The 72,089-nt window shown below is 37.5% G+C and overlaps 1 protein-coding gene and 1 long non-coding RNA gene across 2 annotated transcripts in view; both read left to right on the top strand.

Moving 5' to 3' along the window:
• The first annotated feature begins 24,211 nt into the window (after positions 1-24,211).
• Positions 24,212-57,718, top strand: LOC127809606 (uncharacterized). The gene is made up of 3 exons (XM_052348523.1): positions 24,212-24,403; positions 57,060-57,176; positions 57,312-57,718. The coding sequence occupies exons 2-3, from the start codon at positions 57,075-57,077 to the stop codon at positions 57,465-57,467; spliced, it is 258 nt and encodes an 85-aa protein (XP_052204483.1). The 5' UTR covers positions 24,212-24,403; positions 57,060-57,074; the 3' UTR covers positions 57,468-57,718.
• An 8,772-nt stretch (positions 57,719-66,490) lies between these two features.
• LOC127809607 (uncharacterized) overlaps positions 66,491-72,089 on the top strand; it is a 7,343-nt gene continuing 1,744 nt past the window's right edge. Inside the window, exon 1 of the long non-coding RNA XR_008025144.1 lies at positions 66,491-72,089. This exon is cut by the window's right edge and continues 78 nt beyond it. This is a non-coding gene — a long non-coding RNA (uncharacterized LOC127809607).

The raw sequence follows: 72,089 nt of genomic DNA, 5'->3' as shown, positions 1-72,089 counted from the left end.
GGCGAGTCAATAATTCGATGCAAAGTCCAAAAAATCCAGACTGGACCGTGAGACTCGTTCCAACTTAACCGGAGACCTCGGGAGTCGTGCCCACCCATCTCGGGTTTATCTCGGGTACCCCATAACGGGGTTCGCCTATAAAAAATAGAGATCCTCACCAGGTATGGAAAAGCTCTACAGCTCTCACAGTTATTACTACTTGCATTTATTCTACTGATTTGAGCGTCGGAGTCCACCCCGGGGGACCCTAGCCCCGCCACTCTATTGTCTTGCAGATCCTATCTCCGAGATCCGACATCACTAAGTCCGAGATTCGATTCCCGAAGTCCATTCGCAGATGTGACACGTGGTGGTCGGTCCCAAAAACCATCATAAAAAATAAAAATAAATAAATGATATTTTTAAAAAAAATAAAAATTTAGGGTAAATTGTAAATTTAAAAAATATAAGAGTTTTTTTATAAATATAATTTTCAATATAAAAAATTAAAAAAATAGTTCAAACATGATACGAACAAACTTAAACAATAAACATATGTTCTATAATGCCTTCAAATAAACATAATCATAAAAATCCACACTACATTCAAACAACCATCAAAATATTTACAAAGTTCTATTATCCTTACATGACTTAATAATTAATAACAAATAGTAAATTTAAAAAAAAATAAAATCAAACATAATACAATTTATAAAAATTTATTCAGTTCATCATTCTCTGTCTTTATATACTGATTAATATTTTCACCAAAGAGTACAGGCTCTAACTCTGGTTTATCTAAGAAGATATTAGCAAACTTGATAACACTCACATATTCCATACTCCCAAATTCATCTCCACCTACATTCCACATCTTTGTCTTTTTGTCATAATATTTGGAGGTGCTCCTCGATAAAAGACGAAGATTGTTATGAATAAAGACAAAATCTTTTGCACGTTTTGAAGTTAATTTATTCATTCTAAATGAATGAACGAAGGAATAAGTACTTCAATTGCTTTCACAACAAGAGGAATAAGTAGGTTGTCCAAGTACCTTAAAAGCTAACATTTAAAGCAAAGAAGTACATGAACCATAGCATGCTCACCACTTCCTCGGTTCCTTATCATAGCTATTTAGGATAGAATCTAGATCTCCAAATGGCCCACTTTTGAGAGAAAAATCAACAAATTCATCATCAACAATAGCGCAATCATTTGAATTAAGAAAAAGTCTCCTAAAACACTTGATTCTTTGTATGGCGACTTCTCCATCCATAAGTGGAGGCATCATACCTTCTCTTTCTTAAAGTCATTTATCACTATGATACATTCAAAAAACAAAATCAACAAAATTTCAAAAATAAATAATAAATAATACATAATGTAATAACCTAAGGCATCATGAATAATAATCACAATTTTGATATTTAGACCCTAGAGAAATTATTAGAATTTTAGTGTTTATCAGTAAGTTTAATAGGGTAAGGTATATTTAATTGTACTGTAATTAAATTTATTATACAATTTAATTATAGTTAAATTCATTGCATAAAATATATAGTTTAAAAATAGTTACAAAGTACCAAAAATTATTTATTGAGATTTTTTTTTTAGTGATATAGGTATATTATATAGTCGTACGTATGTATATATGTATGTATATTAAAAAAAAAAAACAGAGCAGGCGCGCGGCCATGCTTTGGCCGCGCCTACAACAAGGCATCAGAGAGAGGGGGCATTTAAGGCGAAATGGCCATCGGGATGGCTTCTAGGACGCGTGGCGCCCTTGATGAGATAGCTCACGACGAAATTTTGGCTATAAATAGCCACGTTCGAAGCAGCTTTTGTATCAAAAATTTTACTTCATAGATTAGGTGTTTGTGGCAGCGTTGGAGAGATTTGTGAGTGGGGTTTTGGTCCTTGCATCGTGGGCAAGGTTTCTGGAGCGTTTGGTGGCCAACGGAGCAGCAAAGAAGGAGAATCGAGCCTCGCCGGAAAATCGCACAACCGCCAGAGCTGTGCCTTCAAATGCGAAATCGAGGTATTTTCAGTTGTTTTTTTCAAAATTTTAAGGCTATTTTCAGGTTCGAGGGGTTGGATTTAGAGGGGAGAAAGGGCTGTTTCGAAGCTTGGAGCAGTCGGAGGGTCGCCGGTGGCGAGGCAGCCGTCGGAGAAGACAAGCCAGTCGGGCGCATGGTTGCACGTGGCCTGCACGCGCGAGCTAGGTGGAAAAGAAAAAGAAAAGAAAAAGAAAAGAAAAGAAAAGAAGAAAAATAAAAGAAAATAGGAAACGTTTTGCAAAAATTTTGAAAAAATTCCAGAAAATCTAGAATTTCGTTTATGCCTTATTTTATGAAAAAATTTCTGGAAAATATTAAATTAATCATTTATTTAAGTGATTTTGTTATTATAGAAATAAGGAAAAATAGGAATTTAATTTGAAAAATTTCAAGAAAATTCCAGAAGGCTAGAAATGTTATTTTAAGAATATTAGTGAAGCAAAATTGGGTTAAATGAGGGTTTAGATATTTATCATGAATTTTGAGGAAATAAGACTTAGAAAATAAAAAGAAATTATGGAAATTGTGAGAAAAATAGTGAATTAATATTCTGGAATAAATTTAATGTTTTAGGAATCCTTGGGGCATGAGGATTGGGAAATAGCTCGTTCGACACGTTTATCAAGGTTGTCACGCTTATCGAGGCAACCTAATTGTGAAATGTAAGTGTACTGTTGCAAGATTAGTACGGTTATAAATATTTATGTTTACACCTGATCTTCAAGAATACTTCATCATATTGACATGCCCTGATATGTATCCATCACGTAGACTGCACACATGACGTGTTATAAAATGCATATGTACACGTTGATATCATTGATCACATGCATCTTGGCCATAGGGAGTACGAACTAGCACCGCTACTGTACCAAGAGTGCCCCCATACACCCCAGTTTCGAAAGAGGTGACCGTAAAAATGGTAAGTAGCATGAAGGGTGCAGTTGATACCTACGATGAGTAAGACATTGCATACACACATATTAAACATCTTGCACCCTTACTTGGATGGTTCATCATCTAATTCGGGTTTTACCCCTAGAATATTCAACATTCCAGTCGGGACTTGCAATGATGGTACGGAAGTCGAGGATGTGTAGTGACACAAGTCGTCGAGGAATAAGCAAGTGTACCATGTTATGTTATAGTATAGATATTTCAAGTATTATGTACGTTTTAAATTATCTTTAAAACCTTATGTACCAACTTTGTAATAAGTATCATGTTCAATTATCTATGTATGAAATGCTATGATCGGGTTCGATTTCAGCTTCTACTTTATAAGATTTTATTTATCTCTAGTGTATAAATTATTTCGTCAAGCACTAGATAGGTTTAAGGGAATTTCGGGGTGATGTAGTATGGAAAAAAAAAAGTTCCTAAACTCCCTAAGACATAACACACCCTGAGTAGGTGGGGTGTTACAGTTGGTATTAGAGCCCAACTAAGTAGAGTACCTAAAAAGGAGAACTTAGACTGAACGTTAAAATCTAAGAAGGTTAAAAGTACCAACTCGAGGTCAATTAGGGGTACTAACAGGAGTTGTGATGATAGGATGACGGGAAACTTCTCAGAATAGGTATTAGTCGATCATTAAGCACACCATCTTGAGACCCGAAACCTGGAACCGAACGAAGGTATTGTAATACCCCATGTTCGTATGAGGATGCCACGTAATTTTGATGAGTTTAGAATACCGAAAAACTGATTTTATAGCAATTTCAGGTACCGAATCAACTGCAGGGAATGCCTCAGAGTGAAATTGTCTAAAGAAAATTATATGGTCTCGACGAGCATTCTGAAATAGGATTTATGGTATTGAAAGAAATCGGATCGGGAATAGTTTTCGGTACAGCTAAAATACAGTTGACATTTAGGCTGTAAAACTGAATCGTTGTAGGAGGCTCTTGAAAAATCAACGGAACCCTAGGGGGGCTCCGGTTTTGCATAACGAACAACCCTTCAGTGGTTTCAAGAGGAAACAATAGCTCGGTGAGGACACTGGGACAAAATCGTCTAAATCGAGTAACTTTGAAGTTATTAATTTTGCGTTTTCGGTATAGAAATGCAATTTAATCCAATGTTGAGGGTATAATTGAAATTACGGAATTGCCCATTTGATATAAGATGAAAATTAGAATTTAATAAAATAATTTCTTATAAATTAGTGTAATATATAATATATATACAACCATATATAGGCATATGCGCGTGTGTGCTGGCAAGCTTCTGTGAAGCTTTAATGGCCGAGATTTCGGCCACAAAATGAGGAGATTATGGCAGCAAGGATTGAGGAAGAGAATTGTAGCTGGATTTAAGGGATATGGCAGCCGATTTTGAGAGATTTAGCAATTAAATGCGAAGTACAAATATATAGATATGCATATATATGCGTTCGTCCATGGCTGCCTATAAATAGGCAAAGAAGTTGGCCGATTGAGGGCAGCAAGCAGTGAGTAATCGAGAGAGAGAGAGAGAGAGAGAGGGGGGGGGAGAGCAAGAGAGAGGCGAAGCAAGCCGCGGCAACTCGCGGCAGCCATGGCCGCGAGTTTCCACCAACTCGAGCAACCATGGCAGCTCGGTTGAAAGCGAGTGGAGATGGTGCGATCGGCGAGGCCAGCGGAGGCCGTAGGGAGGCGGTCGGCGAAGCGAGCAGCTCCCATGGAAGCTCGCAGCCACAGCAAGCCGCGATGGGGAGTTCGCGGGAGGCTGGGGAGGCGACGCGAGAGGTGTTGTCGGGCGATGGTGGCTGATCCGAGAGTAGCGACGGATGAAGTCCCTCGGGGGTGGCAGCCGCGATGCGCGGCGGGGGCGATCGCGGCAGGCGATGGTGAGGGCAGCGGTGGCGCGAGGGCAGCGCTGGTTCGGCCATGGAGGAGAGAAGAAACAGAGGAAGAAGAAGGAAGAAAAGGAGAAGGAAGAAGCAAGGAAGGAGAAGAAGAAGAAGAAAGGAGAAAAAAAAATAGAAGAGGGAGCAGTGCGCGGGAGCAGGGGAGCGAGAGGTTGAAGAAGAAGGAAGGAAGAAAGAAAAAGAAAAAAAAGGAAAAGAAAAGAAAAGAAGAAAGAAAAATTAGGAAAAAATAGAGAAAATGTTAGAAAAATTTCAGAAAAATTATAGAAAATAGGGAATTATGTTTCGGTGATATTCCAGAGATTTTGGTGAGAAAAACAGTCCGGGCACACGTTTCAAGGATGGGGCACGCATACCGAGGAAATTCGATATGCTAAGTTAAGGTGAGTAAAATTCCTTAGAAAATTTCATAAATTCAAGAATATTATTTTATGAATTATCGTAGTGAAATATTTGAGAAAATATTTTAGAAATATTTAATCTGGATTTATTGAAGAAGAAATAGAGAGAAAATTATAGAAAATGCCAGAAATTATGGAAAAATAGTTTTTAATGTTTATTTAAATAATTATGGTGATTAAGGATACTTTGAAACTGAATTTGAAGAGACTCGCGCAAATTTTGAGGTTGGCACGCAAATCGAGGCAAGACACAGATATCGAGGTAGCCCGATAAGCTCTAAAAGGTAAGTGGTACGTTCTCGATAATGATTTCATCATATTGACATGCCCTGATATGTATCCATCACGTAGACTGCATACATGACTATGTAATGCATAAATACACGTTGATATCATCGATCACACGCATATGAGGCCGTAGGGGTACGAACTGGCACCGCTGCCTTACCAAGGGTGCACCCATACACCCCGGTTTCGAAAGAGGTGGCCGCTAAAATGGTAGGTAGCGTGAGGGGTGCAGTTGACACCTACGATGAAAGACATTGCATACACTCATGACATAGCATTATGTACCCTTACTTAGATGGTTCATCATCTAACTTGGGTTCACCCTTGGAACATTCAACGTTCCAGTCGGGACTTGCAGAGATGATTCCGAGAATGATGATATGTAGTGACGTGAGACGTCAAGAAGCGAGTAAATGTATCATGTTATGTTATAATATGAGTAGTTTAAGAATTATGTACATTGTATTGTCAGACGCTTATGAATTAACTTTGTAATGAATATCATGTCTAGTTATTATTATATAAGCAGGTTCGATTCAGCTTCTGCTTTGTATTTATTTTCTAGTGTAGATATCTCGCACTAGATAAGGTCTTAGGGAATTTCGGGATAATGTAAAGAAAAAAAAAAAAGACCAAATTTCCTAAGGCATAACACGCCCTAAAGAAGTGGGCTGTTACAGGTATCATGGAGCATCTAGTCCAAATGGAAGAAATCATTGACGACGTACCCCCGAGTTACCGACTCTGGCCTGACCTAGTCCAGTTCCAAATAAATATGCTGGTTGGTGTTTTGGAAGGCAATCTGCAAGACTTCGCTGATTAGGTCTGGCAGGGCGAGCAATTCCCTGAATTCCATCTTTATTGCGAGCAGATTCGCGAGCAACTGGTGGAGCTATATGTGCCAGTGTTGGTGAAAGAGTCTGACGAAGAAATAAGAGACCCGATTGAGGCAAAAAAGGAAGAAGAAATGGGAGACCCGATTGAGGCAGAAGAGAAAGATGATGTACCCGTACTCTGGGACGAGAATAACCTTCTTGAGTTTGATGACACGGACTCCAAGGATGAGGAAGAGATTGAAGAGGTTAGAGACGATCTCGAGGGACCACCGTACAAGTCTAAAGACGAAAAGAACATCTGGATATGGAGGTCGTTCAGACCAAAGTGGACATAGCTAGAAATGCTCTAATTATCTCCATGACTTATATAGTGTGTTGCCTATAACATTTTGTAACCGGATGTATAATATCTGTAAAAATTAATAAAGGATTAACTTTATCGAATGGTAAGACCCCGTGAGCTAATCGAGAATATTATTTTCTTTTCAGATGGTGAACACGCAAAGGGAGATAACAGTAGGACCTAGGACACCCAATCAAAGAGCTAGCAATGTAGAGGGAAATGCAAGTGGTAACCCGGAAGGTGACTCCAGCCAAGAGACTGGGAATAGTCAACTTGACCAAATGGAGCGAATAATGGGAAGCATGGTGGGATTTATGCAAGGAACTCACTCCCGGGACGGCTATGCAGTTAACATGCTCGACCTCTACCATCTACAGAATCCTCCCGTCTTTCAAGGAAAACTTGGCATAGACCACAGCTAAGGGGAATTCTGGATTGAACAAACGGAGAAGCTACTAGACCACTTACACTGTGGAGAAGAGGAGAAAGTCAACTGTGCCACCTTCATGCTTTAAGATGAGGCAGATAGATGGCGGAAAGGAGTTAAGCGAGCAATGACCCCTTGAGCTTAGGCACCATACGTCACCTGGGAGCGATTCAAAGAACTTTTCAACAAGAAGTACTTTCCTCTAAGTCTAAGAGTGAAGAAGGAGAGAGAATTTATGGAGTTAAGGAAAATCGGGGACATGACCATAGCCCAGTATGAAGATGCTTTCAACCGATTGATCAGGTACATGCCCATTTATGAAGGAGATGAAAGGATCAAAGCCCAAAAGTTCTTAGGGGGGCTAAATCTGAGGCTTCAGTGAGCCTTGAGCAGCGTGAGTACTCAATCCTATGCAGAGACAGTATTGCAAGCTATCACAACTGAGGCTAATCTGAACCGTATCGAAGTCGTTCAGGTAGAAAGTCAGCAAGAAAGTATTCATAAAGCGAGCAAGAAGCTGGATCTCAAGAGGCCTAAGTTCAAGCTTAGTAATCCGTGCACAAGATGCCAGAAGCAACACCCCGGAAGGCCGTGCCGACTAAGAACGAAAGGTTGCTACAACTGCGGAGATGAAGGACATGTCAACTTAAACTGCCCTAAGAAAGGAATCACTTGTTTTAACTTCCAGCAGACATGACATTTTGCAAGGGATTTCCCCAAGCCGCGGCAGATGAGTCAACCTCAGGGGTCGCCAAGAAATGCCAAGGTGCAATAGGGAAGAGTATTTCATCTAACTCGGTAAGACACGACAGAAGACTCACCTGTAATCAAAGGTACCATGTCTACGTCTGGTATTCCTATGCATGTTTTGATAGATTCAGGAGCCAGTCATTCATTCATCTCACATGCATTTGCTGAAGTACTAGAAGAAAAATCGAAAAACTTGAACTGTCGTATGATCGTGGGAACCCCGATGGGGAAGTCTCTAGAAACCTCCTCAGGATACAAAAATAGGAAGATTCAGATAGAAGAAGTTGAGTTCTTGGTGGATCTAATCCTTCTGAAATTTCAGGATTTTGACGTAAATCTAGGAATGGACTTCCTAACCAAATACAACACTACATTGGACTGTAAAGCTAAGACAGTCAGCCTCAAGAGCGCAGAATCGAATGTCAAGTTTCGATGGCAAAAGAGGACAAGTGAAAGGAAGTAGATCTCGGCTCTAAAGGTTGAGAAACTATTACGATAAGGGGCACAGGGATGCTTGGCTTGTGTCCAAGGGAAAAGCGAGGAATCATTGAAAATCGAAGAAGTACGAATCATTAGAGAGTTCGAGGATGTGTTTCCCGAATAATTGCCTGGATTGCCACCCCAAAGAGAGATCGAGTTTTCGATAGAAATTGTACTGGGATCAAGTCCGATTTCCATACCCCCGTATAAAATGGCCCCCACAGAATTAAGAGAATTAAAGGTCCAACTTCAAGAGTTGTTGGATAAGGGGTTCATCAGACCAAGCATGTCGCCATGGGGTGCACCAGTGCTCTTTGTTAAGAAAAATGATGGGAGTTTGAGGATGTGTATAGATTATCGGCAGCTGAACAAGATAAGTGTCAAGAATCAGTACCCACTCTCCAGAATAGATGAGTTGTTCGACCAGTTACAAGGAGCCAAGGTCTTGTCAAAGATCAACTTGAGATCAAGGTACTACCAATTGAGGATCAAGATAGAGGATGTGCCTAAGACAGCTTTTCGTTCTCAATATGGGCACTACGAATTTATGGTGATGCCATTCGGGCTAACCAATGCCTCAGTAGCTTTTATGGATACTATGAATCGAGTTTTCAGACCATTTTTATACAAGTTCGTGATCGTCTTTATAGATGACATACTAATATACTCTCCCTCAGAAGAAGAGCACAAGTCTCATTTAAGGGTGGTATTGCAAACGTTGCAAAAACATAAGCTATATGCCAAATTCTCGAAATGTGAATTTTGGTTATATTAAGTGGTATTTTTAGGGCATGTCATATCGACCGAAGGAATATCGGTCGACCCGGCAAAGATAACGGCTGTAAAGAATTGGAAGCAACCTCAGTTTGTTACAGAAGTTAAGAGTTTCTTGGGACTAGCCAGGTATTATAGAAAATTCATGGAAGGATTTTCCAGGATCCCAACGCCCTTCGCCAAGTTAAGCCAAAAGGGGGTGAAGTTCGATTGGAACGAGCGGTGTGAAGAAAGTTTTCAGATGCTTAAAAATAAACTCACAACCGCTCCAGCTAGTCTCACTCTGCAACCGAAATTAATGGATCAAATATGGCAGGCTTATTCAGAAGATTATCAAATTAAGTTATGGATTGATGAGCACGAAAGGGCAAAGAGATCGGAATTTGAGGTAAGAGAAAACATCATTCAGTTTCAGGGAAGGATATATGTACCTCGCGTGAGAGAATTACGACAAGTAATTTTGGAAGAAGCCCACCGATCCAGATACTTGATACACCCTGGTGCCACTAAGATATACCAAGACTTGAAGGCTGTGTATTGGTGGCCGGGGATGAAGAAAAGTGTGGCAAGATACGTTAGTCAATGTGACACGTGTCAGAGAATCAAGATCGAGCATAAAAAATCAAGTGGAAGTTTGCAGCCATTAGAAATCCCGGAATGGAAATGAGAACATATTACGAAGGATTTCGTGACAAGGTTGCCAAGAAGTTCCAAAGGGAATGATGCAATTTGGGTGATTGTTGACAGACTGTCTAAGTCTGCTCATTTTCTAGCTGTGAAAGTAGGTCAACCAATCAGCAAGTTGGCCCAATAGTATCTTGACTTTCCAGGAAGCTGGGAGGAACATTTACCATTAGTAGAGTTCGCTTATAATAATAGCTATCACAGCAGCATTGGAATGGCTCCATATAAAGCCTTATACAGTATGAAATGTAGGTCCCCGATATGCTGGACTGAGGTAGGTGAACGTCAAATCTTGGGACCTAAGATAGTGCAAGAGAAGTCAGAAAAGATAAAGATCATCCGGGAGAGAATTAAGGAAGCTCAGGATCGTCAAAAATCCTACGCAAATACTAAGAGAAGGGGTTTAGAGTTCCAAGTTGGTGATAAAGTGTATCTAAAGAAATCTCCACTGAAAATGGCAACTCAAAGCAACAAGAAAAAGGACACGTTTATCAAGGTCATCACGCTTATCGAGGCAGTTTAATTGTGAAATGTAAGTGTACTATTGCAAGATTAGTACGATTATAAATATTTATGTTTACACCTGATCTTCGGGAATGCTTCATCATATTGACATGCCCTGATATGTACCCATCACGTAGACTGCACACATGACATGCTATGAAATGCATATGTACACATTGATTTTTATTGATCACATGCATCGTGGTCGTAGGGAATACGAACTAGCACCGCTATTGTACCAAGGGTGTCCCCATACACCCCGGCTTTGAAAGAGGTGGCCGTAAAAATGGTAAGTAGCATGAAGGGTACAGTTGACACCTACGATGAGTAAGATATTGCATACACACATATTAAACATCTTGTACCCTTACTTAGATGGTTCATCATCTAATTCGGGTTTTACCCCTAGAATATTCAACGTTCCAGTCGAGACTTGCAGTGATGGTACGAAAGTCGAAGATGTGTAGTGACACGAGTCGTCGAGGAATAAGCAAGTGTACCATGTTATGTTGTAGTATAGATATTTCAAGTATTATATACGTTTTAAATTATCTTTAGAAACTTATATATCAACTTTGTAATAAGTGCCATGTTCAATTATCTATGTATGAAATGTTATGATCGGGTTCGATTTCAGCTTCCGCTTTATAAGATTTTATTTATCTCTAGTGTATAAATTATTTCATCAAGCACTAGATAGGTCTAAGGGAATTTCAAGGTGATGTAGTGTAGAAAAAAAGAAGTTCCTATATTTCTTAAGACATAACACGCCCTGAGTAGGTGGGGTGTTACACATAAAGTATTGAATTAGTAAGAAATAGAGATTGAATTTAAAAATTACCTTTGGTTCAATGAATGAATTAGGTAATGTAATGGAGTGCTATGTTTTGTCCAATGAGCAAAAAGAATACGATGAATGACATGAAAAAATAAAGAAAAATCACTTGGAAGCTTTTCTTCATGATCATAAATAACTTTCTTCATCTTAAAAACCAAATGAAGGCATAACTTATTTGTATCACAAACTCTATAATTATATCATAAATAAGTGCTGTGAAAGCAAGAATATAATTATTTTTTTTCCCACCAATCCTCATTCACAACCAATTCACGAACAAATAGAGTTTTGCCTTGGTCATCATCTCGATATTGTGCTTATTCATCACTCATAACCATTGCTTCAAGTGCATGTCTAAGAAGTTTAAACATTTTAAGCATAACAATAATAGAAGAAAATTGAATGTCAACAACTGCAAGCAACTTTAAATAACTAAACTGATTGAACATGACCAATCTCATTTGTTGAAAAATTTGTATTTTCATTTATGGAGAAAATAATCTTGAAAACTATATTTTCAGTCATTTTGGCTTAGGAATGATTTCCAAAACATTTTATATACCTTTCTTAAATTAGAAAACTTCATGCTCATATACTTTTATATTTTTCAAATTAGCCAAAATATATTTTGTATAGGTCGAGCATGATTGATTAAAGTGTTTTGTAGCTTAAGAAAATATCTTTCTTAAATTGAAGAACTTCAAACTCATATATTCTTAGATTTTTCAAAACAACAAAATATGATTTTATCGAGCTTGATGCAAAATATTTAAAAAAATGTTTTTAAAGTTCGACTAAGTATAAAAGCTTTTTGTTCAACTAAATATATATATATATATATATAAAGCTTTTGAAGGCAAAGTAGTCGATTATTCTTTTGAAGCTTCTACACTTTATTTTCAATCTTAAAATGATTTTTTAGTCAATCGAGTACTGCTCAGTTTATTTTTCATATTAATCGAGTATTGGTATATTTCAATCGAGTATCATAAAAACCTACTTGAGTATGTTCTTATAAAGGTATGTTTTTAAAGCTACAATCGAGTATGATACTTTGTATAAACGAATATGAATATTTCTCCACTCAAGTAAGCTTTTCAAAAAATCGAGTATCTTTATAACTATTAAAATCTAAGCATATTTTTAGTCGAATATTGTTTTATGTGTTATTTAAATCAGTTGATTATATACTTTGGAAAAATCTTTTTCAATCGACTATTAAAATGTTTTACTCGAGTAATTTTTACAAGCTTTGTGTATTTCTAAAATTAATCAAGTATCTTTTTTATATCTAAATTTCAAATCAACTCCTTAGTCTAGTATATATTTCTTATCAATCAACTAATGTATTTTTATAATTGAGTATATATTTATATGTAGTAATTGAGTAAAGGTTGGATGGGATCTGGCTAAGTCTCAATGCTTAAAATTAATTGAGTATCAATCATTTGTACTCAAGTATATGATTATGATTAGTCGAGTAAGCTTAGCTTGGTTGTCAAGTACTTAATAAAAAGTCTTTGTGCCTTCTGAGTCAGTTGAGTATTGACTTGATTATATTCGAGTAAAGCTTCTATATAATCGATTACATGAGATATTCAATATAGTATACTTATGTATTAGTCGAGTATCTCCATAAGTTAGTCAAGTAACTAGAATCTGATTTTGAAAAAGATAGCCATTGTTCAAAAAGCGAAAAGAGGACAATTTGATCGTTAGAACTTTATTTCTCTATCCTATGGAGTCTAACTATGTTCTCTTATATAAGATTGATAAATATGATTATGCATAGTGTGTTTAATGCTTATCTATATTATATACATATATTTTCTAACAAATTTGATTGTTATCAGTCAAATAAAAAAAACTATGAGTGTGTGCAAGTTTTAATGTCAAATCTCAAGCTTCTATAAAAGGCCAAGAGCAACAAGAGATGAAGTTGTCGCTCAGAGAATAACCTAAGGCTAATACCATGGCTGTGATGAAAGAAATTTTGTTTGTTGTTCAAGCAACAAAAAGCTAACCTAACCATCGCATCCCTTATTCTTTTCAGACCTATAGCAAGTGGTCGAAGTGAGTGTTACTCATATTTGTTCCTCTTCACTTTAAAGATATTATCTTATTATCTGGTGAAATTTCATGTATATTTTTTTAAGCCAGAATTGAACAAAAGAATGGAGTGCTTTATTGTTCATATTATTTTCCCTTCTCTTGTCTATTCCCTCATGTGTTGTATTTCTTATTCTTTGAGAAAAATTCTTATTGAGAGCTTAATTCTTATCTCTTCATCCAAATTGTAAGGGTTCTACCTAAGCCCGTAAAAGGTATATAAGGGTTACTGCTTAGCTTGTAAAAGCGAGAGTTTATACTTAGCTCGTAAAAGGTATGTAAAGGTTACTACTTGGCTCGTAAAAGCAGGGGTTCTTACTTAACTCGTAAAAATGGAGGTTATAATTGAACCTGTAAAAATTATGTATGGGTTATAGCTAAACCCTAAAAGCTAAATCTCTTAATTGATGTTTTCAAAATCCTTAGTGAGAAGTTTAGGTAGTGAACTAGGCAATTGGCTGAACTACTCTAAATTGTTGCGTTCATGTGTGGTCTATTTTTATACTTGCTAACATTATTTTTCTATTATCATTCAAATGTTTTCATGATTGAAATCATCTTAAAAAAAAAAACATATTAGTTTTAACTTTCACACTTCTCATTTACATAAAAGAACTTTTCTTCTATTTGCATTCATATATTCAAGTGCATATAGTTTTTAAAAAAAATTAAAAAACAAACTTAGAAGAGTTAGCAAAATCTTTTCTTACCTTTATAATAGTTTTAATTATTATTATCATCAAATGCTGCTCTTCATCTTTACATAATCATTTTATGATTAAAACATGTTTACATTTGATTTTTCATAAAACATTCTTTTTATCCTATATGATGTATTATCATTTTATTTTAATCATCATCAATCATTTCTACAATGTTTTTTTTATGCATACCCAAATGTATTTCAAACATCAATTTGCATTGCATTAAGAAAAGTTTTTTAAAATATAGCTTCCTCCATTCTCATTTATTAAAGCATACATCTTTATATCAATATTTTCACGCATATCAAATCTCTTTCTCTATGATACATACATACTTGTATTTATATTATCCACTGTTGCAATTGTTTTTAGTTTAAAAAATATATTAATTTCAAATAACTTTAGTATGTCATAATCTCTAATATTTCAAATAATTTCAAAAGTAATCAAAACATTCAATTCACCCCCTCTTAGGTGATCTTTCATAATTGAATGATTCATTATAAAAAAAAATTATGATCGAAGCATTTCTGTGCACTTCTGTGATCCAATGACACTCATCATATGTCTCTTGATTACTTTCTAAATTCTTAATTGCACGTATATTCTTTAAAGTAAGATTGAGTGTATAGACAACACAAGGAGTCCAATAAATATGTGGAAACACACCTTCAATGATTTCTTAGCTCCCTTGCAATTAGCAGCATTATCAGTAATGATCTATACAACTTTTTGGTCACCAACTTCATCTATTAACTCTTTCATCAAATTAACAATAAATTGTTTATCGCTTACTTTGCCTGAACAATTCATATATTTGGTAAATATTGGACCATTTTCAAAAACAACCATAAAATTAATCAATGACCTATTTTGTGGATCACTCCAACTATAAGTAACAATGCTAACACCTTTTCCCAACAAAATATTTTTAATAGATTCCATTAATTTTTCAATATTTGTCTTTTCTAGCTGAAGTTATGTGGTACTCAACTTATTATAACCCGAAGGCACATAACCACCTAATGGATGATTAGCAGCAAATGAATAAGAACTCAAATAATTTGGGTTTCTAGCAAGATTAAAAGGCAAACCCCCAGTATAGAACATTCTAACAATCTCAACATCTAATTATGCTCTAGTTTGCATGTCAAAAGCTGTTAGTTCATGTAAAGACAAAGAATGTCCCCAAAAAATACTACTAGTTGGTAATGACACTTGCTTAGATTGTAAATTTGATAGCTTTTTTGCAACTTTTCCTTCAACTTTTTTCACCTCAGTTATAATTTAAGGACTCACCTTTTTACAACAAGTAATCACTTTCTCACTGATACTTAATAAATAAGGCCTAACTCATGTATGTCCCAAATTTTTGCAAATCACAAAAGTTACAAGTCCATTTCCAGCTACATACCCCATCATTCTCCTATTTTCTACATTATAGTCACATATTTCCATAATGGACTATTTTCTTCATCCTTATTTTTTGATGCAACATTGCTGCTAGATCCTGAACTTGAAGTTGAATGAACCATATGACCTATGAGTTAAATTAATAAATCAATATAGGATCAAATATAAGGTTCATAATATAGGATCAAATTCCATCAAATCAAATCAAATAAATATAACAATCCACAAATTTATAAATGCAACCTTGCTCCAAAAAATTTTAAACCTGTATTAGTGTTTACAGTAATGTAGTACCATATACCATCACAATTTAAAAACCAATTGACATCATGGAATTCGTCAAGAGCACAATAAATAAATAAACCTTTCCTAGAATCCCAAATTTATAAAAGAGTAACATTCAAAAGTAACTTATCTCTAATTGGGATATACTATGATTCATTCCCACTAACTTGGCAATTACTCACTCTATTAATATTGTGAGGATAGTTTGTCCAAGTACAATTATTAGATAAAAGAGAAATCAGCTAAACTGGCTCTTGTAACAAAATTTTACAATGATTAGAGTTCCTACAGGATACAAAAATTTGCAGATTGTCTATGTATGCATATTTTTCATAAACTAACAATAAATGATTGGTCATTCAACATCTCTTAAAAGTGCATGCTCTAATCTTAACCAAAACATCCAGTCATTTTTTTTAATTACATAATACTTAACCTATGAGATATTAATTTATGTTATCAAAAATCAAAATGGTAATATCCAAGAGATCCGCCAGTAAAGATCCAAACTTGAAGTTATGGCATGTAGAACTAACTTCTTGTAGAGAATTGTACAAGAATGCCATGCCGAAAAATGTGTAACAAGACAATAAAATCACAACTCAATAAAATCAGTAAACAAACACATATTTTATAATCAACTGGAAAGGGTCCAATGTTTATAAGTAAACAAACAAAAACACATAGCTTAGACTTAGAGAAGGAACACAAACACATATCTTAGAGAAGGAAGGAACACTAATAGTTAGTGGATGAACAAAGAAAGAGACAGGGGGTTACTTAGAGAATACCAAAATATATGATATTATATATCAAATCGAATCCCTCGACGTCTAGTTTATGACACTTCAAACGAATCACAATTCCAAGTTCTACATCAAACGTTATAACCAAAACAGTGAAGCATGCGCACTACAGTCAAGTTAAGGCCGAGTCGACTTGCTCGAAATCGTTCGACTTGGGCTGGGTCGACTTGACCTCCTGGATGATTCGACTTGGCCAAAAATGGGGAAAAAGACCAAAAGAAACCAACTTTGGCTGAGTTAACTTAACCCACCAACAAGTAGACTCGACGTAACCCGAAATGCACAAAATGAATAAAAAACACTCAAAACCACCCATGGCTAATCCCCTAACTCCCAAGTTGCCATTCCATGAATGAAAGATGGGGAAGAACAAGCCCCATGAAGACCAAAAACAAGACTCCATGACCTCTTGAAGGAAACCCACATTTTTAGAAAAAGTTGGAAACAACCCACTCAACTCAAGCTTTAAAAACACCACTTGGAGATTTGAAAATATCAACTTGGTTACACATGAGGACATAATCACTACAAAAAAATCAGCATTTAGCGACGATTTTTTCGCATTTTGCGGCGGTTCACGTAATTTAGCGGCAGTTTTGAAAACTGCTGCTAAATCAAGCATCGTGAAGTATTTAGCGATGGTTTTCAGCAACCACTGGAATAACCGCCGCTAAATGCTATTTTTTGTGGCGATTTTAAAATATTTAGCAGTGGTTTCGAAACCGCCCCAAAAAAAATTCAAAATATTTGAATTTTAACCACCGCAAAAAATTCAAAAATTTTGAATTTTAGCAACGGTTTTAAAATCGCCGCAAAAATTCAAAAAATTTTAAAATTAAAAAAACTTTCAAATTTTGTAAGCCTCGTGCGCGCGGCCAGGTCGCGAGCGTGGGCCCCCCACAAGCACAAGCTCGCCTAACGCCCCCTCCATGCCACGTGGCCGCATGTCCGCGCGCCACATGGCGATGTTGGAAATTTTTCCAGCATCTTCCCCTTCCCCCAGACTCGAACCCGAAATCTCTCTTGTGCGCGTACACGCGCGAAACCAGCTGAGCTACCAAACTTTGTTGTTAAATGTTCACGCTTATAAATTATATACTAACATATACAACCACTATTTTTCATAATTATAATTTATATTCTTTATTATAAATTGAAAAACATAAATTAATTGAATTAAATTAAATAAATTAATTAGTTAAAAAATAAAAAGAATATTTTATATATTTTTTAAAATTTCTTTTTAAAATTATTAAAATTTTATATATTAAAATTTTGTTAAATTTCTTTTTATTTTCTTAAAATTAAAATTTGTAATGAATTTTTCTGTGATTTTTTAAAATTATTTTATTTTATTTTTTAATTATTTAATTTTTATCTAAATTAAAATTAATTATTTAATTTTTTTTTAAAATTAAATTTTTTAATTAATTTTGTGGCGATTTTGAAAAATCACCGCAAATGTTATTTAATTTTAATTTTTAATTATTAAATTACTTTTTATGAATTTAGCGACGATTTTCAAAAAATCGCCGTAAAATTAAATTTTTAATGAATTTTGCGGATTTTCAAAAAATCGTTGCAAATGTTAAAATATTTTTATTTTTAATTAAATAATTATTTTCTAAATTTAGCTGCGATTCCCAAAAATCGCCGTAAAATTAATTTTAATTTTTAATTTTGAGGCGGTTTTCAAAAAATAGCTGCAAATGTTAAAATATTTTTATTTTTAATTAAATAATTATTTTCTAAATTTAGTGGCGATTTCGGAAAACTGCCGTAAAATTAATTTTAATTATTAAATTAATTTTTGAATTTAGCGACGATTTTTTAAAAACCACCGCAAAATTAAATTTTTAAATAAATTTTGTGACGGTTTTGGGAAACCACCACAAAATGTTAAAAAATCCGCTGCAAAGAATGTATTTTGTGGCGGTTTGTAAATCGCCGTAAAACATGGTCTTTTGTAGCGGTTTTAAAAATTGCCGCAAAAAATTAATTTTTTTGTAGTGAATATTGCATTAAAAGATAGAAAAGAGAAAATGGATGCTTACATTTTTGATGAAAAATCAAGGGAAGAAAAGCACTCCAAGAGCTTTAAATCTCCCCACCTTAAGCTTGATTCTACCACCCTTAATGGAAGAAAAAAAAAAAAAGAAGAAGATGGAGATGAAGATAATGAAAAAATCTGCTGAGAGAACCAAGGAAATAGAGGAAGAAGAAGAAGAATGGGAGATGAGTGGCCTTCACACCAGCTCCATCTACCCCCACCTCATCTTCCCATTTTGCCCCTCCATACAACACACACCACACAAAATATCAAGGGTCCATTTGGGCATTTTGCAACATTTTCATTTCTTTTCTCTTTTCTTTATCAAATTATTCATAAAGCATACCCATTTTTTACTTTTGGCTTTATTTCATTTTCTTATCTTTTTTTCGATATTCACAAATTTTGCACACACAAAATAATGCACGCACACATATATATATAATGCCAAGGCACACTTTACTAATGGCCAAAACCCAATCAAAAACCAAATTCATTTTAGGCCTATGGGATTTCTCTAAACCCATCACTTTCATTGGCCTTAAACACTTGGCCCAAGCCCACTTTCATTTAATTTAAACACATCACAAAACATGTGGCTTAGATTCATTCAAAATCCTTCCCATTTAATTAAAACACAACCCACTAATACATGGGCTTAGGCGCAAATGGGCAACCCAATCCATTAATTTAACACATAATTTACTTACATTCATTTACCACGTAAAATATTTCTCACATTTAATTTAATAAGGGTAAAATTCTCAATGCTCATAAATAAAATATTAATAACTCCTAGACCCACCAATGGGTCGTTACATCCAGTGTAGTTGTTGAGTGTGTGGAAAGACAGATCATAGAGTTGTTGATTGTCGTCATAAGAATGGATAGAGTTCTGGCAATAATGAGCGCAAGACTAGGCCTAGTTAGACCAATATGATGGAGGAAGATGACAATCTGGTTGCAGTTGTGTTTGGCGTCTGCATGGTGTCTAACAATAAAGGTTAGTGGATAGACACTAGGGCGATAAGGCACATTTGTGGGAACAAGACTCTGTTCACCACATATGAGAAGTCTGATGACACAAAGAAGCTGTATATGGGAAATGTTTCAGCCTCTACAGTGGAGGAGAAATGCAAGGTTCTGCTAAAGTGAACCTCTAAAAAGATACTTACCCTTAATGATGTGTGTCATATGCCAGAAATTTGAAAGAATAGTTTCTAAAACCCTGTTGAATAAAAATAGGTCCAGACTTGTGTTTGAGTGGGACAAATTTATTCTGACTAAGGGGGGTATGTTTATGGGAAAGGGTTATCTGCATGATGGCATGTTCAAACGTAATGTACTAACCCAAGTTCCCAAAAGTAATGATAATAAGAATAAGGCTTATGTTTATACTGTTGAGTTGTGTGATATGTGGCATTCTAGGTTATGCCACGTCAATTATTATTCTCTTTAAAGAATGATAAATTTAGGACTCTTGCCTAACTTTAGCATTGACAAATTAAAGGACACAAATGTAAAGTTTGTGTCGAATCAAAGTTCATGAGGAAATCGTTTCTGTATGTGGAAAGCAATAGTGAACTACTTGATCTAATTTACAATGATATTTGTGACATAAAAAGTACTCCTACTAGAAGTGGGAAAAAAAATGCTCCATCACATTTATAGATGACTATAGAAAATATTATTATATATATTTATTACATAGTAAAGACGAGACCTTAAATGTTTTCAAAACATATAAGTTAGAAGTTGAAAATCAATTTGGAAATAAGATAAAGTTGTTGAAATTAGATAGATGTGATGAATATGAATCATTCTCTCTCTCTAAGTTCTGTGAGGTCCATGGTATAATTCATCAAACCACAACCCCTTATACACCATAACAAAATGATGTAGTTGAAAGAAAAAATCAAACTTTAAAGGACATGGTTAATTACATGCTCAATAATTCTAGTTTACCCCATAACTTGTGAAGGGGAAGCATTACTTATAACAAATTTAATATTGAATAGAATCCCACATAAGAAGACTGGCAAATCTCCTTATAAAGTGATAAATGAAAAGCAATCCTCTTACAAAATCCTGAAAGTGTGAAGGTGTCTGGCAAATGTGCAAATTCCTTTACTAAAAAGGATTAAACTTGGACTTAAAATTATATATTGTGTATTTATTAGCTATGTGTTGCATAGTGCGACCTATAGGTTCCTAATGGTAAAATCAGAGATTCCTAATATTAATAGCAACACCATAATGGAATATATTGAAATTGAGTTCTTTGAAAACATATTCCCTTTCAAGAAAGGGAGATACAATAACAGTGGTTCCAAGAGGAAATACGAAGCGAGTTCTTCTGAAGGTTAAGTTGGTCAGGAAGTTGAGGTTGAACCCAAAAGAAGCAAAAGATTTAAGAAAATTACTTCATTTGGACTAGATTTTTTAACTTACATATTAGAAGATGAGTCTCAAACTTTTAGCAAGGTTATGGTGTTTTCTGATACTCCGTATTGGAAAAAGGGTATCAATAGTGAAATGGAATCCATTATGCAAAACCAAACATATGTATTCGCCAACTTACCTCTTGGAAGTAAACCAATTGGTTACAGATGGATCTTTAAAAGAAAATTAAAGGCTAATGACACTATTGATAAGTATAAAGCCTGGTTAGTAGCTAAAGGCTATCGGTAGAAAGAATGACAAGATTTCATTGGCACTTATTCTCCGGTGACTAGGGTCACATCTATAAGGATGTTGATTGTGATTGCAACATTATACAATTTGAAAATTCATCAAATGGATATAAAAACTGTATTTTTGAATAGATATTTAAAAGAAGAAATCTATATGGAATAGCCTGAAGGCTTTGCAGTAAAGACACATGAAAAGAAAGTTTGTATGCTAATAAAATTTCTTTATAGGTTGAAACAAGCACCTAAATAGTGGCATGAGAAATTTGATAGCACTATGTTATCAAACGGATTCAAGATAAATGAGTGTGATAAATATGTTTATGTTAAAGTCATAAATCACGATTATGTCATTGTGTGCTTGTATGTGGATAATATATTGATAATGGGCATTGATTAAAGTGTCATAGAGTCCACGAAGAAGATGTTGAATTCTAACTTTGACATGAAAGACTTTGGTCTCGCTAATGTTATTCTTGGAATTAGGATAACAAGAAATGCAGAAGGATATATACTTTCTTAGTCACATTATATAGAGAAAGTGTTGAGGAAATTCAGTCATTATGAGAGTAAGTCAGTAGTTACTCCATTTGATCGAAATTCTAAATTAAAGAAAAGTAATGGTGAAGGTGTATCTCTTCTAGAATATTCTAAGGTTGTCGGGAGTTTGATGTACATAATGAATTATACAAGACCTAATATTGCTTACTCAGTATGTAGGTTAGTGAGATACACGGACAATCCTTAACGTGATTATTGGGATGCCTTTGTCAGGGTACTTAGGTAGTTGAAGTACACGTTTGATTATGAATTACACTACATGAGGTATCCACATGTATTGGAAGGATTTAGTGATGCAAATTGGATCACAAATAGCTTAGAAACTAAATCAACCAGTGGGTATGTGTTTACCTTAGGTGGTGCTGCTGTGTCGTGGAAGTCTTCAAAACAGACGGCATAGCACGATCTACTATGGAGTTAGAATTTATCACCTTGGATAAAGTAAGTGAAAAAGCATAATGGATTCAAAATTTTCTTGAAGACATTCCATTGTGGACAAAGCCTGTAAACGTCATATGTATCTATTGTGACAACTTAACTGCTTCGATGAGAGTTAAAAATAGTGTTTATAATAGGAAGTTAAGACATATATGGCACAAGCACAATATAATAAGGCAACTGCTTACGAATGGAATAATTTTTATTGATTATGTGAAGTCTAAGGAAAATTTGGTTGATTCTTTGACTAAAGGAGTGACAAGAAAACAAGTTACCTATACGTCTAAGGGAATAGGGCTAAAGTCTGTGAAATGAATTTTCTAGTGGTAACCTAATCTAGTAGACTGAAAATCCTAAGATCTAGGTTAAATAGGCAAACTGGTTAGAATAATTCATAGTTTGCACACTAAGGAACTTATAGTTTCTTCCCCAGTTCTTGGCAAAAAAGAGAATGCGTGATCTGTTGATGATACAAGTAATATTGATATCTTGTTACAAGAGGAATAGTGGCAGAGTATTCTTAATCAATGATTACTTATGTGAGAGTAAAAGTGGGCCGCTTCTATTAGAACAATTTGGAAAGCTTGGGTTCTCTAAAGTTATCATGAATTCAAGATGTTGTCCAGCACCAAAATAGACACAGTTGTATAGAACTCTTTGGCACAAGACATGTTATGCATGATATTCATTGTCTCGATTTACCACAAGAAGGATAATTTAAGAGCCAACCTCACTATTTCTTTGGTAAATTCAATAGATACTCACTAAAGAAGGTTCAAGTTCAAAAGACACATTATTTGATGCATAATCTATCTATTTGCTCTCCATGACATCGTGGTGTTTTGTCATTTTATTTGCTTTAAGCACACTTACACTAATATGGGGGATTGTTGTGTTCCAATGTGTGTGAGTGTAAGTGTGTGTCAGTACGTGTGAGAGGGTTGAATCCCACATTATTGGTGCAAAAGGATTTTCAAGGGAATAAAAACCCCTCCCTTGCACTTGGGGTTAGGCACCAAGGGGCATCTAGATTTTTTGAGCGGGCGAGCCCTTAGGCCCTCACGTACCGTCGTCGTCCGTCCAATCGATCGAGTCAGATGTCTATATATAAATTTGGATAAACTTATATTCATTATTTTGTTTTTTATTTTTCTTTTTGGGTACCGAACAAGTTGCACATTTACGCCATTGATACTTCGGGAGCTCTAATCGTCAGAGTTAATGGTTGCTTTCATTACCAATGTGAATGCTGTGGTGGTTCGACTTTTTGGGTTCGACTATAAAAGGCTGGGGGGGGGGTTCTTGTTGTTTGACACTGAGTTTCAGATAAAGCTCCTGTATTTGAGTTTTTCAGTTTAGGAGAATTAGTGCTTGAGAGACTTTTTACTAGATTTGGCTGTTCATAGTCATCGTTCGTTGAAGCCGATCATTGTATCTTGTGTGGACAATCGCCCGAGCCTGCATGTGATCGGAGCAGGGAACCACTGTTTTCAGGACAATACTTTCCAACGTGCCTCGATCTCTGTTTTACCTCTGCTGTCTGCTAAGTTTTCCCCATAGCTGTCTGGCTCGCCAATTTCTGGGTTTCATGTTATGTTCTAATTATCAAGCTTTGTGCTGTTTCTATTCATGTTGTTGCGTTAATTCATTATTGCCTGGTTGTTGGTTATGTGAAATATTCAATTGCTGTGGTTGCGGATGCTATGATCCATTTATATACATATGCGAATTTCCTATTGCTGTTTTACCAGACTCAAAAACACATAAAATTTAGAGAATATCATAACTAATTGAAAGACCCACTTAATAAAAATATACAATTTAAAAAATATCTAAATCAAATACTCAAAACTCAAGCAGTTCTAAAATCAAAATTTCCAAATTATAAATCACACTGCTCCTATAATTTAACTTCAAAAATATGATAAAACGTTTTATCATTTCGGCCCATCTGCAGACCCAACAGCGACCGCCATCTGCGACCGTACAGATGGTGGCGCTGCTATATACCGGCCGTCCCTGCCTTCCGTTCTCGTCCTCCGCCGGCAACTCTCGCCGACGGCGCTGCTTTCTCGGCGGTCCAACGAGCTCAGAATCTCGTGTTCCAACCTTTTCCCACCCCAAACAAGGTTCGTCATTTTATCCACCATTTTATTTCAGTCTTCTATCACTATCAAATCACACCTTAAAACTCTTTTGCGTGCACAAGTATGTGTATATACGTACTGAGTGAGAGTTGTTTGAGAAGTTCGACAGGCCGTACACTAGCATGATGATAGTACTAACAGGAGTCGGCGCCTCCATTGGTGGCTTTGCCAGCGATGCTCTCCCGGTGGCTCATAGTATCGCCTCCGTCGTCGACTGCCTTATCTCACACCCTAACGTTTGATTTCTCTTTTTAACTCTGTTCTCTCTCTAGTCAAGCTCTATTCGAGCCGTTACCCCTTGGATTTTGCGTCTTTCTGCCTTTGATCGGATCAATTAGGGTTAGCTTTCATTATTTTGCATTGTGTTCCTCAAGTGTGAGCTTAATTTTAGGAACAAATGACGAGGTGGAATTTTATTACTTGTGGCCATAACTTATTTAACAGAGCCAGTGCCTCTTGTATTGTAAATTGTGGTGCTAGACCACCAGAGCTCGGTGGACTTGGCGCCATGATTTCACGTTGAAGTCACTGTCTGGGACAAAATTGCCAAAATAGGGATAGAAAAAATGAAAAGTGAGTGGAAAACATGGTCAATTAAAATAATATGATTATCAATTTCTTAAGTAACCACTTCTCCTAAAAGATTATGTTTTTAGGAAATGGGCTAATGTTGGACATCAAGTTCTTTAAATATGTCCCTCCGTGCGTAACTTACATAGGACATAATTAAGGTGTGTTGGACGGAATTAAGGAGCCGAAGACAAGAAGACTTTCAGTTAAAGGAGTCTAGTAGATGTGGATAAATTAGAATAGATAATTTTAAATTTATATAGTGTAAATCTTGTTGTAAAGTTGGATTTAATTCCTAAGTTTTAGGAGATAGCTTTTCTATTTTTTAGGAGATAGATATTCTAAATCTTCTCCTATTTTCTAGGAGGAAGAATAGGATCCTAAGCTGTATAGAAACTCCTCTTGTGAATTCCATTAATTATTCAAGTCTTTAATCTTTCTGAGACTTACTTCATTGTATCAGAGCCTTGTTCCGATTTTCTATAATCAGTATTTCATTAGCTGCTGTCGAGAACATAACATATCATCATCAGAATCCTACTCTAACTGAGGCATCGGCCACAAGCTCTCCGAGTGTTCTTCCTCATCTTCCTTCTGCAACAAGTTATTCCAACAGTCCGATTGATCATCATCCACTACAAATCACTCACTATAAATTAAATGGGAGTAATTTTAGGGAGTGGTCTCAATCTGTGATGTTCGAAGGATCATTAATCTTTTGATTGAGCTATGGAATGAGATGGATCTTTTCTACACTGTTAATTGGAAGTGCTCAGAAGATAGTGATCTATACAATAAAATGATTGAAAAGGATAGGGTGTTTGATTTTCTCCATGCGTGGAATCCGGAATTGGATGAAGTTAGAGGGAGGATATTGGGGACAAAGCCCTTGTCCTCCCTCAAGGAGGTTTTTTCGAAAGTAAGAAGGGAAGAGAGGAGACGCAGGGTGATGTTGAATTAGCAAAGTGAAGTTGCTATGACCAACCAAAACTCAGCTCTTGCTACATTTACATGAGAGGAATCTTTACCAAAGAATCCAGGGAGAGACAAACAGTGGTGTGACCACTGCAAGAAGCCTTACCATACCAAGGAGAATTGTTGGAAACTCCATGATAAACTGGCCAACTGGAAGCCACGAAACAAGAGGGAGCCTGCACGATCAGCTTATGTGGCAGAAGTACCAACATAAGCTGGGAAAAAAACCAATTTAAATCTGACCGAGGATCAGATTCAAGCCTTGTATAGGCTCCTTAACCAAGGTACAACATCCTCCAGTCTTCCTAAGACATCTACTGCAATTCAAGGTAATTTTTCCTACTTTTTAGTTTCAAAAAGGCTTCCTAAGAATGTTTGGATAGTAGACACTGGTGCATCCGATCATATGGCTAGTTCAGCCTCCTACATGACATAATATATACCACGTACTACCTCTATTGAGATTTCTATGGCCAATGGAACTACTTCTCCTGTTATGGGGTTTGGGACTATTTGTATTTCTGGATTAAAGTTGAAATCAGTCTTGCATGTCTCTGGTTTACAATGTAACTTATTATCAGTCCATAAGATTACTCGAGATATGCGTTGTTACGTCACTTTCTTTCCATCCTGTTGCTTGTTTCAAGACCAAGCCTCGGAGAGGATGATTGGCAATACTAGGGCAAGAGATAGCTTATACTACTTAGTAGAGGATACCTTAGTTTCTGTAGCAAATAAGGCTAGTTTAACAGTCACTACTAATGCCAAAATTCTTTTATGGCATAAAAGATTAGGACATCGAAATTTTCCCTACTTAGAGTTTTTGTACCCTCAGTTTTTCATCAATAAAAATCAGAATTTTGCATGTGAGCAGTGTTCCCTTGCTAAACAAACCCGGGCCTCTCTCATCCTATTCAATCCTATAAACCATCTACTTATTTCCGTTTAATTCACAGCGATATTTGGGGACCATGTAAACACCCAAATATTTTTGGTTTTCGATGGTTTATTATGTTTATTGATGATCACACTAGAACTTGTTGGGTCTACCTAATGCAAAAAAAATCAGAAGCCAGTTTTATCTTCAAGAAATTTCATAAACTGATCTTGAATATGTTTCAAACCTCCATTCACATCCTTCGAACAGATAATGGTTAAGAATATTTCTCTCATGACCTTACAAACTATCTTTTTGAACATGGTATTTATCATCAAAGCTCATGTCCTTATACGCCACAACAAAATGGCATTACAGAAAGGAAAAATAGGCACATCTTAGAGGTGGCTCGAGCAATGATGTTTACTATCAATGTTCCCTATTTTTATTGGGGAGAAGCTGTGCTTACAACAACTTATTTAATTAACCACCTTCCCTCCAAACCCTTGGATTTTAAGACTCCTCTTGATCTTCTTTGTCAGTCCTTCCTAAAAATTGTATTCCCTAATTCTATTTCTCCTAAGATCTTTGGCTGTGTTGTGTACATACACAACCACAGTCCTTCCTGTACCAAACTTGACCCAAATGCCATCAAATGCATTTTTATTAGGTTATAAGTGTTATTATCCTAACACTCGAAAGATCTTTGTGACCACCGATGCTACATTTTATGAAGATCTCTCCTTTTACCAATCATTTGGTCATCCTACTGTCAATCAACCCTCTCATTCCCAATTACTCTCCATTGATCATCTTCTGCTAGTATGCTCTCAAGGGGGAGAATTACAACCCGAGAACATCCTGGCATAACAATCTCAATCTTCTTCCCTTTCTTCCTTTTCTTTTTCTCCTATGCTGAATGCAACGATCTTTCCTAAACCCATGCCTTGTTCTGGTGCTGATAATCTATTGCCTAGCTTAAGGGCTGATGATCCTTTACTGGTGTACTCAAGACGTCCTCAGCTTAAACATTGCCAGTCATCATTTCCAAAAGCTGGTCCATCAGAGGACAACTTGAAAAAGGATGAGATAGAAACTGACCAGTTGGCCAGTGACCAACCTGCTAGTGGCCAAGATTATCTTGATTGGGCTATGCCAATTGCTCTAAGGAAGGGGGTTAGATCATGTGTAAAGTACCTTATGATTAATCATTTGGCTTATTCTAAATTGTCTCCCCAGTTCAAAAGTTTTGTGGCACAAATTGACAACATCCGAGTACCAAAAAATGCTTAAGAAGCTATGAGTGATCCCAAATGGAAGAATGCTGTTACGGAGGAAATGAATGCTTTTCCTACTAACCAGAAAGTAGTAGGATGCAGATGGATTTTTTCAGGGAAGCATAATGTTGATGGAAGTGTGGAATGATACAAGGCCAGGTTGGTAGCCCAAGGTTTCACACAAACCTATGGGATTGACTATGAATAAACCTTTGCTCCAGTGGCAAAGCTTAACTTTTTTCGGGTACTAATTTCTCTTGCTATTAATTTGGACTGGCTCCTGTTTCAATTTGACATTAAAAATGCCTTTTTAAATGGTGACTTGGATGAGGATATTTACATGAAGATGCCTCTTAGTTTTGAACAAGGTGCTGGTTATGATACCGTGTGCAAACTGAAGAAATCTTTTGTATGGACTTAAACAATCCTCACGAGCATGGTTCAAGAAGTTTAGTGTGACTCTAAACCGGGTAGGATATAAGCAAGGACAAGCTGATCATACCTTGTTTATAAAACACACGGCAAGAGGAAAGAAAGTTATATTAATTGTGTATGTTGATGATATTATTGTGACAGGAGATGATTTGCAGGAAATTGAGAGCTTAAAACAGCAATTAAGGGCAAAATTTGAGGTAAAAGACCTAGGAATCATGGGATATTTCCTAGGAATGGAGGTTGCTAGGAGCAAGGAAGGCCTTTTCATCTCACAACGAAAGTATATTTTAGATTTACTAAAGGATACAGGTATGATGGGATGCAGGCCAGCTGGAACTCCCTTAGAGAAGGGCTGGAAAAATGATGAGGAAGGAAAAGATATTCCTGTAGACAAGGAAAGGTATCAAAGATTGGTTGGAAGGCTCATATATTTGTGAAAGGAGCAAAACAGAATGCTTGATTGATATTAAACTGAGAGGGCTAGGAAATATATATAGGATACAACTCTATCTCTTTCCTGTAGAGTAGGAAAGGATTGGAATAATCTAATCCCAAAAACTAGGAAAGACTATCTCCTAAACTTTAGGAGATAAAACAGATAAAAACAAACTTAAACTAATTTGTACAATTGTATAACAACTAGATAATCTACAAGGATAATTCTCTTATCCTTTAATCTATTTGAATCTTCTTTTCTCATCCAACACTCCCCCTCAAGCTGAGGAATAGATGCAGGTCATTCTCAACTTGCTAATCAAGGATTCAAATCTTGGTTTAACCATGACTTTTGCTAATTGATCAGCAGTTGGAATATAGGATAAAATTATCCCTCCTTCATCAATTTCTCATTTTATAAAATTCCTGTCTATCCTTACATGCTTCACGCAATTATGTTAGATTGGATTCCTTACAATGTTGATTGCAGATTTACTATCACTGTATACCCTTATAGGTTGAGTCAAGGGTATCCTTAGGTCTTCCATTAGCCTTTCTAACAAAATAATCTCACAAATTCCTTGGGCTATGGCCTGAAATTCGGCCTCGGCACTACTGTGAGCCACCAATGATTGCTTTTTGCTTCTCCATGTTACTACATTTTCCCACACTTTAGTGTAATAGCTGGTTGTGGACCTGCTGTCCTCTTAAGAACTTGGCCAATCTGCATCAAAAAATCTTTCAAATCCTCGGTCCTTGGTCTTTTTAAACATCAAACCTTCCCGGGTGTCCCTTTAAGGTATCTTAATACATGAAAAACAACATTCATATGTCATTTTGTAGGAGAATGCATTGACTAATTAAACTTACTGCATAGGCTATGTTTAGCCTAGTAAGAGATAAATAGATTAATCTTCCTACCAACCTTTGATACCTTTTTTTTCCACTGGGGTGTCATATCCTTCTCCTCATATTTCCAGCTTTTATCTAATGGTATTCTAGTTGGTCTGCATGTCATTATCCTGGTATCTTTGAGTAAATTCATAATATATTTCTTTTGAGAGATAAACAGGCCTGCTCTACCCCTTGTCACCTTCATTCCTAGGAAGTATCGCATATACCCTAGGTCTTTAACCTCAAATTCAGCCCTCAGTTGTTTCTTTAATTCCTCAATTCCCTGCATATCTTCCCCTGTCACAATTATATCATCAACATAGACAATTAATATAGACTTCCTTCCATCTTTAGTGGATTTAATAAACAAAGTATGCTCGGATTTCCGTTGTTCATATCCTAGCTAGATTATGGACATGCTGAATTTTTGGAACCAAGCTCTAGGAGACTGTTTTAACCCATATAAAGATTTTTTGAGTCTACAAACCTTTCCATTGTTCACCTCATTTTCAAAATCGAGAGGAATTCTCATGTAGATCTCTTCATCTAGATCCCCATTGAGGAATGCATTTTTAATATCAAACTGAAACAAGGGCCAATCAAGATTAACAACTATAGAAAGTACTCGAATAGAGTTGAGTTTAGCTACAGTAGCCAAAGTCTCCTCATAGTCTATCCCATAGGTTTGAGTGAACCCTTGGGCCACCAATCGAGCCTTATACCTTTCAATACTCCCATCGAAATTGTGTTTGATTGTAAAAACCCACTTACATCCAACTGTTTTCTTACTTGGGGGCAGCTCAACCATCTCCCAAGTATGATTCCCAATTAAGGCCTTCATTTCTTCCATAACTACATCTTTCCACTTAGGATCATCCAAAGCTCCTTGGATATTTTTTGGAATTTCTGTACTATCAAGTCTGTCAATAAAACCTCTGAAGTTGGGAGACAATTTTGCATAAGACAGATGATTTGACATAGGGTATTTAACACATGACCTTACCCCTTTTCTTAGAACTATAGGAACCGCCCAATCGAGACCATCTCCTTGAGGAGCATGACTGCTAGTGCTGTTTTTAGTGGTGTTGTTTTCAGTTTTCTCCCCGTCTCCACTGCTATTTTTAGTCTCCTCCCTGCCTCCACTGTTATCTCCTGCTGATGCATCCCCTAAAGAACTGTCACCTTTTGTTGGACTAGCTTCAAGGGTAGATGATTGACCATGCTGAGTCTGTGGAAGTTCTTTAGGTCTCTTAGAATATACAAACATTGGGGGATTTTGATTTTTTTGCTTAGGAGTTGATTCTGCTAGTACATTGTCAGAGATAGATACTTCTCCTCCTTGACAGGATGCTGGCAGAGAAGTAGGAAGAGGCAAAGAGAGAGGTAAAAGGTCATGTAAGTTGGCAGAAGAAGCTATTCCTGAATAATAAGAGAGGTTCTCATAGAATGTGACATCGGTAGAAACATAGAATTGACGGGTAACACGACAATAACACTTGTATCCCTTTTGAAAAGGAGAGTACCCAACAAAGACACACTTGAGGGCTTTGGGATCTAATTTTGTGCAGGATACATTGTAGTTATGAACATACACCACACACCCAAAGATTTTAGGATCAAGAGATTGTAGAAACGTGTATGAGGATAGATGTCACAAAGAGTCTCAAGTGGGGTTCTAAATCGTAAAGGTTTAGAGGGAGACGATTTATCAAATAAGTGGCTGTAAGAACAGCCTCTCCCCAATATGAATGAGGAACATGGGAGGTAAACATCATAGCCCGAGCCACCTCTAATAGATGTCTATTTTTTCTTTCGGCCACACCATTTTGTTGTGGTGTGTAGGGGCAAGAACTTTGATGCAAAATACCATGTTCATTCAAATAATTAGTCAAGTCATGGGAAAAGTATTCTCGACCATTATTGGTACGTAAAATATGAATATGAGCTTGAAACATATTCAAAACAAATTTGTGGAAACGTTTGAATAGGTAGCTAGTCACAAAATTATTCAATGATGATGGCGACACAAGAGTTAGGTTGGGACATCTTAGTAACTCCGAAGGGAACGTGAGCTATACATTTTATCGACGCATAAGTCCAAATGAAATAAGACAAGCATTAAAAAAGATGAAAAATCATAAGGCCCACGACCGGATAATATACCAATAGAAGCATGGAAATGCATGGGAGAAGAGGGTATCTCCTGGTTAATGAAATTATTTAACGTGATTCTTAAATCAAAAAAGATGCCAGAGGAGTGGAGGAAGAGTACTTTGGTCCCTATATATAAGAACAAAGAAGATGTTCAAAACTGTGAAAATTATAGAGGAATTAAGTTAATGAGCCATACCATGAAACTCTGGGAGAGAGTAATAGAGCAGAGGCTCAGAAAAGAAACAGAGGTTTCAGAAAATCAGTTTGGTTTCATGCCTGGTAGGTCAACAATGGAAGCTATATACCTACTGAGGCGCCTAATGGAAAGGTATCGGGATCATCAGAAGGACCTACATATGGTATTTATAGATCTAGAAAAGGCCTATGATAGGGTCCCTAGAGAAGTATTATGGAGGGTTTTAGAGAAGAAAGGAGTCCGAATAGCCTATATACAAGCCCGTAAGGACATGTATCATGGTGCAGAGACAAGGGTCAGAGCATGCGGAGGGGATACTGAATCGTTTAAAATTACAATAGGATTGCATCAAGGTTCTGCACTAAGTCCATACTTATTTGCTTTAGTAATGGATGAACTCACTAAAGATATTCAGACAGAGGTGCCATGGTGTATGCTATTTGCAGACGACATAGTTTTAGTGGATGAAACAAAAGAAAGAGTGAACACTAAGCTTGAGTTATGGAGAAACAATTTAGAATCTAAGGGATTTAAATTAAGCAGAAAGAAAACAGAATATATGGAATGTAAATTTAGTAAGAATGTAAGAGTGGAGCATGTTATAATAAAATTGGAAGACCAAATCTTACAAAGAAAAGACCATTTTCGATATTTGGGATCAGTAATTAAAAAAGATGGAGAAATTCACGAGGATGTCACACATAGAATTAAGGTAGGTTGGCTAAAATGGAGAAATGCATCGGGGGTGCTATGTGATGATAAAATCCTATTAAAATTGAAAGGAAAATTCTATAGGACAACTATAAGACCAGTTTTGTTTTACGGCTCAGAATGTTGGACAGTCAAATACCAACATGAGCAAAAGACGAGTGTAGCGGAGATGAGGATGTTAAGATGGATGTGCGGCCATACAAGAAAAGATAAAATTAGAAATGAAGTTATTCGTAATAAGATAGTAGTAGTGCTAATAGAGGAGAAGATGAGAGAGACTAGACTAAGATGGTTTGGTCATGTAAGAAGGAGATCAAGAGACGCTCTTGTGAGGAGAGTTGATGAAATGGAACAATTAATCAAAAAAAGAGGTAGAGGCAGACCTAAGAAGACTTTAAGAAAGACATTAAAGTTTGATACGAAGTGTATGGATCTCAATGAAGATATGACAAAAGATAGAAATACATAGAAGTCTAGAATTCATGTAGCCAACCCCACATAGTGGGATAAAGGCTGGATATGTTGTTGTTGTTTGAATAGGTAGCTAGCTTCAAATTTATCCTTCATAAGATACACCCAACATGCCCTAGAATGATCGTCAATGAAGGTAATGAACCATCTAGAACCAGATATATTAGGGTGTTTAGAGGGTCCCCAAATATCACTATGGATAAAATGAAATGGTGTTGAGGGCTTATAAGGGTGAATAAAATGATGAGTTTTGGACTGTTTTGCAAGAGTGCATTGTTCACAAGAAAAACTTTGGTCTTTATTGATAAAAATGAGAGGATACAAGAATGTAAGATAAGGAAAACTTGGATGTCCCAACCGTTTATGCCATAACATGGTTTTGGCATTGGTTGTAATAGTTAGAACATATTTATTCAAAGAGAAAGAAGTTGAAATGTTTCCAGTCAGCCAGTAAAGTCCATCCTTAGCTTCTGCACTGCCAATCATCATCCCCGATACTTGGTCCTGAAATAAATAGTAGGAAGGGAAAAATATCACTCTACAGTTTATGTCATTAGTGAGCCAGCTAACTGACAATAGATTGTAACTCAATCTAGGGACATATAATATTGATTTAAGTTGTAGTTTCGAAAGACAAACAGTTCCACATCCTAGGGCAGGAGAGGTTGTTCCATCGGCCATTTTAACCTTAATTAATGTATCACACGGCTTGTATTCAGTTATATGCCTTTTGGAACTAGATATATGATCAGATGCACCCGTGTCTATTATCCAAACGTCCTTAGGAAGTCTTTGTGATAGCGGAGAAAAATGAGAGGTACCTTTCTTGACTGTTGATGTAGTGGGTTGATGAGTAAAAGGATTGGCAGGGCTAATACCTTGGTTTATCAGTCTGTAAAGGACCTGGATTTGTTCTTTTGTCAGATTCAGATTAGTTTTGCTTCCAATCTCTCCAGTTGTTTCAGCAACATATGCTGATCGGGTGTTTTCTCTCTTGTTTTTAGGTTTCCAATTGGCAGGTTTGCCATGGATCTTCCAACATGTGTTTTGTATGGTAGGGTCTATTACAGTGGTCACACCACTGCTTCTCCTTTCCTACCCCTTTTGAAAAATTGTCCCCCTGTTTAATAGTTGCAAGAGCAGAATTCTGATGGGTTAGATTTGTATTATCGAGTTGGTTGAGCATTACCTTTTGCCGGCTTTCTTCTCTTCTTACTTTAGCAAAAACTTCCTTGAGAGATGGCAAGGGTTTAGTGCCCAAAATCCGACCTCTTACTTCATCCAAATCAATGTTAAGCCCATCGAGAAAGTCAAATATCCTATCCTTTTCAATTATCTTGTTATACTTTATGCTATCAGCAGTACATTCCCAACTAATGGTCTGAAACAAATCTATTTCATGCCATAACTCAACCAAAACATTAAAATATTCTATAACACCTAAGTTACCTTGTTTGGTTGTTCTGATGGATGACTTTGTTTCAAAGTTTTGAGATGAATTCTCCAAGTCGAAATACATCTCTTGAACCAAATCCCAAATCTCCTTGGCTGTTTTGCGGAATAGATAAGTTCTCCCAATCCTAGGCTTCATAGAATTGATTAACCATGCCATTATGGTTGAGTTTTCGGCCTCCCAAGTGCCATAGGTAGCGGCTGCAGTAGGAGGAGCAGGAATTTCACCAGTTAAATAGTCGAATTTTCCTTTTCCTTTGATCACTAGTTGCACAGATTGGAACCACTTCCTAAAATTACTACTATTCAATTTATGGTGAGTAATTTGTGGAGGATGATTATCGATTGAAGTAGTTGGTAGATTCGAAAAAGAGGAAATCGGACCAGATGAAGGAAGACGACTTGGAGAGCTGGTAGCGGATAGGGGTGTTCAAAAAAACCGGTGCACCGCGGAAACCGGCCAAACCAAACCGAACCGGTCGGTTTATTTTTTTTGCGGTCGGAAACAGTTTGAAGGCTGTCCAAACCGCGCGGTTTGCGGTTTGGATAGTAGGCTATTCGGTTTTAAATCGAACTGCCCAGAAAATAATTAAAAAAAAAATAAAAAAATATATTATAAAAGCACGGTAAGCACCCAGCCCCGCGCAACCCCCTTCCCCACCTAAAACCCTAATCCTTAATCGCAATCGACAGAGCCCCCTCCCCCACCCGCAACCCTAATCACAATTAGCAGCCCCCTCCTTCACCCGCGCACCCTCCCCCACCCGCGCAACCCTAATTGGCAACCCCCTTCAGCCCTCCCCCACCTGCGCAACCTTTCCCCAATTCCCCTCAATCCGATCGCCCCTGCTGTTGCACCCTTTCATTCCATCGTCTCGACGTCTTCTCTTCTTCTTTCTTTTTCTCGTCCTCAGATTATCGTCAGCAGCCCACACCCACGGTTCCACTGCCGGCTGCAACAGATCGAGGTAGAAGAGATGACTGACGGCTACGAAAAATCGAGGCAGAGGAGAGGACCGACGGCTACGACTACGAGACATAGTTGGGGCCGAAGCTCGGGCCAAAGCGGTTCGCCAATCTCACCAACGAGGATCGTTCCGTGTACCTGGCAGCGAATATCAGTTCTCCAATAGGTAGGTGTGTGTATTTTTATTAATGTCTAGTGTTTGTTTGTTTGTTGTTATTGGGTCTAAAATAGGTTGTGACTTGTGAGGAGTGAGAACTTCTTAAGTTGATAAGAGATTCGGCTAAGTGCAGTCTAAAATGCAGCCTAAAATGGGTACTATTGTGTGTATTTCTCAAGTTGATAGCACTTCTCAAGTGTATGTTAATCAGGTTATTTATAATAGGTTGAAGATTGTATGCTATTTCAAACCTTGGCAAACTGCACCAATCCAGACCGTGGTCTGGTTTGGTCGTCAAACCGCACTAGCGGTTTGGCGTGCTAAAAATAGTTTAGATCGGCCAAACCGCACCGCGAACACCCCTAGTAGCAAATGCCTCCGTTAGGGTAGGGTTTGTGAACATCGGCCATGATCTTGAGAGATGAGAAAAATGAAAACTGTACAGTTTTTTTGATCAAGCTCGAAGCTCTGATACCATGAAACGAGCAAAACATAATGCTTGATTGATATTAAACTGAGAGGGCTAGGAAATATATATAGGATACAACTCTATCTCTTTCCTATAGAGTAGGAAAGGATTGGAATAATCTAATCCTAAAAACTAGGAAAGACTATCTCCTAAACTTTAAGAGATAAAACAAATAAAAACAAACTTAAACTAATTTAAATACAATTGTATAACAACTAGATAATCTACAAGGATAATTCTCTTATCCTTTAATCTATTTGAATCTTCTTTTCTCGTCCAACAATTTGTCACTAACAAGACCCGACATAGCCTATGCAATCAGTGTGGTAAGTTAGTATATGCATTCTCCTACTCAAAAACACTTACAAGCAGTGTTTCATGTTCTTATGTATTTAAAAGGAACACCTGGAAATGGCCTATTATTTCAGAAGACCAATGAAAGAGGGATAAAAGGCTTTGTGAATGCTGATTGGGCAGGATCTCGTGAGGATAGCAGGTCAACCTCAGGCTATAGTACTAAGCTATAGGGGAATGTGGTGACGTGGAGGAGCAAAAAACAATCTGTGGTGGCTCGCAGCAGTATTGAAGCTGAATTCCGAGCCATAGCTCATGGAATTTGTGAAGTAATTTGGTTGGAAAGATTGATGAAAGATCTAGGGATACCCTTAACTCAACCAACTAGGGTTTATAGTGATAGCAAATCAACTATCAGCATTGTAAAGAATCTAGTGCAGCATGACTGGATGAAGCACGTGAGAATAGATCGAAGTTTTATAAAGAGGGAGATAGAAGAAGGAGGGATCAGTTTGTTTTATATTCCTACAAAAAACCAGATAGCCGATGTTCTCACAAAGGTAGTCGCAAGACCGAGTTTTGAAGAGTTAATTGGCATGCTGGGAATGACTTGCATTTATTCACTAGTTTGAGGGGGAGTGTTGGATGGAATTAAAGAGCCAAAGATAAGAAGACTTTCAGCTAAAGGAGGAGTCTAGTAGATGTGGATAAATTAGAATAGATAATATTAAATTTATATAGTGTAAATCTTGTTGTAAAGTTGGATTTAATACCTAAGTTTTAGGAGATAGCTTTTCTAATTTTTAGGAGATAAATATTCTAAATCTTTTCTTATTTTCTAGGAGGAAGAATAGGATCCTAAGCTGTATATAAACTTCTCTCGTGAGTTCCATTAATTATTCAATTCTTTAATCTTTCTAAAACTTGCTTCAAGGTGCACGAACACACAGAGAATGGAAGTATATAACAAGCATAAACAAAGGTAAATCAATACAAATAAGAAGACTTAATGCAATATATCGAAATATTGGAAAATTAATTTGGTTTCATGCTGTAACATTCCAAGGATAGTATTTGTAATTTTGGTTTTATTTTTTATTTTTAATTTCTATTTTTGTTAGGACTATTTGTTTTGTAGTAAGAGTCTGTTAGGATATTTTCTCTTTTCTTCTTTTATCTTGTTGCTACGGTTACAACCTTTGTCCTATAGCTAAAGTGCTTGTAGCTGTGAGCCTATATATTGAGCCACAACTTGATGTTGGACTTTATGCAAGGTATTGATGAATATTTTGTAATTCTCTCTAATCTTCTTCTTCTCTCGAATACTCTCATCTTCTTGCTGTTTTTCTCTGATATCTCCTTCTATTCTTCTATTAATCTCCCTAAATTCCCTTTCACACCATAGCTCAACCTTAAGAGTGTGACACATGCGTAGTTGGTGTCTAATAGAAATGTGTAGAGAGAAATAGAAGGATTTGCATATGGTAATTGTAGAATTTAAAAAAGTATGATAGAGTCCCTTTACAATTCTTAGAGAGGGTTTTTGGAAAATCAGAGTTTGCATTGTTTATATGCAAATTATGAAAGACAGACATAACCAAATAGAAACATGCATCAAGGCTTATAGAAGAGATATTGAACCTTTTTTTATAATAGACATACACAATCAAATAGAAACATGCATCAAGGCTTATAGAAAAGATATTGAAGCTTTTTTAGTTATAACTGGATTTCGTCGAGGATGTGCATTGAGCCCTTATTTTTTACCCTTACTTTGGATGAACTCATAAACCCAATCAAAGAAGAGGTGTCTTCTTCTATATTAATTGCAGATAGTATTGTCTTGATGAGACCAAAAAGTGTGAAGTCTAAGCTTGAATTATGGAGGGACATCTTAGAACTCAAAGGCTTTAAGTTGAGTATGTTGAGAATCAAGTATATGAAATATAAATTTAATAAAAATAGATGATGTTGTGGTGATACTTGAAGATCAAGTTATTTCTATAAAATATCAATTTAGATATCTTATATTATTTATTAGAAAAGAAGGAGAAAATATTAAGGTGTTACTGATAGAAGTAAGGTAAGACAGTTATAGTGGAGAAGTGCGTCTTATATTCTACTTTTTAAAAAATAGTAAAATTCCTTTTAAGGTTAAAGGGGAAAATTTATTTGACAGCTACGAGACCATCTTTTTGGGTATGATATGGAAGAGAGGGTAATTAAGCACTAGTATGTGCAAAATATGAGAATAGCTGTGTGAGAAAATAATTAGGAGAGAAAAACCTAAGGGCTAAGACTCTTTTAGCTTACTATTTATAATAAGCATTTAAGGTGTTACTCATAGAAGTTAGGCAAGACAGTTATAGTGGAGAAGTGCGTCTTACATTCTACTTTTTAAAAAATAGTAAAATTCCTTTAAGGTTAAAAGGGAAAATTCATCCGAGAGCTATGAGACCATCTTTTTGGGTATGATATGGAAGAAAGGGTAATTAAGCATTAGTATGTGCAAAATATGGGAATAGCTGTGTGAGAAAATAATTAGGAGAGAAAAACCTAAGAGCTAAGACTCTTTTAGCTTACTATTTATAATAAGCATAATGGGTCTTAATCTACGGGCTTAACCTATGGCTAATTACAAGGCCTAATAATTACAAATAAAACACATATAAAATATGTACAATTATACAAGCTTAGTGCATGGATATCATATGTACTAAGCTTGTTACAAATATATTTTACTCGAGGAACTTGGTGAAGACATCTGTAAGTTGATTATTAGAGTTAACAAACTCTGTAACAATAACACCTTCAACCAACTTCTCTTTAATAAAGTGACAGTTGATTTCATTATGCTTGGTCCGTTCATGGAACACTAGTTTGGAAGCAGCGTGCAAGGTAGCCTAATTATCACAAACAAGCTTCATAGGGGACACTTCACAAAATTTGAGTTCTTCTAGGAGTTGCTTAAGTCATACAAGCTCACAAGTTGCACTAGCCATAGTCCGATATTTTACCTCTGCACTGGATCTAACTACTACATTTTGTTTCTTACTTTTTCAAGAAACTATATTTCCTTCCACAAGAATACAATACCTAGAGGTTGACCTACGATAAGAAGGAGATCCTGCCCAATCTACATTTGTATAACAACAAATATCTGTGTCCCCCTCATCTTCATAGAGTAACCCTTTACTTGGTGCTCTTTTGATGTATCTTAGAATTCGGATAACAACATCCCAATGAGAATCGCATGGAGAACTGAGAAACTGACTAAATATACACATCAAAAGCAATGTCAGGACAAGTGTCTATGAGATAGTTCAACTTGCCTACCCGTCTTCAGTACCTTCCAAGATTTGAAAAGAGCTCCCCTTGTCCCGACAAAAGTTTGACATTTGGATCCATTGGAGTGTCAAGTGGTTTGCAATTCACTATACCAATTTTTTCTAAGATTTCAAGTGCATACTTACTTTGAGAGATTGAGATACCATCTCTTGATCGTGCAACTTCAATACCTAAGAAATATCGGAGTTTGCCTAGGTCTTTGGTCTGAAAATGCTAATGTAGATGTTCCTTCAGCTTTTGTATGCCAACCTGATCACTCCTTATGATAACAATGTCATTCACATAAACAACAAGGTAGATGCATAAAGAAGATGAGTGTCGATAGAAAATCGAATGATCAGCTTCACTCCGGGTGAGACCAAATGCTTGAACCATAGTGCTGAAACTATCGAACCACGCTCGTGGAGATTGTTTCAAACTATAGAGAGACTTCTTGAGTTTGCAGACTACATTGGACTCCCCTTGAGCAACAAAACTAGGTGGTTGCTCCATATAAACCTCATCTTGCAAATCACCATGGAGAAAGTCATTTTTAATATCCAGTTGATAGAGCGGCCAATGACGTGTGGTAGCCATAGAAAGAAATAAGCGAACAGAGGCCATCTTAGCAACATGAGAGAAGGTATCACTATAATTCAACCTATAGATCTGTGTAAAACATTTGGCAACCAAGTGGGTCTTAAGACAATCTACCTGTCCATCAGGGTCCACTTTAGGGGTGGACATCCATCGGCAACCAACGGAAGTCTTTCTTGGTGGTAAATGCACCAAATCCCTAGTACCATTTGAATGTAAAGCGACAATCTCATCTAACATAGCCTGACGCCAACCAGGATGTGACATGACTTCACCTGTAGTTTTAGGAACAAAATAAAGTGGCTGTGTAGGGAACAAAGGAGAATGAGGGAATTTGTCGTGTAACATTGTGCGATTTATCAGATAACATGCAGTAAGAACAGCATCTCCCCAAAATTTGGTGGGACGATTTGCATGTAAAAGTAGTGTTCGTGCAATTTCATTGAGATGACGATTTTTACGCTCAGTAACACCATTTTGTTGAGGTGTGTAAGAACGAGAAGATTGATGCAAGATGACATTAGTAATCATGAAAGTAGTAAATTGAAAGGAAAAGTACTCAGGAGCATTATCACTACGTAAAGCATGTATATAAACTCCAAACTGTGTTTGTATTTCAATAATAAATGTTTGAAAGGCAGAAAATAATTTGAACTAGCTTTTCATGAGAAACAATCAAGTGCAACGAGAGAAGTCATCAATAAAAATAACAAAATATGAAAATCCTAGAGTAGGGTTGACTCGACCGGGCCCCCATACATTAGAGTGCACAAGGGAAAAAGGAGCCTTAGCCCTATTATTGATGCGACTAGAAAAAGAACTATGAGCGTGTTTACCACGCTGACATGACTCATAATTAAAAGTGGATAATGACGACAAACTAGGAACTAATTTCTTCAGTTTGGAGAGGTTAGGATGACCGAGACGAGAGTGGAGAAGGTCTGGGGAAGCTGCATTGGTGCAAGCTACCGGCGAATTAGGCACAACAAGATGATAGTGGCCCTGTGACTTACACTCGACGCCAATTGTCCGCCCTATACCCTGGTCCTGCACACAAACAGAAGTGGGAGTAAAGGTGTTGAATAGTCTAGTTCTCTAAGTAAGTTAACTAACAAAAAGCAAATTAAAAAGACTACGTGGAACATAAATGACAGAATTTAAAGAGAAAGAGGAGGTAGGAGAGATTTTTCCCATCTCTCTAACTGGTGTTTTGGTGTCATCTACAAGAGTGATTGTTGGTAAATGTTCAGAAAAGATAAGGGTGGAGAAAAGATCTTTATTACCACACATGTGATCGGTGGTGCCAGAGTCCAAAATCCAAGGCCCAATAGATGGGCTTTGAGTAACACAAGTCATGGGATTACCAGTAGATTGTTGAGATGCCTGGAATTTCAAGAAAGCCTCATAGTCAGTTGTAGGCAGGGTTACCGTTAGAGGGCTCGATGCTGGACTAGGGTCACTTTGTGCAATGTGAGTCGCCTGGGATGTCTGATATGCAGGAGGGGCAACTGGTCTACCATGTTTCTTCCAACACTTGTCTTCTTCATGCCCCTTCTTTTTGCAAAAGTTGCACTAAGGGCAAAAGCGGCTACCAGATCAGCCCTGATTACCACCTGAAGTCTAAGATATAAGAGTAGAGGCCTCTGGAGGGGTACCTGTAAAAGCACCAGTAGAGAAAGAATTGCTAGCCATATTAAGTAATCTTTTGTATGTTTCTTTCGTAGTAGGGTTAGTGAACCCAGTCAAGATCTGATGGCAGACAGCCTCGAACTTGGGCTTGAGACCGAATAAAGTAAGGACCATGAACATTTTTTCCTGTTGAGAGAGATGATTGTCTTTGGAAGTAGTGTATGGAAAAAGAGCTTAAAACTCCTACATTAGAAAACACATTTGGCCTAGATAGGATTCCATAGGTTTACCTTGCTGGATGTTCTTGATAGAGTGGACAACAGTATAGAGATGCTGAATGTCATTGGCATAACACGCAACGACTTCCTTCCAAACCTCATAACAAGTTTCAAATGGCCGAAAGAGCTGCAAAACATCAGTCAATGGAATTTCATAAAATATTACACAACTAAGCATCAACCTGTTCCCATTTAGCCTTGTTGGTTGTGTCAACATTCTTTGCCTTCTTGGTGAGATGGTTTGCTTGTCTCTGCCCCTTGAACCACATCTTGACAGATGTTGCCCATGAGAGATAGTTGACAGACCCTATTAACTTGTCAGAGGTGATAACATGGGTCTCTATGTTAGAAAAGGGTGAAGGGTAGAGATGTAGATAAGGCACCAGGAATAGAGTTGGCATCACTCAAGGAAGACATGGTGGGGTTTAGGCGAATAGACTTAAACTTCGATGTTTAAAAAGTTGTTGGGTAATTGATACATACAGATTAGGATGGTTTTTGGGAAAACGGACATTGGGGATGGGTTCCGGTGAGAAGACGACAAAATTTCGGTGATACATGTGCTCCCACGCGCTAGCACATGGCAACTGGCCAGAGAAAGTTGGGCGGCGCGTGACGATGCGTGGTGGCTCCGATAGCGATGGGTCTCCGGTGGTTCGCCTATCTGATGAGGGCGAACCCTATGGTGGTGGGGGTGTTAGCAACTGGTGGCTGGACAGTGTCGTTTCGGCCTTGATAGTGGCGGCAAGGAGAAAGAAAAAGAGGATTATTTTAGGGTTTGGAGACTGCTAGAAAAGATACACAACGACGGCTCAGGGTTTTTCTCACCGATTGCTTTGATACCATGTGAGAAAATAATTAAGAGAGAAAAACCTAAAAGATTAGACTCTCTTAGCTTACTATTTATAATAAGTATAATGAGCCTTAATTAACGGGCTTAACCTATGGCTAATTATAAGGCCTAATAATTACAAATAAAACACACATAAAATATGTACAATTATACTACTAATTTTAATAAGTTGAATAGGAAAAGAGAATAACTGGGATGAAAATGTCAGATTGTTGAATCTGACAAGGGGTATTTGAGGGGAAACCAACGAAAATTAAGAGAAAGAGAAGGGGGAGAGAGAGAAAAGAGAGAAAGGGAGAGAGAAGAAGATACAAGAGAATGGAGAGAAAGGGGAGATAGAGACGAGAGAAAGCAAGAGAAGAAGATACTAAAGAATTGGAGAGAATATTCAAATCTATTTCATTCATGGTAAATCCATCCTCATGCTGTGGCTCAATATATAGGCTCATAGCCAATACACTACCATGTGCGATATAATGGATTTGTAATCGCCTCAGCTACAAGACAAATAGAGAAAATATCCATAACAGAAAATAAAAGACAAAATTACAATAGCTACCCTTGGCACGTGACAAATTCCCCCTTTGAAATGTTTTTTATCCCCAAGAAACTTATTGATGTTGATCCATTGTTCCTTTATCCAATTTCGGCTGGCTCTCCTATTTTGTTATCTTCCTCTAAACCTTCCATATTCAACAACTGTTTTCTGCATTGGTGGCTTGGATTGAATTTGTCCCCGCATTTAAAGCATAATTCGAGTCTTCTCCTTGGCTTCATAATAGGAGGTTTGCCTGCATTAGGATGCTCTTTTCCCGGAGTTTGACCGAGGCTGTCGTCTAAGAATTTTCTCCTACCTCTTGACTACTCAGAGGATAACCTTATGTTACAGTTTCGTGCTTTTTAAAAATAACCTCCAATGCAAGCTCTTGCATTCTCACCTTCTTAGCTACTTGTTGCACTGTTACTGGCTGTATCATCTTCACAATTGGTTTTAATTCGTCATTCAACCCACTTACGAAACTAGACACAAAATATGTTTCATTCAAGGTTGGATAAGATAGGATCACTAATGATTTTAGCTTCTCAAACTTGGTTTGATACTCTTCTATGGACCCTTCTTGCCTTAACTTATTGAATTTTTCAATGACGTTCGTCTTAGTTTTTTCCCCGAATTGCAGATAGAGATCTTCCACAAATTCAGGCCACCTACATTCTGTTCTTTGCCTGCTCCACCCTTGAAACCATGAATCAGCCACATCGTTCAGATAGGCGGCTACTATGTTAACCTTGTTCCCCTTAGCTACTCAATATTGGTAAAAGAAACGTTTGCACCTTCTTACCCACTATCTCAGTTTGTCTCCTTCAAATACCGGGATGTCGAGTCTCGGTATTGGAATCAGGTTAGGATTGATATAAGTGTCCCTCATCATTGGTTTCGGCTCCAATTCCGGCCACTCCTCTGTTTCCACCTGATTTGGGTTGCATTGCCTGGTTCAACCCCCAGCAAGTATTGGAGCCGGATTTTCCCTCAATGGGAAATCTGGTGGCAGGCTCGTATTAGGCAGTTTGGAGAATAGGGTCAAGACTGTGCTTGGCTATTGCCCGAACTCGGAAAATTCCTCCTGGAGATGGGAGAAATCTTCTCTCAAGTTTCTCTCCACCGCCATCGTTTCTGCTCGGCCTCGACTCACTTCTTCTTGGGTTTGGCAGAGGTTGAGCGCCATTGTTTCTAGTCTCTCATTGATTTGCTCCTAGTTCTGTTAGATGCCCAACTCCATCGCATCCAAGCGTGACTCTAACTGCTTCATCCATGTCCCTTCCGCCATCAATGGGTTCGCCTGCGACCCAACTTGCTGGAAAAGTCAATGAAGGTAGTCGGTCGTCTTCACCTAGGTGATCTCCAACTCATCAATCCTAATCAATATACACTTCCATTTGAAATTTCCTAGAATTTTGATCGCTCGGAATCTGCTGCTCTTCGGAATGTCTGAATTGATTAGCCGGGAATTGCCGGGCTCTGATACCAATTGTCAGATTGCTGAATTTGGCAAGGGGTATTTGAGGGGAAACCAATGAAAATTAATAGAAAGAGAAGGGGGAGAGATAGAGAAAAGAGAGAAAGGGAGAGAGAAGAAGATACGAGAGAATGGAGAAAGACAGAGAGATAGAAAAAAGAGGGAAAGGAAGAGAAGAAGATGAGAAAGAATTGGAGAGAATATTCAAGTCTATTTCATTCATGGAAAATCCATCCTCATCTTGTGGCTCAATATATAGGCTTACCATATGCGGTACAACAGATTTGTAGTCACCTCAGCTATAGGACAAAAAGAGAAAATATCCATAACAGAAAATGAAAGACGAAATTACAATAACTATCCTTGGTATGTGACGGGAAATTTGTGGTGATGTGCAACTATTTAAGAAAAGATAGAAATAAAAAGGAGATTATATGTAATAATGTTAAAATGGTGCCTATTAAAGATAAACTGTTGTAATGCGATTAAGATGATTTGGACATCAAACAAGAACACCAATAAATGCACATGTAAGGAGAGTGGATGGAATGTAAGAAGTTTGTAATAAAAGGAGTAGAAGAAAATCGAAAAAAGGGTAGAAAATCCTTATGCATGACATAAGAAGACTGGCTTTATGGAAGGTATGGTCATGAATATAAATAATTGAAGGACTTGAATCTATATACCTGACCTTATATAGTGGGATGGACTAGAGTTGATATACATGACCCTAGAGCATTATGCTAAAACAAATATAGATGAGATAATTGAATTTGTAAATTTAAGCGATTTTAACCCACAAACATCACTTCATTTTAAGAGCCCTAACCATTATAATACCGAATTGGAAAATATTTTAATTCAATACCCAATAAGCTATCCATCTATCCATCAAAAACATATAAACACACAAGTAAAAAAAAAATATAAAAAAGAAAAAAAGAAAAAAAAATGATTCAATAATGTGATGTTTGTGGGTTAAAGTTGCTTAAATTTACAAATTCAATTATCTCGTCTATATTTGTTTTAGCATAATGCTCTAGGGTCATGTATATAGACTCTAGTCCATCCCACTATATAAGGTCAGGTATATAGATTCTAGTCCTTCAATTATTTATATTCATGACCATACTTTCCATAAAAGCCAATCTTCTTATGTCATGCATAAGGATTTTCTACCCTTTTTTTGGTTTTCTTCTACTCCTTTTATTACAAACTTCTTGTAATACCCAAAATGCTATCCATCAAAAACATATAAACACACAAGTAAAAAAAAAAAAAAAAAAAGAAAAAATAATTCAATATATTTTTCATAATTTGAAAGCACCACTTAGTGTTTAATATTTATAAAAGAGCACAAAAGGGAAAATAATCAACATTCCTAGCTTCAACTGAATCATGACTACTGAATGCACCATGTGGCATTTTTGACACTTATTTTGATGTGTCCCATAAATCTTTACCATTTGGTGCATAACACGATCAACATGAACTTTGAGGTACTGGATTATGATGTGTATCAAATATGGACATGATACCTGTTTTTGAATGTGTTCTGTAAATGACTGTGATAGAACTCTTACTCAATTGATTGAATTCAGCTATTACAGTGGAAACTACCCAATTACAGTAGCTTGCAGCAATGGAAATCAGCAATAGCAAGAAAATAAAACAAAAGAAATCAAGCCTATTCGAGAGGGCCTCACTCTCCCACAACTTCTTCAATAATTTTCCAGATCTTCCACCCTTTCTCTCTCCTTTCCCCTCACCTTATATACCTTCTCAACAATTTGTTACAGCCACGTGAAGGAATATTCTTCCCCTAACAAACTTTGGACTCTTCTATCCCTTGGTCAATTTCCTTGGCTACCCTTGATTTCTCCCCTCCTTTTACGCCTCTGATAGGTATGAATAATGGGGGTCCTAACATTACCCCCGCCCAAGAGACACACCTTGTCCTCAAGGTGAAATTCAAGAAACTGTTGTTGTATCTGATGGTAGGGCTCCCAAGTTTCCTCTAAGGGTGGCAGCCCCTTCCATTGGATTAGAACATCAAGGTTTCTCAAATTCTTTCATGTGCCCGGCCTGACCCCCAGCAAAAACTCTAGTTCCACCTTCATCTCCAGCTCAGCCGTGAGCTGGTCTGGAATTTCTGCTGTCCCTTGCACTGCTCCTTCCGCCTTGCAAAGTTGGGAGACATGGAAGACGGGGTGGATCGCGTAGGAAGGTGGTAGGGACAGCTTGTACGCCACTTTCCCAATCTTCTTCTCCACAGAAAAAGGCCCATAAAATTTCGGTGACAACTTCTCGTTCACCCTAGCAGCCAGCGTCTTTTGTCGGTAGGGGCGGATTTTCACATAAACCAGTTCGCCGACCTCAAACTGCACGTCTCGTCGCCTTTTATCTACTAAATTCTTCATTCTTGCCTGCGCTCGCCGCAATTGGGCTTGTAACTCCTCCAAAACAGCATCCCGCTCTAGCAACTGTTGCTCGATTGCTGAAACTGCCGTAGTTCCTTTCTCATAACGCAGCAACGGGGGAGGTTCACGCCCATAGACTATCTGAAACGGAGTTAGTTTTTTGGAGACATGATAAGAGGTATTATACCAATTATACCAATATTTTGCCCACGGAAGCTAACTGCACCACGCCTTGGGTTTGGAGGAGGAGAAACACCGGAGATAAGTCTCTAAAGTGCGGTTTAGGACCTCAGTTTGACCATCTGACTGGGGGTGGTATGCGGTGCTTCTGTTCAACTGAGTGCCTTGCAACCTGAATATTTCCTCCCAGAAATGGCTGACAAAAACTTTATCTCGGTCGGAAACGATCGAGTTTGGAACTCCATGCAACCGAACAATCTCTTTCACGAAGATCCCTGCTATGTTGGCTGCTGTAAATGGGTGTCTTAGAGCAATAAAATGTCCATATTTACTAAGTCGGTCCACCACCACTAAGATAGAATCTCTCCCCACTGATTTGGGCAACCCTTCGATGAAATCCATAGATACCTCCTCCCAGATTTGACGAGGAACAGGAAGGGGCTGCAGCAGCCCTCCTGAAGACAGTGCCACATATTTGTTTTGCTAACACATAGGGCAATGCCTAACATATCGCTGAATGTCCCGCTTCATTCTCGTCCAATACACATTGGCTGATATCCTCTTATAAGTTTTGAGGAACTCGGAGTGGCCCCCAATCTATTCGTCATGTCCTTCTTTTAACATCAAAGGAATGAGAGTGGAGCCCTTAGGGAGAAACAATTCCCCTTTGTACAGCAACTGCCCATCCATGCATGCAAAATCGGGTCTGTTCTTAGGATTTTCCAGCACCTCTCTAATAATTTCTTGAAGTGTCCCATCTTCATCAACCTCTTTTTTGAGCTGGTCCAGCTGCAATACTCGGGGAATGATGAGGGTCATAAGTGTGGCAGGTGAATGGATGCGTGAGAGGGCATCCGCAGCCTGATTCTCCATCCCTGGGCGATATCAGATCTCAAAGTCGTAACCCATCAGTTTCACAGCCCCACTTTTGGCACTTCGGACTGACTACTTGTTGTTCCATCAAGAATTTAAGGCTTCGTTGATCCGTTCTTATAACGAACCTTCTTCCCAATAAATAATGTCTCCACTTCCTCACAGCAAAAACTATCGCCATTAGCTCCCTCTCATACACTGACTTGTTTCGACCATTGGGATTTAGGGCATGACTGAAGAAAGCGATAGGTCACTGCCCCTACATCAAGACTGCCCCCAAACCATGACTCAACGCGTCTGTCTCCACTATGAATTCCTTCGAAAAGTCTGGCAAAGCCAGCACGGGCAGTTCAACCATTGCCCTCTTAAGAGATTGGAAAGCTTGTTTTGTCTCCTTATCCCAAGAGAAATCATCCTTCGTTAGGCGATCTGTCAACGGCCAAGTCAGCTTGCCGTAATTCCTTACAAATCTTCGATAATACCCCATAAGGCCTAAAAATCCTCAAAGTTCTCGCAGCTAGAGTTGTCAAAAGGGTCGGGCGGCCCGTTACTGTTCAAACAGGTCGGGCCAAGCCCGGCCCCCATGGGGGGGCTGGGCCGGGCCATAGAATTTGGGCCCACGGCCCGGCCCATTTAAGGGCCCAGCCCCGTTGGGACCCTATGGGCCGGCCCATGAGGCCCTTATGGGCTGGCCCATTGGGCCCTTATGGGCCTAGCCCGTGAGGCCCTTATGGGCTCATAAAATTGATGGCCTTCAATCATCATATTGAGTTGGTATGATTTCACATAATAATTTTGTGATACAAGAGTTAAAAATTAATTGGCTCTGGGTACACAGTCTGCTTGAAATTTAAGTTCAAGCTTGACTTAACTCTAATTCAATTTTATCTAACTAACTAAGTTTTCATCAAAGTCCGACCCAGTGCAAGTTAATTAGTATCATCATTAGGCCCTGACAAATACTAAGCGAATTAATTAATGTTGTGAGAAAGAGTAATAGAATAAAACAAGCAGAGGGCTTGATGATTAGCTTTAATCATGGGCGCATCACCCACCCTTTGTAGTTACTAATTTAATCATGGGCGCATCACCCACACTAAAAGAATTAATTAATGATTTTGCAATTTGCATGTTACTTTTCTTGTGAGTTGACAACTTGACATAAAGGAAAAGCAATTTGCATGTGTTTCACTGTTTTGCTTGTGAGTCCACAACTTGACATAAAGATAAAGTATGACTTGTGACAAATATTCACCCATAAGGGCTGCCTGACAACGTTTGAAAATTTGAAGGCTAGCATATATATCTTGACAATGACAAGGCAGGCAAGGCTGAAACTATTAACATTATAAAAGCTTTAAAATTTAAATATGCTACTTTCTTTTGTTATATAATATATATTATAAATATATGTGATTTATAATATAATATTATATCTGTTATGTATAATATAATATAATAACATATTATATATCAATTTTAAGTCATAGGAGTTATTTTTGGAATTTTCAAGTATTTTCCCAAGAAAGTGCATAAAATACAAAAAGTGACAATGAGATTCCCTGCAGTATCATTGATAGGAAAGTAAGTGGTGGGAAGGCTGAAGGCATCAAACGCCATCAAAAATTTCAGAAAAAGTATCCTTCATGATGACCACCAATGGTGCATTTGGTTGCTGAGTCAGGTTGTCACCCACGTTTGTCAAGCTGCCTGACAAATATTCCCTAACTTTTCTATCACAACATTTGAAAATTTGAAATTTACGGAAGTTCAAATTTTTCATAACATTTGAATTTGAAATTCAAATTTGTAAGTCTCTTGATTGTCTATAAATAGGAGAACAAATATGAGTTATTTTCATTTGCTCTCGAATTCCATGCAATTCTGTTGTTCAATTGTTCTTGAGTTTTCACTTCTTAATTCTTACTTATTTTTGCCTCTCTATTTTATAAGTTTTATCCATTCTCAAATTAGATAGTATTTTTATCAATAATAATGTCTTTCCTTCGTCGCTCAATATCCACCCGTTTTTCTCGTGGGACTCCTTCTGGTTTTATAGATCCACCACGGTCTAGCACATCTAATCCCATAATTCGTCCACCTCGTCATCCTCAGCCCCAACCCCCAGTGAATTTCATTCATGATTTGTATAACACAAATTATGCCGATCAGGATGAAACACTTCCACTTGACTTATTAGAAGAAGATGACAACATCAATTTTGCTGGGCCTGCTGATTTTCCACCCCCACCAACACCCAAAGAGAATGAAGAAGATGATGCAGGTCCGTCAAATGTGGAAGCTGTTAGGAAAAGACAGCGAACAAGTGTTATTTGGAACTATTATGAAATAGTTCAGGTTGAAGGCAAGGGTGAAAAAGCCCAATGTAAGGTATGTAAAAAACGTCTTGTGTGTGGCGATGGAACAGGTCATCTAAAAAGGCACGCGGTAAAGCATGAGGAGGCAATGGCCTGTAGTGAAAAAGGTAGTACACAAACTCAATTAAATCTTTCAGGTAATATTCATCGCTATAATCCAGAATTAGACAAGGAGTGTTTAGCTAAAATGATAATTAAATCAGAATGCACTTTTTTGTTTGCATAAGATCCTGCTTTTAAGTGGTATTGTAAAACTGTACACAATTCACAGTCTAGAGGTTTTTCTAGGAACACTATTAGAAATGAAGCAATGAGATTATTTTTAATATATAAAGATAATCTAAAAAATGTATTTAATCAACTTACTAGTAAAATCTCACTTATATCTGACATATGGTATGACGGACTAACAAATAATCATTATTTATGTGTGACACCCCATTGGATAGATGACATGTGGGCTATTCAAAAAAGAATAATTACTTTTAAAGAACTTGTAGAAGCACATAGTGGAAACTACATAGCTCAAGCGATTTCACAGTCCGTTTTAGATTACAATATTTTGGAAAAATTATTTGCTATTTCTTTTGATAATGCTAGTAATAATAATGTCGCAGTGGAACGATTAAAACTTTCTGTGCCCTTAATTTTAGGGGGAAAATTGTTTCACAATAGATGTACATGTCACATTTTAAATCTATGTGTTCAAGATGGTCTTTGTGTAGGTTCAGAGTCATTAGAAAAAGTAAAAAGTTGTTTAAAATTCATACGCACTAATATATCTAGACTTAGAGAATGGAAACAATTAGTTCATGCTTATCAACTTCCCTATAAAAAATTTTCAAAAGACATTGAAATTAGATGGAACTCAACATTTTTGTTATTACAAATGATAACACCATATAGAGAACTTTTAACAATGTTTTGGAATAAAGAAATGCCCCCATCTCATCACATAACTGAACTTGATTGGAATTTGTTAGATATACTTATTTTTATATTAGAACAATTTTATCATGCTACAATTACATTTTCTGGTTGTAAATACCCAACAACTCACCTTTTTTTAAGAGAAATATATAGTATAGTAAATTGTTTCAATGAATATAGAGAACATCAAAGTTACATGCCATTTCTTGACCCAATGGAAGCAAAATTTAGGAAATATTGGACACAAATTTCACCACTTTACCTAATAGCTAGTACGTTAGATCCCACACAAAAGTGGAATGCTGTAGATGGTTTTTTAGATTTTTATGGCAATGCTATGAATATTGATATAGATGATACGAAATATGAAGTTAAACAATTAGTATATGAAATGTATAATTTGTACGAATTTCATTTTAAACCTAGACAACAAGTTGAAGACTCATCAAAACAAACAAAATTCAAAGGCAATATAAAATTTGAATTTTCAAAATTTTTGAGAAGTAAACAATAAAAAAAAAACAACTACAACGTCAAGTAGTGCATTTAATGAATTAGATTTTTATTTAAATAGAGATATGCAATTTTTTGATGATGAAATAAATAATTTTGATGTTTTGGCCTGGTGGCGCCTAAACCAACACACATATCATGTTTTGGCTGCCATGGCTTGTGATGTACTAACTCCTCCGGTGTCCACAGTATCGTCGGAGTCTTCTTTCTCTGCAGGTAACAGGGTGTTAGATCCAAAAAGATCAAGATTATCACCAAAAATATTGGAAATGTGTGTTTGCTTTAAAGATTGGCTCGATGTGGAGTTCGAACAACAAAAGATCGAGTTAGTAGATGAATCAAGTGAAGATGATGTTGATAACTAGCTGAAACCACTTTACCTTTGCAATTTTGTACTATTTTCTTTTATTTAATCGAAAAGATGTAAAAATTTAATTTAACTATTGTACTCCCTCACCAATCAATATTGGCAATCGTCATTTGAGTGATGGGAGTTTTTTGCTAGCCGCAGCAGCAATGAATTTAAAAATTTCCTACCTCTGAAAAGAGACTAGGATTATTAGGGATGGTTGCTAGCTCATGTAAAAAAGGTAAAAAAATTATTTAATTAAACTTCTTCAAGTGATGGCTTGAAGAGAGAGGAGTAGGCCATTTGTTTACCAAATGGTTCGAACCTCTATAAATTACAGTGTCTCTTGCTTATTTATTTTTTTAATTATGTTATTTTTTATTTATTATTAATATTGGATGCTAAAAAATTTATATTTTGCAATATATATAAATAATAACCATCAATATATTTAAAATTTTCAAGCTAAATTTTTTATATATTTAAATTATAAATAAATATTCTTCTTTTTATGTGTATTATTTTTCATATCAATTCACAAGAAAATTTATAAGCCATATAGAATTTTGAAATATAAAATAATGAAATAATATTTAAAACTTAAGATAGAAAATTGTTTAAAAAGAAAAAAAATAGTTTTTATATATGCATTATTTTAATATTTATATATGTATATATTATATGTATTATTTTAAAAAAAAAAAAGAAAAAATGGGCTCGGCCCACTAGGCCCTGTGGGCTAAGGGCCCAGCCTGGCCCTATAGCCCACGGGCTGGCCCGGCCCGGGCCCCCTATAGGGGGGCCGTGGGCCGGGCCCTGTTCACAGCAAAGTGGGCCGGGCCGGGCTGGGAAAAGGGCTGGGTCGGCCCGTTTAAAAAGCCCACGGGCCCGTCCGGGCCGGGCCGGGCCGGCCTTTTTGACAACTCTACTCGTAGCGACTTGGGACTGGGCCAGTCCAGCATCACCTACACTTTGGCATTATCGGCAGCCACTTCTTCTTGGGAGATGATGTGCCCCAAATACCCAATCTTCCGCTGTCCGAACATGCACTTCTTAGCATTAGCATATAGCTGGTGAGCAGTTAAAACTGTTAACACACACTTTAGATGTTTCTTGTGCTCCCTCATACTCTTATTGTAGACCAGAATGTCATCAAAGAACACCAAAACGAATCGTCTCAAGTGCTCCTTAAAAATCTCATTCATCAAGGATTGAAAAGTAGCGGGTGCATTTGTTAAGCCAAACGGCATGACTAAGAATTCATAATGACCCTCATGAGTGCGAAAATCAGTCTTCAGAATGTCATCCGGTGCGATATGTATCTGATGATACCCCGATTTCAAGTCTAGCTTAGAAAAAACAGCAGCCCCGTGCAGTTTGTCCAATAACTCTTCAATGACAGGAATGAGAAATTTATCGGGAATTTTTACCTTGTTTAAAGCCCTATAATCCACACAAAATCTCCAACCGCCATCCTTCTTCTTGACCAGCAACACCGGGCTGGAAAATGGGCTGATACTTGGCTTGATAAGACCTGCTGCCAACATCTCTCAAACCAGCTTCTCAATTTCGTTTTTCTAGAGATGGGGGTAATGGTAAGGTTGTACGCTTACCGGAGGGACTCCAGATTGTAACGTAATCATGTGATCCCTTCCCCGGTGCAGGGGCAGCCCATAATGCTGCTTAAACACCTCCTTAAAATTTGCCAGTAGGTCCTGCAATTCCCCAAGAACCACCTCTTCTCCCTTCTTTTCTTCAGCTGTCAAACTTCCCAACTCCAACAGCACTCCTTCTCCGTTTTATCGAAAAGCCTTCATCATCGACTTCAAAGTTACCAATGTTTTGCTGAGGCTGGGGTCCCCAAGCAGTGTGACTGTCATACCCCCCGATCTGAACTTCATAACTAATGAACCCCAATCTACTTGGGTCTCCCCAAGCGTGGCTAGCCACTTCATTCCAAGAATTACATTAGAGCTTCCTAGCTCTAATGGTAGGAAATCCTCAACTACCTCAACATTTTGCAACCGCAGAGTAACCCCCTTACACACTCCAGCCCCTTGAACAGCCATGCCCGACCCCATGATCACTCCATAAACTCTCGTTTGAGTCCGAGACAGCCCCAGCTTCTACACCAGTTTAGCAGCTATGAAGTTGTGAGAGGCCCCACTATTGATTAAGATTACTACTTCTTGGCCATCAATTTCTCACTTGATCTTCATGGTCTGTGGAGGTGTTAACCCCACCACAGAATTCAGGGATAACTCCACCACTTCCCCTATTCTGATTGTGTCTTCTGTTTCCCTTGAATTTTCTCCAGTTTTAGCCTCTGCTGTTTCTTCTTCTCCCTCTTCCCTTTCTTCCTCATAAATTACCATCACCTACAACTCTCTGTTCTTGCACTTGTGCCCCGCCGAGTACTTCTCATCACAACGAAAACAGAGACCCTTCGCCCGTTTGGCTTGCAACTCGCTCTCGCTTAGCCATTTAAAAGGAGGGTTGCTCCACCTACCGACGACTGGTGGTCGATGCGAGGAGGCGGTGCTGTGTGTCGCCAACTTCGGCGGTGCTGGTGGAGGGGGCCGAATCATCGGCTGGGTGTTTGTTACTGGGAAGGAAAGGGCCGATACCTGAGTTGGGCCTGATCCAAGATAACCTTCGCGGACCACCTGATTCCTCTCCTCAATCCTTTGGGCCAGCTCCACCATTTGCTCCAGTCCCGTTGGCCGCAGTACCCTCATCTCTGCTTGGATATCCAGCTTCAGGCCATTTAGGAAGTGACCTTCCAGAAACGCTTCTGGCAGACCTTCAAGTGATGAAGCTAAGGTCTCAAAACAAAGGCGGTAGTCCTTGACGGACCCCGTCTGCCTAAGCACGAGGAACCTCTCCTCCGCGGTGCCTTTTTGAGTCGATCGGAATCGATTGACCAGCATTGCTTTGAACTCCTCCCAACTCCTCACGCGCCGACGCCTTTGCTCCCACTGAAACCAGGCGAGAGTAGCTCCTTAAAAACAGAGCGCCGTCGAGTCCAGCTTCTCCGCATCCGACAGTCGATTCACAGCGAAGTAGCGTTCCGCCCTAAAGACCCACCCCTCAGGGTCGTCTCCCTCAAACAGTGGCATCTCCAAGCATCGACCTCTCGTCTCCAGTCTTCTGAAGTCCTTAGGCACTCCGCATTCGTCTCTCACTCTTTCTCCCACCCCTGGTGTCTCATCCTTTGTAAAAGAGGAACCCAAGGGTACGTTCTCCTCACCTTGTTTCCCTTTCCTATCCTTCTCCTGCGCCTCCCACCTCTCTATCAGTAAGTTGAATTGGTCCAACATCATCGCCATGTTCTTCTCTATGTTATGCACGTTCTGGAAGTCATTCCGCATAGAATCCAACCCCACTTGCAATCCCTCCATTCGCCCTTCCATCTGTTGTTGATAAGTTTCCAATCTTTCCTCCAACTCCCCTACTCTCTCAGAAACGGAGATACCCATGGATCAATGCTCTGATACCAGAATGATAGAACTCTTACTCAATTGATTGAATTCAGCTATTACAGTGGAAACTACCCAATTACAGTAGCTTGCAGCAATGGAAATCAGCAATAGCAAGAAAAGAAAACAAAAGAAATCAGGCCTATTCGAGAGGGCCTCACTCTCCCACAACTTCTTCAACAATTTTCCAGATCTTCCACCCTTTCTCTCTCCTTTCCCCTCACCTTATATACCTTCTCAACAATCTGTTACAGCCACGTGAAGGAATATTCTTCCCCTAACAAACTTTGGACTCTTCTAAAGGGTCAATTTCCTTGGCTACCCTTGATTTCTCCCCTCCTTTTACGCCTCTGATAGGTATGAATAACAGGGGTCCTAACAGACTGGTGTGCCACTTGTAACCTTAAATTCAGATTTGTTACTACACTTCTTGGTTATGCATATATAATTTCTTCCTTTAGTAAAAATGCAACAATTTTACAGGTTCTTAATGCAGCCATGTTGTACTGGCCAATGCCAAATGTATTATATATTGAAGGTTATGCTCTTGACAGGTTTTCAGAAGAGGTGTGGGCACTAAAGCCGGTGCATCAAAACAAGGTTAGCTCCAGTAGTTTCTTGTTTCATTCACTTTGATTGTGGATAATTGTATATTATCTGTTACTAAATTTTTGAAAATGTCAACATTTGCTGCTTGGCTTGTGACTCTGTATTGGATGTAATTATGCAAAGCAGGTGGGATTGGTTTGTGATGCTGGAATAGAGAATGACCTTCGCATCCATCATCTACTAGCGGTTGATGCAAGAAATGCTTCACTTGGTTTGCCTGTCATTGAATATATGGTCACTGATACACCATTACAAGTATTAATTATCATGCTACGTAATTAGTATTAGTGAATCCAACTTGAACCATTCAATTGATCTGGCCACTTATTGAGAAGGGGTGAACTGAAAAATGACACCTATAGAAATCAGTTTTTACATAATTTATTAGATGATAAATGCTCATCTGTTGAATGCTTACTTGCATACTTGGTCAGAGACTCAACTGTGAACTACTGAGCCCATGATACTTTTCAATTGATATCGGACTCAGATAGGAGGGATGTACAATATATTTTGAAGTTTATACAGAAGAAGATACAGGCTCCTTAGATATTATATTGTCAAGATGTTCTGAAGTCAAACTTTTAATATGGTTTCATTTAATTATGCAATTGGCTAGAGAATTGATTCTGTTTTCATTTCATCTTGTATGGTAGTAATGCTGCATTTATCTCTCAAGGAACAGCTGAAATGCTAATGGAAAGAAAAAAATAGTATTTACACTGAAACATAAATGAACACACCAAAACTTCGTGAAATAAAAATGCCCGGTTATTCATTAAGAGATATTTTTTTCTGCTTTTTCCTTATTTTGTTACTAAAGCAAAAGATTTGAGAATGTAAAGATATTTCAAATATGATAAAGTAGAATGGGGAAGAGGAGATACAACATCTACGATCATAAGCCTTAGCCCTCCCCACACATATGAATGCTAGGCCTCCAGAGTCTAGAATTAATGATGTTTGATCCAATGAGTTTCACTTTGGCTGCTGGCTATGTAATGAAATCCTCAACTTTTAGCCGGGCTTGGGACTGGTTATAAATAGGAGGAACACCTTCAACACTAGAAGTGTGGAGGAGATTACTCAATTCACAGGCACAGTTGGGGAAGAAGAAGATATAAAGAGAAGAAAAGGACATGGTTCAACAGCCTAATCTCTTTCATTGTTATTACATTTAGTTTTTATACGCGGTTACTTTGGATATTCCTTTTTAATCTTGTCATGGTAAATCAATCAAGCCCTTTAACCTGCTGTTGTTTATTTCTTTTAATTAGTGCTTTTTGTTGATGCTATTCTTAACTTTATTGGAGGACTTTCTTAAATTTGTTTATAGAAGTCCTATTAAGATTCTTTAGCATTTGATTATCTAAATTCCATGTAAACATTGCCTCATAGAAACCTTGTAAACATTCTGAAATATGAAAACTTGTATTGATAATATATTTTGACTTTGTCGGTACATTTTATATGAATGGATTACTAGGTAACAATCATTTAGATAGGTTTAGTTTAGTTTTTCAAAACTTTAGTATGATTCTAAAACTTTTCACTATTTTCTTGTGTTTCCAAATTATTTCCTTTTCCAAGCTAGCAGAAACAACACTTCAAACGCAAATTTGATCCTTTTTATATGAGATATCTATATAGGTGGAAAAATGGGTTGATATGAAGACTGAACAGTCAACAAGGAGGATAAAACACCCTGATTCTTTATTGATGGCTGTGCAGACTCTAATTAAATGATCAACGGTGAACGCCATTGCAGTTTTGGCATGTTTTCCAAATGATGATACTGAAGATGTAGATGATTATCGTCAAGGGATGCTTCACTATATAATATTCGAGATGTTTGCTTCATCCTTGTCCCACCTGTCTTTTCTGATAGAATTATGTTCTGGTTCTTTACAGTCTATATTTTCCCATTATCTTAGTAAGTTTGCATTATGCCATCTGTTGATGTTTGCAACCAATCTGATTGCTTGAGCAAAAAAGGAAGAAAAAGAAAGAAACTGATTGTTTGTTTATCATTTAGTCATATGATTGTTGGATAATTTTCTTATTTCTGATGCCATGGAAATGCAATAATTCTATTGTAAAAGGAAATTTCTTTCTATGTCAGGAAACAAACTTCTTATCATCACATGGTTGTTTCTAAATGAATGACTTGTTGGCATCATTAATCCATTAATTGAATGCTTCTGATCACGGTGCATGAAAAATTTAGTAACTTAAGCTGAGCTGAACTTACTTGAGCCTCTTCCCAACTATGGGATGGGTTATACAGATCTTCTATCTTTTAGTTAGATCATGGCATTTTATATCTGCCTTTATTATTGACTTGAATTAATTTTGGCCTCATTCTCTACTTTTGCCCTCAGGAGGTATTGTCCCTTTTCTTAACATGAGAACTTATTGGCTGTTGTTAGACATGTTCAGATAACTGTTTTCTCTCATTTTATTTTTATGGGTGCTAGCTCTATCATCAAATCAAGGAATGTGAATAGGAGACTTGAGCCTAAGAACCACAGAAACAAACAGAGGACACGATATGATGTGTACAGCTCAAAATGGAAAAAGTAGTAACTATGTATATGAAAGTAATAACTGTTTCCAATTTTTATATTGCAATACTTTTTTGGAAGCTTTATCCAAAAATAACTTAAAAGCTTCAATGTCAAAATTCTTGAAATAAAAGAAAAAATGACATAGAGGAGAGACTAATAGATATAAATCTACACTGTTTACTATTTTGTAATTAATTTTCTATTTAGTTATTTAAGCATGTAATGTGGGTATTTCACTATGGGACATAGGTGTCCTTGAAAGTCGGAAGTGTATGATTTTAGAAAAGTTTAAAAAACACTCAGGCATGTTTGGATGAGTGTTTGACACATTTGGAAATTGTTATCATGTATTGGTGTTTGATGTGTCTGGGTGATTGCCTTCAACTACTGGCGCCTTCCTTGAAGTGTCCGTGCTTTTTTGGCTTTGAGCCTATTCCTAATTTGCTGCCCATACTCTTCAGACTTTTATTTATTTATTTGAATCTCATATTTTATGCAAAGGGAATAGATCTTTTGGCTTGAGTGGAAGCGAATATAAGCCTTGTAGTGGTGAAGGAATTCCAGATCCCCTGTGCACATGCTCCTACTTTGGCACCTCTTCCACTGAGCATGTCATGTCACTCTGTCCAAAATCAGCTGCTGAAGAGGTGACTAATTCTTAGCAGAAAACAAAGGGACTTAAAATGCTTTTAGATTATCCTACTGATTTGTTAGACATGCATTCATGTGTCTGTGGACGTTACTATACAGTTAATTTTGGCTCTTTTTTTACTTTATAATTCTACCTGGTGCTTGTAAATTGTTAAATTAAGAGGACCTAAATCAGGAAAAATGAAAAAGATTTAATACCTTCTAAAATGAAGCATCAATTGGCTTATTGAGGGACTTACTTTGGAACAACGTTTTAAGATTCTTGTAACTGTTGGATTCATGGATTAACTTATAAATTTACTGATAACAATCATTAATCAGTTTTCAGATAATGAAATTGCTGATATTTTTTGTCTTTTTGTCCACAGCCTAAAAAGCTATATTGTGGAAACCTGTCTACAACTTTGTCCTTGGTAATTTTTATGCAGAAAAATGCCTGTGACAGAAAACACTAAGGAGATATATCATAGGAATTTATGCTATCGATATATAAACTAATATAAAAAACACAGAGACATGAAGATTTTCCCCCCTAGTATTGCCTGTTCCCATGTAAGACTTAAATTAAAAAAAAAAAAAATGCCTATGTCTAGCGAGTTGTTGCTTTAATGTGTTATATACATGTACCATATTACTCTAGTCTTCTCTCATAAAATTTGAATTTGAATCCCATGTGACAGATAGGATACACATTCTTGCCATGTGTGCTTGCTGGGCTGAGTAATGCACCTCAGTATGTAGTCAGCAACTCATGGTCCTTGCTGTTGGGAAAAATAGGACAGAGATTCGAACAATTGCGGAAGCTTATCAGAATCACCTTTTCCGACCATGGAATAGAACACAAGCAGAAAAACAAGAGACAGAAATTTAACGTGGAAAATCCTCCAATATTGAGGGAAAAACCACGGGGCAAGATCCGAGCAATATTCCACTATAATAAGGATAATTACAAAAATAACCTCACACACTCTACTCTCTTTCAAGTGATACAACAATATAGTGGCACTCACAAAACACCCTCACTTTGAAGCCTTTGCTTCCTTGCCTCTCTTCTCTAACTTGAACTTGAATGCTCAAGTTTTGAATGCTCTCACAAATGGATACAAATGGGATGCCTCAAACCTTATGAGATAAGGTTTGAGGCATCCCAACCTTATGAGATAAGGTTTGAGGCATCCCATTTGTATCCATTTGTGAGAGCATCACAAATGGATACAAATGGGATGCCTCAAACCTTATGAGATAAGGTTTGAGGCATCCCATTTGTATCCATTTGTGAGAGCATTCAAGTTCAAGTTAGAGAAGAGAGGCAAGGAAGCAAAGGCTTCAAAGTGAGGGTGTTTTGTGAGTGCCACTATATTGTTGTATCACTTGAAAGAGAGTAGAGTGTGTGAGGTTATTTTTGTAATTATCCTTATTATAGTGGAATATTGCTCGGATCTTGCCTCGTGGTTTTTCCCTCAATATTGGAGGGTTTTCCACGTTAAATTTCTGTCTCTTGTTTTTCTGCTTGTGTTCTATTCCGTGGTGGGAAAAGGTGATTCTGAGAAGTTTCTGCAATTGTTCGAATCTCTGTCTTATTTTTCCCAACAAGTGGTATCAGAGCTCTTGGTTACGAAAGTATTAAGTCTTTTCAGGAAATTCTTAGTATGCTCTGTGGTTGCAACTTTGTTTGATCTTCCACATCAGAAAAAAATTGTCTTGGCTAAAAGCATCTTTCTTGTATGTCCGGTTATTGGATTTAAGTGTGGTGTAGTGGAAGTGCATGTCTAGGAAAGTTCTGGCTAAGGAAAGACTTGGTACTTAACTGTGTCCGTTTGTGACCCATCTCTCTTTCCTGGGAACTTACATGGTATACTATTCACGTACAAACACTATTCCAATATCCGGTTATTATTCATAGTGAATAGTAGGAGCCTGATGGAAACTAGTACAAGCAGAATGATTAGTCTGAATGGAACCAACTATCACGTATGGAGGGGAAAAATGAAAGATCTCATTTATGTGAAAAGTTGGCATCTACTGGTATTTGCTAAACAAAAGCCCGAATCGAAGACCAATGAAGAGTGAGAATTCGAACATGCCCAAGTATGTGGTTTTATTCGGCAATGGGTAGATGATAACGTGCTCAATCATATTTGTGATGAGACGCATTCCAAATCGTTGTGGGAGAAACTTGAATCTTTATATGCTCGAAAGACTGGCAACAACAAGCTCTTCTTGATTAAGAAGATGATGAGTTTACACTACAAGGAGGATAGTACTATCTCTGATCACTTGAGTGATTTTCAAGGAGTTTTGCAGCAGTTGTCTTCTATGGGTGTAAAGTTTGATGATGAGATTCAAGCTTTATGGTTGCTCGGTACTTTACCAGACTCTTGGGAGACATTCAGAATGTCTCTTTGTAACTCCGCTCTTAATGGTGTAGTGACGATGGAACTTGTTAAGGGTGCTGTTTTGAACGAAGAGATGAGGAGAAGATCTCAAGCTTCGTCTTCGCAATCCGAAGTTTTTATCACCGAAGATAGAGGGAGAAGTAAAAGCAAAGGTCCAAAAGGTAAAGATAAAGGCCGAGGCAAGTTAAGGCCTAATTACAAAGATGTCAAGTGTCACTATTGTGGCAAATTGGGACACATTAAAAAGAAGTGTTTCCAGTTCAAGAAAGACATGAAAAAGGGTAATGAAGAAAAGAAAGATCGCGACCACAACGATACAGTTGCTGCTGCTGACCTTATCATAGTTTGTGATAAAGAGGTAATTAATTTTACCCGTCAAGAGACAAGCTGGGTCATTGATAGTGGAGTTGCCTTGCATGTTACATCAAAGAAGGAACTCTTTTCATCTTATACGCCTGGTAATTTTGGGGTGGTAAAGATGGGTAACGAGAATTATTCAAAGGTTGCTGGCATGGGAGATATCCACTTGGAGACCAATAAAGGAGCACGACTGATTCTCAAGGATGTTAGGCATGTGCCTGATATTCGCTTTAATCTAATCTCAGTGAGAAGGCTTGACGATGAGGGCTATTGCAACACCTTTGGCAATGGACAGTGGAAACTTACTAAAGGTTCTGTGATTGTGGCTCGAGGAGAGAAGAGTCCTACCTTGTATGTGACACATGCTAACATTGCTGGTGATTCTATCAATGTTGTGGAAGATGAGAAGACAGTTGAGATGTGGCATAAGAGACTTAGCCACATAAGTGAGAAGGGGCTAAATTGCTTGGCCAAGAAGGATCTGCTCTCGGGTGTAAAGAAAGCAAATTTGAAGAAATGTGTGCATTGCATGGTCGGGAAGCAAAACAGAGTTGCTTTCAAGAGTCACTCTTCTTCAAGGCAATCGGATTTGCTAGAGTTGGTGCATTCCGATGTTTGTGGCCCCTTGAAGGTAAAATCCTTTAGTGGTGGGATTTATTTTGTGACGTTCATTGATGACCATTCAAGGAAGCTTTTGGCTTATGTTTCGAAGACCAAAGATCGGGTGCTTGATGTTTTCAAGCAATTTCATGTTTCTGTTGAAAGGGAAACTTGTAAGAAGTTGAAGTGTATTCGTACTGATAATGGAGGTGAATACAGTGGTCATTTTGATGAGTAATATAGAAAGATGGGCATTAGACATCAAAAGACGCCTCCAAAGACTTGACAGTTGAACGGTCTAGTTGAAAGGATGAACCGGACCCTAATGGAGAGAGTCAGATGTTTGCTTTCAGAAGCAAAATTGCCAAAATCTTTTTGGGGGGAGGCTTTGCTCACAGCAGTACATGTTATCAACCTATCTCCAGCAGTTGCTCTAAATGGTGATGTCCCAAACAAAGTTTGGTATGGTAGAAAAGTCTCTTATGATCATCTACGAGTTTTCGGATGTAAGGCGTTTGTTCACATTCCAAAGGATGAGAGGTCAAAGCTTGATGCTAAGACACGACAGTGCATCTTTATCGGTTATGGTCTTGATGAATTTGGCTACAGATTGTATGATCCGATTGAGAAGAAACTCGTTCGAAGTCGCGATGTAGTATTTATGGAAGATCAAACCATTGTTGATATTGAAAAAGCTGAGAAGAAAGTGTCTAGTGGCAGTGAAGGCTTGGTTGATCTAAATCCAACTTCTATGATGAACTTGCCCAATCCAGTTGACAGTGGTACTCATGATGATAATCAGATTGATGGCCAGCCGGGGGCAGATGATGCAGGAAATGATGATGAGGTTGTTGAGCAAGGGGAGCAGTCTACTCCACCACCACTTAGAAGATTAGAGAGAGAGCGACGACCTTTTTCTAGATACTCTAGTTCAGAGTATATACTTCTTACTGATGAGGGGGAGCCAGAGGGCTTTGATGAAGTTCAAACTCATAAAGATAAAACCCAGTGGATGAGAGCCATGCAGGACGAGATGGATTCCTTGCAGAAAAATAATACTTATGAGCTTGTGGAACTTCTGGAAGGCAGGAAAGCCTTAAAGAACAAGTGGGTGTTCAAACTTAAGAGAGATTGTAACAAGCCAGTGAAGTTTAAAGCTCGCTTAGTCGTGAAAGGTTTTGGACAAAAGCGAGGGATTGATTTTGATGAGATTTTCTCTCCGGTTGTCAAAATCAGCTCTATTAAAGCAATACTGGGGTTGACAGCTAGCTTGGATCTAGAGCTTGAGCAACTTGATGTGAAGACTGCATTTCTCCATGGTGATTTGGAGGAAGAAATCTACATGGACCAATCAGAAGGATTTGAAAAGAAAGGGAATGAACACATGGTTTGCAGATTGAAGAAGAGCTTGTATGGACTGAAGCAAGCTCCAAGACAGTGGTATAAGAAGTTTGACTCTTTCATGATGAGTCACACTTATACCAGAACTGACACAGACCACTGTGCGTACTTTAAAAGTTTCCTAGGTGACAAGTTCATTATTCTTCTGCTATATGTAGATGATATGTTGATAGTGGGGCAAGACAGGGAGATGATTGGCAATCTAAAAAAGGAGTTGTCAAAGGTGTTTGACATGAAAGATCTAGGACCAGCAAGGCAAATTCTGGGAATGCAGATTTTTCGAGACCGAAAAGCTAAAAAGCTATGGTTATCACAGGAAAAATATGTGGAGCGGGTTCTTGAAAGATTCAACATGCAGAGTGCTAAACCAGTTAGCATGCCGTTAGCCAGTCACTTTAATCTTACTAGAAAGAGTTGTCCCACCAGTCAAGAAGAAATGGAAGACATGGCTAGGATTCCTTATTCCTCTGTAGTCGGAAGTTTGATGTACGCCATGGTCAGTACTCGTCCGGATATCGCTCATGCGGTAGGAGTAGTCAACAAGTTTCTTTCCAACCCAGGTAGAGACCATTGGGAAGCTGTGAAGTGGATCTTGAGATATCTCAGAGGTAGTACAAAAATGTGCTTGTGTTTTGGAGAATCTGAACTATTTTTGAAGGGATATGTAGATGCAGATATGGCAGGTGATCTGGATAGTAGGAAATCTACTTTAGGATTCTTATTTACTTTTGCAAGCAGAGCTGTATCATGGCAGTCTAAATTGCAGAAGTGTGTTGCCTTATCTACAACAGAGGCAGAATACATTGCCATGACGGAAGCAGGAAAAGAAATGCTTTGGTTGACAAGATTCCTTCAACAATTGGGGGTGAAGCTGGAAAAGACAGTAATTTACTGTGATAGTCAGAGTGCTCTAGATTTGAACAAGAATGCGATGTATCACTCGTGCACAAAGCACATTGATATCAGATACCATTGGCTACGATTAGCAGTGGAGAAATATCAATTCATATTAGAGAAGATCCACACTAATGAAAATCCTGCTGACATGATGACAAAGGTTGTAACTCGGGAGAAGCTGCAACTATGTGCCGGGTTGGCCGGTATGGACTCCGCTTAATTGCTTCCGGCGTTATTCTCCTTGCTCTTAGGCTGGAGGGGGAGAATTGATGGGTTCTAGCCTAACTTAGTCTAATTATGTTAGACTACCTAACATGCCTAATGTTAGGCCACCTACCTATTGTGCCTAACTTATGTCTTTTGGGGGGTAAGCCTCAAGTATAAATACCCCCCCTCTCATAATGTTTGAGGCATCCCATTTGCATCCATTTGTGAGAGCATTCAAAGCTTGAGCATTCAAGTTCAAGTTAGAGAAGAGAGGACCCAATAGGTAGGTGGCCTAACATTAGGCATGTTAGGTAGCCTAACATAATTAGGCTAAGTTAGGCTGGAACCCATCACTTGCAACCAGGTTGCGTAGTGGCTAGTGATGTTGATAGTGTCATTCTTCCAGCAGATATTTGTGGAGGGGATTGTGTTCTTGCATTTACAAATTTCAAACAAAACAAGGTAAACTTTTTTGCTGTGTAGCAGTCCAAGAAAGTGTTGGGCTGAATCTGAAAAATCTCTTTCTGATGAAAGAGTGAGTTGATCTCATCATCTAGTCCTAAAGCACTGCTTTATAATTTCTTAGCAATTAGTATCTACTTCTATCTTGAAAGTATTGACACCTACTTTGTTACAGCCACTTATGATTACAGTGAGGAAAATGAAACAGTTCTCAATGACACACCTGATAAACTTGGAGTTGAAGCGGTAAGTATGAGATGATTTGCATATCTTTGAATTTATTTTTATTTTTTCCTTTCAGATGTTTGATGAACAACTTAGAAGTTATGTTAAAAAATAAAAAAAAATTCCTTAGGAAAGTCTAACTTGATCAGAAATGTATTATGGTATGTCAGTTCTAGGGTGTGCTTGCAGGATGAACTGTGGCTTCTTTGGCTATTGTAGTCAGTATTTAAACTGCCTATGGATCACATGAGCAGATTATGGTGCATTTTCCCTAATTATGATACTGGTGCCTTGAAATGACATCCATATCATGCTTTGCATATAAAGTTCAATGCTTCTGTCTCAAGTAATAAGAACAATGTAGATAATATTTTGAATATGGGAAGTGTTATATTTCTAAGTATGCCTACTAGGCCAATAGCGAATATTCTTGTGAGCATTCACAGAATTTTTTCTTGAAATTCCTGTAAAGGCTCCCAAATGTTTAATTGATATTCATTTTTCATGGAGCTATTTCAAGCTTAACTTTTGGCATTTTTGCGTGACTTCTCTTCCAGGTCAATGTCTCAAACTATTGGGAAGCCATAGGTGTTACTGCAGCTCATAAGGCAGGATTAGGCCCAAATTCTCTCCAAAGAAATACAATTAATAACCATCAAATGCAAGTTAGCCATCCCTGCTATTGCAATGAGAATACTGATTTGGAGAAAATAATATAGTGGGAAAAATAAAGGACACCAAGATATAATGTGGTTCGGCAATTTTGCCTACGTCCACGGTTGGAGAGCAGCGAGGAAATTTCTACTATGAGACTAAAGAATCTTTACAACCTCACTGAAAGTACCACTCAATACCCAAAACCCTATTACACCCAGATACACTTTCACTTGGATCTCTCTCAAAACCTCTCTATTTTGAAAACTAGGGAGGAAGAGATTTTTGGTGTGTCTTGAACTCTAGGAGATGGGGGGTATTTATAGAAACCAATGACCAAACATGTGGTCATTAAGAGGACAAGTGGCATAATTTTAGACACAAGTGATTGAATTTGAGCCACACAAATTGGAGCCACATGTTACAATTTGAGCCACACAAATTTGAGCCACATGTTACAAATCTCCACCTTGGCTGAAATTATACATAGTGTTTTTCTTTTGAACTGCTCCTCTTCATGTCCCTTATAGTCTTTGAACTCCAATCAAGCCTAGGCAATGCTTGAACTTATTTTCAAGAACTGGCTTCGTCATCATGTCTGCTGGATTATCTACTGTGGGTATCTTCTCAATTCTAACAGTCTCTCATTCCTTGATCTCTCTGATAACGTGCATTCTAACATTGATGTGCTTAGTTCTTTTATGATGCATAGGATTCCTTGTCAGATGTATGGCATTTTGACTATCGCAATAGACTATTGTTTCCTCCAATTGTATACCCAACTCATCAATTAGTCTTTGTACCTAGATAGCTTCCTTTACAGTTTTTGTTGTTGTGATGTACTCTGTTTCAGTGGTAGACAGAACAACGATGGATTGTAGCGTTGCTTTCCAACTAATAGTACAATCGCAAAGAGTGAAGACATACCTAGTGAGCAACCTTCGTTTATCTAGGTCTCTGGCATAGTTTGAGTCTGGGGGTGTGTAGCGGTTCGGTTAGACCGAACTAATCGAACTGAACCGAACCGACTGAATCGGCCAGTTCGGTTCGGTTATTGAGGGTCAATTATCGGTTTCGGTTATTCTATGCCAAATTTCGGTTATTAAAAAAGCGGTTCGGTATTCCTTGTTTGGTTAACCGAATAAACCAAACCAACTGTTAATCAAAACGACGTCGTTTTGTATATGATAAAATGATGTTGTTTTATGCTAAAAACTGAATATCGTGGAGAACAGGGGCTACTGACTATGCATCCAAACCAATTTGGAGTCTTTGATTCGAATGCAACGAGAGAGAGATAGGGAAACCCTAGTACCCAACCGTTGTCGTCGCTTCCAACCGTCGCCGTCGATTCCTTTCGGTGCTTCCTTTGTCTCTGCTGCCTTTCCCTTTTGCCGTCAGACATCAACAGAGGTGAGTTTGAATCTTTGAGCGTTCGAGGGAGAAAGAAACCCTAATCCATCTCCATCCTAACTGAAATTGAGAGCAGCCCTACCGTCTGTCGATTCGTCGCAGTCAGTTAACTCCTTGCCTCATTCCGTTCTACTCCTAATCGAAACCCTAAACCTAAAGCCTAATTGATTACTGTCGAGCGTTGGTTAGTTTGATTCTTTTCTTTCCACGATATCGACCCACACCACACCGAGTCATCGACGAGCGACCCACTCGGTTACTCCTACGACTGACGGAGGTTAGTTTCGAATTTTCCTTAAGTTAGGGTTTTAGATTTTTTAAATTTTTTGGACTTTTAGTTACGGGTTTGGGGGTTTGTTGTTGTCTCAAGGGGGTCTCTCAACTCAATAGCTGTAATACATAATAGCTGCAAAATTCCAGAATAGCTAATAATACAGAATAGCTGTAAAATTCCAGGCATGTATTTTTTATCCCAACATTATTTAGTTGTGTAATGTGGTAGAAGTGGATTCCATGTTTAATCAATTGCTTTATAATAAAGGAAAAAATCACTAGCTGACAAGTCAAGATTGTTTGAACTTGGTTTGTGAACATTTTTGGTTCTCCATGGTATCAGATTAGATGCACTTCATCTGTTTATTTTTGTTTAAATTATTCACAAGTAACTTCTAGATGTAAATGTTTCTATTGCCGTGTAAACAACAATAATATACCAAGGCTTTGATTATATTAATTCACTAATCACTAGTCCTTTCCTTTCTATTTTTGGCCTCTATATATTGTTGTGTTAAATTAAAATAACAACTATACATTGTTGTTATATGGTCATAATATAGGAAGCGATTATTTTCTCATGTTCTAAATTTCTAGTGCTAGTACTAGGAGAATAATAGAATTTTAATTGTAGCCCCTTAATTTTTCTTTTAAATTACAAGACTGTAAGTTAATCACAAGAAGACATTTTAACTCATTGTTTAAATACATAGTAATTACAATTGTATTAATTTTAGATGGCAAGAGAAGAAGATACCAGTCACACCACAAACATCCTTAGAATGGATGATAGTTCAAGGCCAATACCAATTGTACCAAGTCAAGGTAGCCAATCTCAAGATGTTAGAGATGCAACATCACTAAGAAAGACAAAGAGAAAAACAATAAGACCTAGGTCAGATGTGTGGGATCATTTTACTAAGTTTACAAATTCAGAGGGTCATATTAAAGGGAGATGCAACTATTGTTCTAGGGAGTTCCACTATGATCCCAAAAAAATGGGACTACGACTCTAAGGAATCATATGGGAACATGTAAAAAACAGCCTCATGTTTTGGAAACCCATCAAATGGAATTAAACTTGCAACCAACTTCAACGGGGATGGAGAGAGAGGTGGAGAGTATGGGATTGGTGAATGAGAAATTTGATCAAGTGCTTACTAGAAAGGTTTTAGCTCGCATGGTGATGGTAGATGAGATGCCTTTCAAATTTGTTGAGCGTAAGTAGTTTAGGCACTTCATTAATGTGATTTGTCCAAAATTTTGGATTCCTTCACGTTGGACAATTTCTCGTGATTGTTTTGAATTATTTAATGAAGAGAAGTTGAAATTGATGAATGAGATAAAAAAATTCTTATCAAAGAGTTTGTTTAACCACTAACACATGGACCTCCATTCAAAAGATTAATTATATGTGCTTGACGGTGCACTATGTTGACAATAATTGGACATTGAAGAAAAAAAATTAATTTTTTGTCCAATATCTAGTCACAAAGGTGATGCCATTGCTATGGCAATTGAGAAGTGTTTAATGGGATGGAAACTCGACAGAGTATTTACTTTGATAGTAGATAATGCTAGTTCAAATGATGTTGTTGGTAACTTCAAGAAAAAAATAGCGAAATATGATGCTAGGATTATAAGTGGCCATTATTTGCATATGAGGTGTGTGGCTCATATAATAAATCTAGTTGTGCAACATGGGTTGAAAGAACTAGATGAATCAATAACAAGAGTTAGGAATGCAATTAGATATATTAGACAATTTCCAACACGATTAAGAAAATTCAAAGAATGTGTGAAAGTGAAAAAAATAGAATCTAAGGGCCTATTATCATTGGATGTTGCAACTAGATGGAACTCCACATACTTGATGTTAGAGACTGCTTAAAAGTTTGAGAGGACTTTTGACAAATTTGATGAGGAAGAGCCCTGTTTTATGCTTAATCTTGGTACAAGTAGTTGGAATAATGAGTTGCAACATGTTATTACTATTGATGGAAGATCCAAGCCAGAAGATTGGACGAGGGTCAGAATGTTTGTTAGAGTGTTGCAACAATTTTATGAGCTTACTTTGCGGGTTTTGGGTTCTTCATATGTCACCTCCAACACATTTTTCCATGAGATTAGTATTGTTTATTGTCTCTTATATGAGTGGCAAGATGGTGACGATCTTAAGTTGAGCGAAATGGCTGGGAAAATGAAAGAAAAATTTGATAAATATTGAGGGGATCCGGAAAAAATAAATCACCTGCTTTACATTGCTATGGTGCTTGATCTTACGCACAAGTTAGAGTTTATGAAATATGCACTTCAAGAGATGTATCCAGGTGAGAAAGGGGTTATTGCAGTTTTGTCTTTAAAAAATGCCATATATGCTTTGTATGAAGAATATAAGAAATAATTGGCACCTCAAGGTGAAACATGAGAACTATCTCAAGTGTGTACTCCACCTGCTATGGAGAATGTCGAGAAGGGACAATCTAGCAGACCAAATTTGCTTAGTTCTCGTTTCAAAAAGTGTAAGTCTGGCAGTGGTAGTGGGTTTACAATTGTGCCTTTAGAATGTGATAAGTATTTAAATGAAGTGTGTGAGGAGAAAACTGGTGACTTTCACATTTTGAATTGGTGGAAAGCTAATTGTCATCCGTTCCCTATTCTATCTTCTATGGCTCGAGATGTGCTGGCAATTTTAGTTTTTATTGTTGTGTCCGAGTCTGCTTTCAGCACAAGGGATCGAGTACTTGATTCATTTAGGAGTTATCTATCTCTTAAAATGGTTGAAAGTCTGATTTGTA

This window comes from Diospyros lotus, chromosome 9 (genome assembly GCF_014633365.1).
Source record: "Diospyros lotus cultivar Yz01 chromosome 9, ASM1463336v1, whole genome shotgun sequence".
Taxonomy (NCBI): Eukaryota; Viridiplantae; Streptophyta; class Magnoliopsida; order Ericales; family Ebenaceae; genus Diospyros; species Diospyros lotus.
This window is presented reverse-complemented; position numbering and strand designations above follow the sequence as displayed.

What these genes read in the sequence shown, in the direction of transcription:
- LOC127809606 (XM_052348523.1), top strand. Translation starts at nt 57,075, where the DNA reads ATGTTGTACTGGCCAATGCCAAATGTATTATATATTGAAGGTTATGCT. An exon ending in AGCCGGTGCATCAAAACAAG is followed by an intron (nt 57,177 to 57,311) that starts GTTAGCTCCAGT and finishes TATGCAAAGCAG; the next exon opens with GTGGGATTGGTTTGTGATGC.